Raw genomic sequence first — 72,089 nt, 5'->3', positions numbered from 1 at the left:
ATTTCCAACAGTTTGAAAGGTTACTTTAATTTTCGCTGTTAGTGGGACTCTCCAGACTAGCATCAATATAAACAAAGCCTTACACCTGGCTGCAAGTGAACCCAACTCTAAAAGGAAGTAAAACCGCGTTTCCACCACCTGAACTCCGGTTCAGTTCAGTACGGTTTGGCGTGGTTTGGTACAGTTAAGCCTGATCCCGTTTGCTTTTCCACGACAAAACTGTGCCCTCTCATGGTAGGCGGCGTTTAAGCCAGATGCAGAAAGCCGCAGCTGTTGAACAATAGTGTGACGCCGTAGCAGCCCGACACAGTTTACCCTGCAAATAAACCCAATGAAGAAGAAAAACGCAACACAGGAAAGAGCAAAGATGGGAGATATGCAGCATTTCGTCCTCTCTGTGATTGGCGTGTAGCTCCTTGATACAAAGTGCAATCAAAGTTTGTTCCAGAGAAGTCTGTGTGCCGCCAGGAGAAATGCAGCCGCTGTCGGGGTAACTGATGATTCTTTTGACCGATCAATGGTCTGCTGTGTTGTAGCTCCACCTCCTGAGAGCGGATTGGTTCAGTCTGGCACCCATATGAAAGGGTCCCAAAAAGTGGAACGGCTCATCTCGGTTATTTGGAGATTTGTCCCGGGATAAGTCAGTGGAAACGCCACAAAATGCACACCATGCTGAGACGAACCGAACCGGTCTGCTTGGTGGAAACGTGGCTTAAGAGGAGGCATGATTGGTTTGACTTCTGTTAACTTAACACATAAATATGTCCATGAACAACTGAAAGACCTGGTCCAACCTCTTGCCCCCTGAGAGGCAGCGCATCCAAATTCATTCTGTGCCATACCTCTAAGGGCCATGCATTTTGGAAGAGACAACCTGGTTAAGTATAAAACATTCAATTTCAGTTTAATACACTGGTAATTGTTTTACATCCACAGAACAACTTCCAAACATGTCGTATTCTGCCTTTTGCTCAGCAGCTTGCCAGCAGCCTGAGACAAGCAGCTCCAGACTGTCACAACCACTCAGCTCTCGTCTTTCAACCCGTCGTTCTCACCGTTTGTCCGTCTCACTCGCTGTTTTTTCTCCGGCTCACACTCACCCTTGCGCGGCGGTTACTGGATACTGTGTCAAAGTCTCTAAACTCCACCTGACAGGGTGTCGCTCTGAGCAACACGGCTAACGTTACAGCACCACTAAGGAGCCAGACAAGAAGAGGAGGAGAGGGGAAGAAGAGGGAAATAATGAAAGATCACATTCTGTCTTTGACATTTAAGATGACATCTTACTTATTTCCCTTCTCCTTTCATCAGTCCTCACATCTCCTGATATTAAAAGTCTGATGGTGTCTGATGCTGAGGCTGGTGTTGGTGCTCGGTCTGTAAGTGGGGATGGGAAAGATGGAAAGAGACAAGCGTGCAACGTCGTACAAGAAATCTGCTTCAACACCAGGTTTGGGTTCGTAGCTCAGAGCGAGAGTAGGACGCAGGCAGCAGAGTGTGCGTGTTTGACAAATCTTTAGAGAGTGACAGCCTGGGACGAGAAGCAAACAGAACAGGAGTGGAGAAGCCTTTTGTGCTTTGAAAGCTTCTTTCATCGCAATCCTCCCTCATCAAAGCTGCTCGAGTCTATTTCACCCTCCTCTCCTCTCTGATTCCTGTCTTGGAATTCGGGTTGATAACCTTTGAAGAGGAGCTTCGTGTGAGGACAACAAGGGAGGAACATCTCTGTCAGCACTGCCACGATGTGAAAGGCGTTAAGCTATCTGGCGTTCATAGAGATCCTCGCAGCGTAATTAATTCAGAGTCTTCTTATCTGCGTGAATATAAAGTCGGATAAAGCAGGCGAGGGCGAACCCTTGATGGCATTGTCAGCGTCTCTCTGTGGCAAGTCTGGGCCGACTTGTCTGCCTGTCAGTCTGTGGGAGCTGAACCGTGACAGTTTGGCTGATTTGAGCCAGATGATCCTCATTGTCACACCCTGAACTGAATCCTCACACGAACATGCCCCCAGGGTGGGGACTGCGACCTGTCTCTCAACCCGGGATGAATGGAGGCCTCTCTCACACCTTGAAGAAGTGGAGGATGATGGGAAAAAAGGAAAATGTCAAAGAGGAAGTAGTTGACAGAAGCATACTCTCTGTGAACTGTGGATTGAAGATATCCTACTGTAACTCAACTGTGTTTGCTCTTTAAGGTCTGTCTTTAACGTCTGGGTCTGGGATCAGATTCAACCAGGACAGACTTTGAAACAGGCTCAAACATCACACAAATATCAACATTGAAGTTAGATGTTCTACTGATAAAAGGTCGTATTCACACCACAGCTGTTTATTTCACTTAGAAGAACCTTGATCTGTTTCCTCATATCGTACAGTTTGTTTGGAGGGGTATGAAAGCTCGTACTAACTCAAGAAGACACAACAATCGAGAATGATTTGAGGAAGAAAACAGGCAGACTTACACTCCAAAAACAGGAAGCAGTGTGAAGCACAAAAAGCCTGTTAGTCAGAAAATAAGTTTGGATTTAAAAATATTAACTAAATCCAAACTAATTTTCTGACTAACAATCCTTCAGATTTTCTAACGAACAGGTCTTCTGACAAATAGACCTCCAGACTTTTTGGTTGTCTCACTAATGGGCCTTCAAGTTTTCTCTTTAACAAGCCTTCTGATTTTCTGACAAACATGTCTCCTGACTAATGGGTCTTTTGGCTAACGGGTCTTCTGATTTTGTGACTAACAGGTCTTCTGAGTAATGGCTTGTCTGACCAACAGGCCTTGTAACTAATAGGCCTTCTGATTTTCTGACTAACATACCTTCTGACTAGATCTTCTGACTAACAAGCATTCTGATTTTTTGTATGACCTTGTCTCAGCCTAGCATTAATTGGATACCTTCATCCGTCTGTTTGCCCACCTGTGTCCTGAACCTTAGACTGATAAAGCTGTTTCTGCCACACTTTCAATTTGTGCAATTTGGGTCCATTTCCTGGTGCTTTACTACCCAAATACAATAAGAATAGTAAAGCAAATGCAGAAGCCACAGAACAGCATAAATTTAGTGTTGCACCAGTTCTTTGTGTGCTGAATATGTGGGGGAAAAGGGGGGAATTTCCATTTCTTGTTCTGCTCATGGACTCTATAAAACGTTGACATAGTTTTCTTGATGTCACACACTTTTTATTTATAACAGAGTTTTGGAGAAAATCATCGATGGAGGCCATAAGGGATTGCTGAACTCCAACCAACTTAGGTCAAGCTAGTGTTGGGTAAAGCGTTGGGCCAAGGGCCTCTTTGTTAACAGCTACAGGCAAGCAACCTGTCAGCCACAACAGCTCCACCTCTAGGTATAATCAAAAATCATAAAATCTTCCGAGTTAACAAGTTATTAAAACAAAAAGTTTACCCTCGTACAGTGTGAGCTGACAGAGAATATAACCATTTAGACTAGAAATATTTCTGGAGCCAGGCTTTAAACATGTTTATTTTGCTATTAAGAGTTCATTATTGAATGGCTGTGTATGTGGTTTCAATTACTTCCAGTCTGCCTCAAGTGGACACTTGAGGAACTGCAGTGTGACGCACATCTCTTCATTTAACAGTGCAAAGTTGGTGTCTGGTTCTGCACATTTAATGACGTTTCTTCATTCCTTTTTTTCTTCTGTATGATTTTTTTTTTGGACAACACCATCCCAAAGACTTTGGTTGTAGACCCTGATGAGACGACAGATTCATTGGACCAGGTACAGTAGGAAACTGGTGTGAAAATAACTTAAAGGGAGCAAGTACCAAGGCGCCTTCTGATGACTTCTCCTGGTTAATTCCTGATTCTTTGATTGAGTTCCTTTATGGCTGATTTTCCAACCACGAATTAGGTTAAACAAGGAGCATTTAACGAAAGGTGGCGCTATTGGGGGGGATAACTAACCAATATCCACACCAACATCTAATGTAACAGGAACATTTGTGTAAACTTGGCGTGCTCACTTGTAAAAATAGGCAAGGGATTACTCAAGTAATAACATAATAGATGATGAATCTGACCACATAACTCAATGATACTGATACAGTCATATCTGCACTCCTTCCTAAAGTCTGGTTAAACTGGAAGTACACAAACTAACATAGCCTTCTTTTGTCCTCTTCACCTCACGTCAACCCGTCTTTCTACCAGGTATTTTCATGGGTGGAAAATCAAAGCTTTACACCCTGACAGCAGCATGCGAGCACATGTTAAAGAAGCAGACACACTCCTATGATAAAACCCTCAACAATAAAATTTTCACATATCAGCTGGCCTTTTTATCAGGCGCTGCCTTGGCACCAAATTCAAACGAAGCATTGATCTATATCGAGCACCGAGGACATTGTGCTGCTCCGCTTTAATCAGTTTATGGTCTTCAAGCAGATCGCAATAAATTAGAGTTTATAAAAGCAGCGTGGTGGCTGTAAATCACTCATGAGGGAGCAGAGCGCTCTGACAAAAGGGCAGTTAACACAGTTTACTATGCTTCTTTGAGCTGGTCAAAGGTGGGACAGAATCCAGCAGACCTCACAGCCAGCCGGCAGGTGTTTCCTTTGTGCTCATGAAGCAGATGTAAGAGCTTTATCTCTAACCCTATTTGTGCCTTTGAATCTGCATCTGTAGGTCAGGCGAGCTTGTTTAAGTCTGTCAAACATATTACAGTAATGGTGACGGTAACCTTCAGAGGAGTTCAAATTGTGATGATGCTCGATTATCAAAACTCTGACGGATGATTGTCAGCTCGATAACTCTACACAAACACGGCCAAGTTCACACATAGTAAGCCAACTTTGTGTCAACGTAAACTAAATACGTGACTGGCACGACATACCAACACATGTTCCTGTCTGTCAGAAAACACAGGTGTTCTCTGGAACATCGTCTCTGTTTCATCTGCAGCCAAAGAATTAGCCTCAGTCATGATGAGCTGTTACAGGAATATAAATTAAACTGTTAAGAAACAAAAGACTGAGATGTTTCAGTGACAACACCTGAACCTCAGAACAAAGAACACAGGCTCATGTGCCACAGGTATGTTTTCATAATTATCTTGTGTTCTCTGGAAGTGTTTTTGTACCACGCCCAAGTAATTAAAAAGAAGGTTGTGGATGATGTTTGACAGATACATAAATACCATCATCATTGATATCTGTGTAACAATCTGGCACTGCCACACAATAAAAGCCCTGTTAAAGGCCGGCTTTCTTTCACATTAAACTGAGATTGCTCATGTAACACCTGTTACTTCCAGCCTCTTTAGGGCATTAGCTGTGAAGTTAAAACTGATACAGTATTTTGGCTGACACAGTAAACCTTGCCACAAAACTGCTTGGGTTCCCATCAAGAACACCTGTAGTAAAGGTACCGTTCTATATTCTGTGTTGGGGGCTGAGTACATCAGCTGGGCACAAACCAAAGCAATAGTATCATTCAAGGTCAGTTTTTTCTCTTCTAGATTTCCTGGATTAGAGTTACAGTTCCAGACTTAATCAAAGTCAGATTTCTAGAAATCTTAGATTTAAGGCAAAATTCTAGAATTCCCAAATCAGAATCAGAACACCAGGCTTCTAAGAGTCAAGTTAGAATTCCAAAATTTTGAGATCAAAGTCATAATTCAATGTTAGAATTCAAGAATTACTAGGTCAACACCAGAAACCTAGACTTCTATGAGATGACTCAGAATTTCAGGATTATTAGATCAAAGTCAGAATTTTTAGATCAAAGTATCTTAGAATTCTCAGCTCAAGGTCAGATTTAAAAAAAACCTTAGATTTAAGTCATAGTTCTAGAATTCTAAATTAGCTGTCAGAATTCTGGAATTTCAGATCAAAGTAGAATCTTAGAATTTTCAGATCAAAGTCAGATTTCTAGAAATCTTACATTTAAGTCATAGTTTTAGAATTCCTAAATCAAAGTTAGAATTTCAGAATTTTTAGATCAAAGTAGAATCTTAGAACTTGATCAAAGTCATAGTTCTAGAAATCTTACAATAAAGTCAGAATTCTAGAACTCTTAGAATAAAGTCATAGTTCTAGAATTCCTAAATCAAAGTCGGAATTCCAGAATTTTTAGATCAAAGTAGAATCTTAAAATTCTCGATTAAAGTCATAGTTCTAGAAATATTGGATTAAAGTCAGAATTCTAGAACTCTTAAATTAAAGTCATAGATCTTGAATTTTGAGAGTAAAACTCTACAATTTTCAGATCAAAGTCATATTACTAGAAATCGTAAATTAAAGTCATAGTTCTAGAATTCTTAAACCAGCTAGAATACTTGAATTTGTAGATTAAAGTCAGAAATCTGCAACTCTTAGATTCATCTCATTATTCTAGATTTCCTAGGTGAAAGTTAGAACTCTAAATTCTCTAGAATCTACTCCAGATTTAAATCAGGATTCTAGAATTTTAGGATTACAGTAAGAATTCTGGGATCCTGAAATAAAAGTCAGAGTTCTAGAATCCTTAGTCTGAAGTCTGAAGTCCAGAATTCTTTAGGCATTATCAGAATTCTAGAATTTCTGGTTCAAAGTGGAGAGATACTAAAACTCTTGGATTAAGCTGCTATAAGAACCAGAAACAGTGTAATGTTGGCCCTTGGGTGTGCTATCATATGGAACCAGCTGAATGATTCTTGAAGCTGCAGGGAGTTACACGTTTGGCCGAGGAGCTGACATCATGGGAAAAGACTGTAAGAGATCTAGAAAAAACAGTGTTACTGTTGATGATAAATCAGTTTCAAAATTACAGGTTTGTGTTTAGAGGTCTCCAGGCAGAACTCAACAACACCTCCTGTCTGATATTAATCATTTGTGTGTTTCTCTGTAAAAGAAACAGGAGGAAGGACTTTGAAGTTTTTGCTTTGTGCTGTTTTATTTTGACCAGCTGTAATCTAATTTCAAAGTGTGGAGGGAAAACTTTGATGACACAAACAGAGATAATCTCTCTGATCTCGCCGCCTGTCAGTCAATCTGAGAGAAAACAACACAGGTATAATTTAGCATGACAGCCTTCTGTCGGCAGCTGGGGTGAAGAGTTCATTCAGAGAAACGAACTCAGTGCGTGTGAAAGAGGCACAGGCAGGGACACATCCAGCAGTGGTTACGTCGACTATATATTGCCTGCATTTATGGATAATGGTACAAATCTTTACTACAGCAAAGGAAGCATCTGAGGGCTGCACAATTTGCAAAACACAGCGGCGATTGTTCTCAGACTTGGCCACAGAGAGGTCAAGTAACTGTAGCACAAGCACTTCTATTCAAAGCTTTTAAAAACCAAGTGTGGCTACACGACAAAACGCCTTTTCTTTGGGTCCCAGCCCGCTACATTGGACCTACTGTCTCTTATTCTGCGTACTGACACTTAGAGAATGTCTTTTGACAACGGTGAACAGAACTAAAGCGGAGGATGACCCCGGGTTGGAGCAGCACAGACGAGACAGGCTGCTGGGGGGCCCTGGAGGCATACGCTGTGGATCCATGACAGTCGATTGGGCCCAATGAAAGAACAGAGCGAAGCCGCAAAGAGAACGGGTGTGATAATGGATTCCCACATTAGGTCCTTTAAGGTTTGATGAGAAATCAGATATGGCAGCAGCTTGGCCTGGGAAGTAGAAAATCTGGTTTGAAGCGAGCCGGTGACTCTATGCTTGGTGGCAGGCGCTCAGGGCTTGTGTTGGGGATTTTTCAGACTTCCCCAGGTCACAGTTTGGAGTGGAAACACATGCTTCTAATATACGTCTCATGTCTTGGACTCAAGAGTGCGACCGTGTCCTTAATTCTGCTTGTGTCACTCTGGAATTACTTATGGTAAGTGAGGAAATGGAAACAAAATACCTCTGAAAGTTCAGCACAGAAATCCAAACATCTCTCCAGCTCAGTCTCTTTATGTGTGTCCGTTTAGGTCATGGGTAACCCTGCAGATCTGAAACCGTATATTGTCTGAGAGGGACGTGAGGACAGCAGCAACCACAGGAGCTTTACTGAGAGCTTCAAACCAGCAGGGAGCCTCTTTATGAAAGGGTCACAGTGCAGTCATTCAGGAACAAACACACTTTATATAGTCCAACCCCAATCCCAGAGGAGTCAGGATGCTGTTCAAAAGGGTCCTAAAAACAGAGTTTGATGGTTTTCAAAGAAGTTGCATCAGCTCTTCTTTGAACAACATTCTCTTAACAACTGGAAACAAGGGAAAGGAGACCGGTTTCTGGAGTTAGAATGAAATGTCTCATTCTTTCCTGGTACTGGATTTCAACTGCTAAACAATTCAAAATCCCATCTGTGACATCTGTTGTGTCAAGATGTACCAAACATTGCAGGTCATACAGTTTATCCACTGGACTCCTCTACTACAGAGCCATGCTGTTGTAATCAGTTTTCAAGTCATGCATGTGAGTGGAAGTAGCTGGAAGGGCTGCTTTTTCAGTTACTAGGGGGCACTATGGAGCACAAAAACACAGGATTCATACATTTTTCACTAAGACTGACTTAGGTGAAAAGTTTTGTGAGTTTTGGGACACAATGAAGGCATAAAGTTTGGGGGTTAAGTGGCGAGTAGAAATAAAAAAAAGAAGTAAAGGTTCCAAGAGGGTCTTTGCCAACCCTGCAGTTGGGTCAGAGACTAAATTATTCAACCGAAGCCAGATGTGGACATCATGTTTTATCAGAATTTACAGCTGGCTGTGTGTTGCCGACTGAGGTGCTACTACCTAAGTACAGTGAGTCTATGCAGCTTTTTTAATCAGAAACATCAGTAATTTCGTTACTTACTGGCTACACATATCCCATGCAAATACGCCAAACCAAAAATTGCCGTCAGGGCATAAATCTGAAATCATCCAAGGTCCATAATACCGTAAAAAAAAAAAAAAAAAAAAAAAAAAAAGGGGGGGGGGGTTAGGGTTAGGGTAAGGAATACTTATAGGTGTACCACAAGGTCCCCTCTTTGGTCCTCTTTTATTTCACTGCAAAAAAATGAAAACTTTTCAAGTGTTTATGTCTTATTTTCAGTAAAAATGTCTTTTCAGACTTAATATGAGCCACTTCACCTGACCAGTCCAGAGGAACGTCTTGTTTCAAATTATTTAAAGACAAAAATTAGGTATAAATTGCCTGTAACAAGGCTTGTATTAAGACATCTTTCTAATCTTGACAATTACATTTCTTTAACCCCCACTGGCAATAATTTTTTTTACTAAAAGCTAGAGAAAAACACTTGAGAAATTTTTTGTTTTTTGCTGTGTTGAATGTTAGCTGCTGCTTGTTCAGAACTCACAGTGCAACAAGTTTCATAGCAACACAGAAGACACACGGGTGTACCTCCCTTTAAGATCTAAGGACCCTCCAAGCCTAGTTTCTTCCAAAACCTTCTCAGTGACATCAACTGTCAGTTTGAATCATTTATTGCAATTTGCATTCAGCAATCTGAGAAGAGATGAGATAATATCTCCCCTTAAGGACACTGGAGGTGGGTGTTGGGCGGTGGAGCTGCAACTATTCATGCAGGGCAGCATGTGTCAGGTGTCTCATTAAAGTAGCTTACAATTGTTGTTCCATGCATTTCAGAATACAACCTATTTAGAACACTCAAATACTTCTCTTTTAACATCTTTGTTATATCACTGAAGTCCAGAGGACACATTTTTTTGTTTTGCAGCCACTTTTAAACTACAATATCCAGACATCATGCAAACACTCACATTCTTTGACTGGGCTGAGAAAGGTCACACACACACACACACACACACACACACACACACACACACACACACACACACACACACACACACACACACACACACACACACACACACACACAGATCCTCAAACGGCAGCAAAGAAAGGATGACCTTTGGCCGTTAGCCGTTGTTTGTTGGTCTAGACCCTGGCGTGACCCTCAAGCTGCTGGGAGTTTAACTAGAGGTCGGGTCACTGAGAAGGATAACAGAGGGGTCAAAGACGGGGTAACAGAGACGTTAAAGTCATTTCATATGATTATTTTCTTATTTTTAACAAGTTAAATGTTCTAAACGTAGCAAACCGACACTTTTATGATTTGTGTGACGTCGAGAGGAGTCAGGATGTTGTTGAAAGCTGTGTTTTAAGTTTGCTTGCAAAGTAAAACACTTTAAAATTTCTTCTTTTTACAGACAAGTTCAGAGACTGCTGCCGACTGATTTCAGAGAATGCAGTTATAAAACTTGTAAATTAAGACTAAGTCTTCCAAGATAGTTTGCTGTCTCATATTTAGGCCTACATGGTGACTAAGAGGATCTGTCAATTTGGCAATATGGCTATGTAAAAAGCTTATGGCAGGCAGAGCACATCTTCCATTCTCTAACTTGTGGATACCTGAAAATTTATGGCAGGGAGAGCAGCAGCAACAATGCAGTTTGAGATTGGTTTTATTGCTTGTCTGACCTAATTCTATACTTTGTTGAAAAGTTTAGGGAAGAAAAGGAGGAGACAGGTCAAACTTTGCAGATATTTGTCGGCACATTTTTCACCTTTCAGCAAAGACGTCACACGTCAGCATTACTAATCTCTGCTCCTGTTCCTTGCTCTCTGTTCTTTTTTCCTGTTTTGAATGGCTGAGTTTGAGCTGAGTAAGTCATGAGTGAGGAAAGGGGGGGTAGTTATGGGTAGAAGTCTTCCGGGCAGATCCACCTTTAAAGAGCCAGAAGGCCTCTCTGACGCCCTGACAGCTCTGCCATGAGTGACGTGTGATCTGTACAAATTTCAGGACTAATAAATCTACCTGTCAGAGGAAGGAGACTTGAAAGAGCCGCTGCCCCACGGCGCAGCTTAAATGCAACTGCTGTTGATGAAATTCTGTAGGCTGGAGAATTACAGCTGTCAGGGAAAAACGCCTACAACAGATCTGACGGCTCGCCTGGCTCCTTTCTAACCTGTTCTCCATCTCACACAGCCGCTCGCCTCCCCCCCCTTTGCGTTTACACGTTCGTCTTTTTCTCTCCTCTTTTATTTCCAATCTGAAATACACGACGTGAACCCTGAAAAAATAGGCGTGGGAAATATTATCTCTCCCCGACCTGCAGCAGGAAATACTCTTTAAATTTCTCTTGTTTGTTCTTTCTCACAACAAAACGCACTCTGGAGGGAACAAAGCTAAATCATGTCGCACACAGCTGTTTTGCTTTTCCATTACCGAGCGGCTCTACTTTCTTACCGCTTTGAAGTGGAGCTGGACGGCGGCCAGTAAGAGACATATTCACTGCTGGTCCGTGACAGCTATAAACATCAGCTCGCCCGTTCCATGGTCTGAAGAGAGAGGCATAAACCAGCCGAGCGTGTTGCTGTATTTATGGGTAAACGAGTGGAAAAGCCATTGCTCTTTCTAATCTGTCATAAAGGAGATTTATGGCTGTGTGATGTGAGGACCTTGTTGAAACTCCGTATTGACTCATCTCGTGCAGGCCCTCTCCAGAAAGCACGCAGCCAGTCTGAGCCCACATAGACGGGCTTTGTGTTAAATGAGCTCAGAGTGTAAACGCTTCAACCACCAACACTTGTTTTTATTTAGAGCAAATTAGTGCACAGCTATTCTGGCTTCATACTTTATCAAGTTAGGGCTGCACTGCACTGTAACAATGCTCATATTATACAGGTGAAATATTAATGTACTAACATTTACCACAAAGTTACAGACATGGCTAAATACATTTCTCAAGTTGGCTCTTCCCTTTTTGTTCCCCAAGGTTTAGATGACACACTTTGACTTTGAAAACTGTGTCAGATGATGTACTTTTTTCATTTCAGTTATAGTATATTTGTACTTTTAGGCCTATGTTTATCAAAACTGGACAGTAGTTGGTGTCAGGTGTTGGAGTGTTGACCTCTTGAGAACTAAAGCCTCTGTACATGGGGTTTAAAATTTAGGCCCTGTTTACACAGCAACGTTTCATCTGAAAATGCAATGAAAAAAAAGAAATCTTTTACACAGAAATGCTGAGGGACTGAAAACGCTGTAGTAAGCATGCCAGGCCTGTAGCTGGCGCTATAACTGCTTTGTTCTGAAGCCGCTTTTGATAAATCTCCACTGAACTACAGTTGGGCCGGTCATCTGGTGTAGTCCGTCCGTAGTCTGCAATGATTTTGACCATAACAACGGTACTGTTGTACGTGCTGGCGTGAAGCAGAGCATGACATCACCGTTTACACTGAAAATGCCGGCTTACTGTTTACTGGGGTGCTGGCAGGGTTTCAGAAAAATTCTACTCTAGAGGCAGTTTTTAGAAGTTTGTATTTTGGGTCAGCTAAAACGTCGTTCCTGTGTAAACGCATGGCCAAAATGCAACAATACTTTTGCGTTGAACCCTAAGACCATTGTCGTATAAACAGCCACTTAACCACAAAGCCAACCCAGCACCAAAGCGGTTTAAGTTTTACAGTCTATTCCAGGAGTTAGCATCCCAACATTTTGTAACATTAACTGAAAATTTTGGAAATTTTGGCACTTGAACAGTGAACTTAGAACACCAAACATAACACTCACTTGTGCAGCAGTGTGGACTCCTGCTGCTTCACAATGAGCAATGGTTGCTATCATGAGCCAATCCCCCCTTCCTGAAGCACTCATAGACAGCCCAGCCCCAGTGTTGACAACTTACCAACATTGTGGCTGTATACTTTTAGATCCCTCTTGTGACAATTCTAGTGACTTATTTGACGTAAAGCATGTATCAATCTCACTCTTCTCAATGGGCAGACTATTCCAAAACACTCACAGGTGGACGAGTTTTCCTCATTCCCCTGCAACAGTCCCTCCCAGCTGTAGCCAGAGCAAAAGACAGCATGCAAATGACTCTCACATAAAATGGCTAAAAATGCTCTAACGTGACTTGTTGAAATGTTCAAAACAAAACTAAATGTAAGGAAGAAAATTATAAAAAAAAACAAAAGATAAATAAAATTACTCTGACAGAGTGTCTTTTTAGGGTCAAAAAAAAAAAAAAAGGATGGGCAGAAAAAAGTTCACTAAACATATTTAGTGTGTGCTGCTGTGGGCCACTCCCCTGTTCAAAACCACTAAAGCAGAGTCACCCACCCAGTGGTCTCTCCCAGCTGCATTCAGAGCTGAACATGCTCCACCCTTCACATGGGTTAAAGGTTAGAAGTAAAAGAGTTAGCCATCTTCCGAAATTCTTAATATACTTAAGTTTTTTTTTTTTACTCACTTTTTGTCTCTTTAATGATGTTATCCCCTTCTCTTAAAGTGTCTCTTACCATTCCACACAGTGTGAATTGTGCAAATTATTTTAATTCAGTGACTTCTAGTGACTTTTAGCGCAGCCAATTGCTACTTCCCTTACTAAAGAGCTGGTAACACTGCCTGTAACCCTTTCTGTTTCTGACACAGGTTAAGAGGAAGGATTGGGGCCATTGAAAAAAAAATTGTCACCTCTATATATACATTATTATTACCAATTTCCAAATATTTCTCAGTTTCCAAGTCCAGGTTGTTCAGGACCTGACTGATTTGTGGCACATAAACAAAAAGTCCAAAAGAAAACTCTGACTTGAATCTCATTACTGTGAGCAGAAAATCTGAACTTGACTTTAATCTTAAAATTTTGACAGTAAACCAAGAGGTATTTTTGGGGGGGTATTTCAATTATGCATCCTTACAAAAAATAAAAATAAAAAACAAGTAGCTCTCATCTTATTCTGAAGTATCTTCCTTGAAGAGTCAGGACTAAGATGAACCCAACAGTGTCATGGAAGAAACATTCAATTGAAACAGAAACAGATTCCTGTTTGGGTTTGATTATGAATCTAATAATTCAAATTTTACCACAGTTATTAAAACTAGAGATGTTTGATATTCAGTGTCACTGCCTCATTTGTTTTACTGTAAAAGAACTTCAAGCTAAGTCTTAAACCCTAACACTGACTGAGATTTATCCTTAAGAGTAAAGATATTTGTTTAGCTACCAAATCATAACTGTCATTTCAGTCTGAACAACATTTACATTCACCTCAAACAGCCTGTCATATTTCCAGCAGGGTTACAGATGAATGTGAGACGGACAAAAGAAAAATCACAGGCAACAGTTCGAGAAATGAAGGGACAGGACGAAGAGGGGGAGAGAAAGCACTCTGGGGTCTGTCTTTCAGTTCCACATCTGGCCCTGATATTTCAGAGTTAATTAGTCATGCAGGGGTTGTGTGCAGATAAATCTATCATCCCGCAGCGCACAAACCATTTGAGAAATGAAAGGAAGTGAGGAGATATACACAGTCGAAGCTCCTCCATAAATCACCGGCCCAGATTAAAAACAGGCTCTGCTGTGATGAGTGGGAGGGATCGGGACCAGGCTGGTCCTGGACTTTCTCACACTAAAACACACTCAAATGCACACACAGACGAACAGGATACACTGTGGGGAAGATATACACTTTACTGCACTGACTCTCAACTGAGGGTACTGTTACAGGAGTACATCTGCTGCTCCGGAGAGGTGAAGTGAAACTAGAAACAACGTCCAGACTCTAAAAACATACACCCCTGTATTTTCACAACTACTCCTTATCTGTCATCTTTTGACATAGATCACTGAAAAAAGACGTTTACTAGCTTAACATGCTAAAAACAGCTCAAACAGTAATAAGGGATTAGGAACTCAAAACATTTGAAAGAGGTGGTGAAAATAGAGACACCAAGCAAAATAGTTACCAGCATGGTGTATAACTTATTTAGTTAGCTTCAACTCCATGTGACAACTTTAAAATGGTTTTACTCTTATTCATCCTGATCAGAGTTTTAAGACCAGTTGATTTTTTTTTTTTTTTTTTTTTTACATTTTTCACTGTTGGATCTTGATAAAGGTTCTAAGTAGAGTTTCAAAATGCAAAAAGAAGAAATGGGAGTTAGAGAAAAAATTAGAAAGCAGTTCATTACAAACAACAATTAAAGTGGAACAGTCTGTTTACCAGCTAATCAAAAATTTAAGACCATAGCTTTAAAAACCTTAAAACTCTCTAAAATAGAAATAAAAGTTTGAAAAAAGGACTCAGTTATAAGGAGCCTCACTGTTTTTGTTGATCACTTCAAACACTTGTTTCGATATGCTTGATGTTTGTGCTGCCAGGGGACTAGTGGGAACATTGCTCGAAGCAGTGAAGATGACTTCACGGGGGGCATCCACTGTCTGGAACTGATGTCCATTTTTGTAAGCTTCCCTTGTCATCCATCCCTCAATGTGATTTAGAGGGAAAGGCAGGATGGACCCAAAGACTGATTTTTTTTTTTTTTTTTTTTTTTTTAATCCTTTGTCAGGCAGAGGTTGTGAACTGCAGCATTGCCTTGTTAAAAAAAAACAGTCACTACCACACAGACCAGGGCCCTCAGTCATGAAGGAGGCCCCCTGCACAACAGGAAACTCCATTGTTCCATTATTTTATTGAAGAAAAAAGCCCCTCATCATGATGGCATCCCCTCCAGTGGGATCTTCATGTCATTCTAGTAATGTACGTAACAAGGTTCAATTTTTTTCTCCTCAGAGAATAAAACTTTCCTCCACCTCTCAATGTCTTATGTTTGGAGCTCTCTTGAAGTCCAAACAGGCGAGTTTATAGCATTGAAGGAGACAAAGCCTTTGAAGATGTATTTTGTTCTTAAAGCTCTTCTCTCTCAGACGTCGTCTGATGGTTATTGTGCTGTGGTCGACTCCAGTAACAGTGTTTATCTGGGTTGAGGATCATCCTTTCTCTTGGTAGACAGCCGATCACATCTTCCAGCTCAGCGCAGGTGAAATTTTTGAGTCTACCACTTGACTTTTCTGTTCCATGTCCCCCAGGATCTCTGAAAAAATTTGAAATGATTGTCTCACTGTGTCCAACCTCGGCAGCAATTGCGTTTTGTGAGAGGCCTTGCTTATGCAGCTCAACAATCTGACCACATTCAAAGACAGAAAGCTCTTTAGCCCTTTAGCCTGATTTTGTCCTTTAAAGGCTGTGGTATTAACTTTTGATCAGCCGATAAAGAAACTACTTTAATTCAATTATTTTATTATTATTTTTTTGTTTTTTACGCTTTCTTACGCTTTTTTTTGTCCAACTCCCATTTCTTTTCTTTTTTTTCTTTTTTTTTTAAAATTAATTAATTAATTAATTTATTTATTTATTTATTTATTTATTTATTTATTTATTTATTTATTTGGGGTGGGGGTGGGGGGGTCATTTTGCATATTGCATTTTGAAACTCAAACCATAACCTTCTCAAGACCAAACAGGGCATATTGTAAGTTCATGCAATTTTTCAACTCGTCTTAAAGTTTGGATTGGGTGTGTACCTTGTCACACTGCACCCTGTAAAAAGTTGTTTTAAACAAAAAAAAGTAGAGTTAAAAGGATCTGTCCTCCAAAACAAATGCATGACAAATCAAAGTAAAATAATGAAAAGAAAAAAAACAAAACAATCTGTTTAAATATGTTCAAATAAAGCACTTGGCTGAACAGGGTAAAATTTTGTGAACAACCTCAAATCTGCCATAACTTCTCATTCCTCATTTTCTCACAGAATTATGAAGTATTGAAACAGATTTCCCTCACAGCTTTTCTTTTCTGTTATTTCTCCTCCACTGACGCCGTCATCAGTTGGAGGATCTGTTGAATGTTTGCACAGTAAAACAAACTTACTCAGCAGCGAACGCCTCAAAAACGTACGGCAGCCCCGCCATCTGCTCCCTCTCCCTGTACGCTATCTCACTCAACGGAGGAAGGAGTGGGAGCAGAGGGGGAGGACAAGGAGCTGAGAGAATGACGACGTCGACATGTGCTCGGAGGAACGAGTGAAATACGAAGGGGAAAAAGTGAGGGTGAGGTCATGAGGAAGAGGAAGAGGGAGAAGAGAAGTGTTTCTGACAGAGTCTGAGGTAAACAGAAGCCTGAGGCCACACTTTGGTCTCCTTTGATTCTGACAGGGCTTCATTAAGAGCTGTCCACCCTCGCCTCAGTGCAGGGCGTGAGCACGTTTGAATCTCTGGGTATAAATACAGGGAAGAGCAAAACACCAGAGAAACCTGATCTCTTTAAAGCTTTTGGATCAACTAAATCAAAAAGGAACCAGGATTAATTTTAGTGTATTTGTCGGAGAGGAATAAGCAGTCAGTTTGAGTACAAACAGTGCAACAAATTCTACAAATTCCACCCATTCACATCTTAATTTACGTCTATCCGCTGTCAGAGATAACAAAAAGATAAAAACAAACCCAACAATGAGCTGTTTGTTTGGGATCAAGAGTAAACCTTATAAGGATCAGCCACTAATTCAAAAAAGATGAATGCTGACAGTTGAAAGGCTGAACTCTAAATCCCCTTAACCTTTAAATTAGAGTTAGAGCTTCTGAGAATTTACGATCAGGTCTGGGGTCTTAGAGGAAAGGTGAAGGATAGAAACAGGGCAGGGTCTAAGGTCAGGGCAGGGACTGTGGCGACTGTTGACAGGAACATGAGTGTGTGAAGGAAAATGTGTGACTGGTGACACATTGAGGTACCATTCCAACACAAGCGCTGCATTAAATCTTTTCCAGTGTAAAAAGTGAAATTTATGTCTCTCTGTACTCAAGTATTTGTGTTTTTCCTCCTATTCATAATTTATCATTCTGCCACTATCAACATAAAAAGGAAGAAGAAAAAAGACTGAATCTGTGTGATGCAGGACATCTTGAAAGAGTAAATAGGGATTATCTAGAAGGTTGGCAGATTTATTTTAAGATAAAGCAACATTTGATTACTCATGCCATGCCAAGGCTAACCAAGTTTATCATACAGTGTCAGCAATTAACCCAGAGCCTTTTTAATGGTAGCTAGCATAGTATTCCATATTCCAGAATTCTGGTAGCATTCCAGAATTTCTCCAGAAAACTGATGTAATTCAGGAATTCCAGTAATATTCCAGAATATTTAAACATTTCATGATTCTAATATGAAAGAATAAAAGAATTCTAGAATTCTTGTAACATTTCAGAATTCCAGAAACATTCTAAAATTATTGTGACTTCAAGAGTCCTTGTTAAATTCTAGAGTTCTAGAATCATTCTAGAATTCTGGTGGCATTCCAGAATTCAAGGGGACTAACAGAATACTGATGACATTCCAGAATTCTGGTAAAACTTTAGAATTCTGATACCATTCAAGAATTCCAATGATATTCCAGAATTATGGCAATATTCAAAATTCTAATAACCTCTAGATTTCTTGCACCCCTCTAGAAAACTGGTCACAGTTAAGAGTTCCAGAAACTTTCTCCATTTCTAGTAACCTTTCATAATGCTAGAAACATTCTAGAAATGTGATAACTTTAAAGGATTGTGGTAACATTCCAGAACGGTAATGTATCAGAAATTCTGGTTATATTCCAGAAGTTTGATGACTTTTTGGAATGCAGCTAAAATTGCAGAACTCTAGCAATGTTCTAGAATTCTGGTAACATAACAGAGTTTTGCTAACATTACAGACTTTTAGTAATACTCTAGAACACACTTGGACACAGCTGTGGGTTTTGTTTTAAAAATGTGGTGGCATTGACGGACCTCTGTGGTGTAAGCGAAAAGCCTCAGGCGCATCAGTTTTATCATGTTTTTCTAGAAAACAGGCACCACAAGCCCTATATACATATAGTTTACAGTAGTAGTTTTTGCTTGTAATTCAAACTGTGAGACAAAACGTATTTATTAACTACATAGTTAAGTTTTTAATGTTTGAAACCAGGTTAAAATTAAAACCATTAAAAGTAAAGTATTAAAGAGAGGACCCGGGTATGTATTCCTCTGATAATTACTTTTCATCACTTTGGGTTAAAATCTGTTCTGCAGAGTCATGACCATGCCCTTAAACTGTCCCGTCTCTCTCTTTTTCCAGTCTGGTCCTGCAGGAACAGAGTGGACATGTCAGGCAGCCGATAGCCATCTGACCGGGAAACACTAAATCACAGATGAAACAGCGAGGGGGAAGCTGTAAATCACACATTACAAAGAGCGTGGTGAAAGCACAGGAACATTGCTCTGCCATGACACCGTCCCTCACAGACCGCCTTCAAAGCCAGCTCAGGCAGGAAGCGGTCATTCCCATTTCCTGTCTGCCTCACCCAGGAGACGACGACACGACGGAGGTGTGAAGGAAAGTCACATGTTTTATTTCATGTTTGGATATTTTTCTCTCTCAAGGACGTGTGAACCCATTGTGGCTGTTTGTGCCAGCTGATGAAAAGAGATCACAATAGCACAGGAATCACATTTTTATGAAGGTGAACTCTGACCTTGATGAAGCTGCTGTCGTGGAAACCACTGATGATGGGTTTGTTGGTGTCAGGGTTGGTTTGGTTTTTAGTTCAACAAAGGAAGACAAAAGACTTTCCAGTCTATTAACATCCTCCTGACCACTGGGGATTTGACTTGTTTTGGTTTATGAAAACCTGGTATTAAGAGCAGTTATTCTCATAAGATCCAAAGTATTAATGTATAAATGATCGAGGGAATCTACAGAAAATTCTCCTGAAACCATAACAGCAGAATAAAATGTGTGTAGAGCTAGATGTGCAGAGATGAAGGAGCTGCTTATAGTCTCACCTGCTGTCTGTCACTCAGCAGTTGTGACGGTGAGTCGGCTGACACCTCCCGACAACAGTGATGTGACTCTGTCAACGCCATGCTACGGAGTTCACCTGTCGCCCCAATGGCCCCGCCAGCGATTTGTCCCGTCAATCAATCACTTCCTCTTCTCCCTCAGGAGGTCAGAGGAAGGTAAGAGGGACTGTGGAACAAAATCAAAAACAGAGAAGGTGTTAATTTGGCTCACGTAGTGTAAATTATCCTATAACAGTCAGGATATCTGTACGTTTTTGGACTGTGGTGATGATGCCGCTCATTTGGGCGCATTTGATTCGTCACATTCCAGGGATGCAGTTAGTGAATGTGAACCCCATTAGCCCCAGATCACCAGACTTGTTAGCAGCAGCACCTCTTGCAATAATTTACAGCCCTTTCATCTCAACAGAATGTGTTTCTTGTAGAGCGTAATGGAAGTAATCCATTCTGCCTGTCAGGGCGAGGAAACACTTTGTTTTCTGAACAAATTGTGTTTGGGTGGAAAATACCGGTCGGGTTAGAGAGGAGGGAGATTTTGTGGTGGATATATGCAGGTTTCAAGGACAGAGGTGTTTCTATTTTTGTAAACACAGGATGTGGATTCAGAAACAGTAAACCTGCTCTATACTGTGAACATTGTTTATAGGAACATACATCTTACAGAGTGACTCTTCTGGAGTAAACAGAGACCCTTACCCCACAAACTGTGTGCATGATTTATTTAGAAATATTCAGTGACTTTGTTGAATTAACACTTTGGAAGGACATGGGATTACTTTAGTGTTTTGAGTATTTCAAGAGAGGTCATAACAAATACTGGAGGGGGAACTGTATTCACCTATCACAAAGAGCAGATTATGCCCAGGGATAAAAGTTTACTCTGCTCAGCAAGTGTGAAGGACCTCAAGTTAGGGCCAACTGGGCATAGAGTTCATCATTTTTCCAGAGGATTGCTCTTAATGATGGGAATTAGGCTGTAGTTTAATGTCTGCCTCACTGAAGATGACAAGAGATGTCATTTGTTTATAGATGCATTGTAAGGATGTATAATTAACAACCCAGGGAGCCAAAATTTGTGACCAAGATTTTAGAGCCTGTGACCACGAGCAGCACGCCGTCATGGTAACTAACTCTAGTCAACTAAAATCTCCCAAAATGATGTAAAAACTTCTCAAGATCTTGCAAAGTTTAAATCTTTAGAAAGATTCTCAGGGTTTCGCAAACTTTCTGAGAATCATGAAAAGAGTGTCTTGAATTCTTCCAAAAGGTTTTTAGTGTCTCCAAAAATATATCAGGATCTTAAAAGAGTTTCTTAAATGTGTACAATTCTTATGATTTTGTAAAAAAATTCTCTGGATCTCGCAGAAATGTATAGAAAAAAGTTGCTTAAGTTCTTGGAAGAGTACTTTGTAGGCTTGGGAAAGAATCTCAAGGTTTGCAAAAAGTTTCTCAAGATTTTGCGAAGATTTTTGGGGTCTGAAAAACTTGCTCAGGATCTTAAAAGAGTATCTTATATAATGTTCTGAATGCTTCTCATGGTTTTGTAAAACGTTCTCCAGATCATGCAAAACTTGCTCAGATTCTCGGAAGAGCAACTTATAATCCTGCAATAGATCTTTAGGGTTTTCAAAAGTGTCTCAGGATCTTCAATAGGGATGGGTACCGAATTAGGTACTTTTATAGGTACCGACTGAATTCTGTCAAAAGTACCAGGTACCGGTTTCCGTAAAGTCAAAAGGTACCATCTTTAGGTACCTAAATGCATCCTGGTGACTGAGGGAGTGGAAGGGTAGGCAATTTTCCATGATGGACATTAACACAGCATTGCAAGGATCCATATATTGAAGAATAAATATGTTTAATTAAAAAAAAAGTTATTATTAAACAAATTGACATTTTTTACCACATAAACACAAAAAAGTACCAAAAATTGGTACCGTTGAGTACCGATACTGGTTGCCAGGTACCAGGTACCAGGTATCGGTACCCATCCCTAATCTTGAAATAGTATTATGTAATCTTGGGAAAAACTCTCAGGTTTTGTAAAAGTTTCTTGGGACCTTGCAAGAGCATCTTTGAGTCTTGCAAAGGATTCTCAAGGTTTGCAAAAGTTCTCAGGATCTCGCAGAAATTCACTAGGATCTCGAAAAACTTGCTTAGGATCTTGAAAGAGCTGCTATTGGTTTTGCAAAAGATTGTAAGCGTTTTGTTAAAAAGTGTCAAGTTCTTGCTGAAATTAATAGGAATTTTGCAAAAGTTTTTCAGGATCCTGTAAGAGTATTTTGAACTCTCTGAAAATTCTCAGTGTTTGCAAAACTTGATCAGGATCTTGCAAGTGTATTTTGTAATCTTGCAGCAATATTTAAGGTTTGCAAAAGTTGCATAGGCCTTCAGAATGTTTTGGGTTTTTTTTTTTTTAGATTTTCTCTTTTTTTATAGTGACCTTACAAAATGCTTACTCAACCAGTTTGTCAGGATTGGACAAAAGCTCCCCCAAATCTTACAGAAGTATCTTCAAGAGTTTGTGGAAACTTGTATAATTTTTTTTCTTAAAGTTTATTGGAAAATTACAAACAGTCTTAAGAAAATGCTTTAAAAAAAAAAAAAAGAAAAAAAAAAACCTTACCACATTTTTTAGTGAACGAAGTTGATCAGTTTTTTCCCAATAATATTGTCATATTTTACACAATATAACAAGAGCTCATCTCTTCTTTTTCAGTGAACTGTGAGATAGCCAGAGAAAGTGACTTAGCTGTGAGGGATGTGTGGATCTTGAGCTCAAGCATTTACAGGAAATATGTGAACACTTACAGTGCATACACATCACGCTAGTCAGATTTTATTTGAAAATACTGGGTCAGAGAGCAAAGTGACTTCTGAAGCAGAAAGAAAACTATGCATCTCTTCTTTGAATTAGCAGTTTGCAGAGGTTGTATTCAAGCTTGGACAGTGATGAATAATCTTACCATTAAAGTCTATTTTTTTACAAGGACAGCTAGGTTTGATTTGCAGACTCTGCGTCTTTTATTTAAAGCTTTTCCAGCACACTATATTTTTAACTTTCAAAACGAGGCGCACCCCCCCCAAAAAACAATCATCCATCTCTCATCCCCTCTCATTTATCTGCTCACCCTCCTCTTCCTCACCCTCTCCCTCCACACTCCCCACAGTCCCCTCCATAAATCCTGGGACAGCAGCGCTTTAATGGATAATTAATTGATGCCGCTGCAGCTCTGTAATAAGACAATAAATTACGACGCAGGCCGGTGTGCTGTGTCAGTGTGTGTTGCTAATGGCCCTTCAGGGCAGGGGCAGGAGGCTAATAAATTAGACAGGTATTAACTGTTGTGTGCTAAGTAGCCCTCCACTGCTGACTGCCACGAAGAGGAGAGGAGAAAAACAGTGCAGAGAGAATGAGGAGAGGTTAGTTCTTCACCTCCAAACTCAAGCTAGAAACATGTTTTACAATAAATCTGACTTTGGATAAATATCCTTGATCTTGTGAAGAATCTAAAATGTGTGTTCTTTAGCTAAATATTAGTCCATTAAAACATAAACTCAGACTTGATATTCCTAAATATCATTTGGGATAGGCAAAAAAGTATATATCCTTATTTGTATAAATTTTGGCCTCTGGTAAAAGCCACATGGGACTTAAACAAGAGCAATGCACTATCAGCTCAATTTGTGACATCACCAATTGGTAAATCTTCCCATGAGAGCTTAATAAACTTCAAACTGATCAACAAGATTATACAGACTCCAGTTAAGCTTCAACAAACTAACAATAGAGACAGTATACATATGGCCCACTTTCCACTTTATTGCTGATAATAGTCCTAATGAAGACCAGAGATTGGGGTTTCCAAACCTTTTAGCCTCCCATGGCCAAAAAGTAGAGCAGGAGAACTACAACCCCTTGCTGTGGGAAAACAGAAACATGCCAACCCAAAAACAGACTCAAAAAGATATCATACGAATAACCCTTGATAATTAGACGTCCAATGATTATGGTCATGGTTTGACTTCCAGCTAAAGCCATGTGAGATTTTAACACAAGTCACACAAGATTCAATCATTTTGTGACATCACTGATTGGTGAATAGACACACGGTTTCATTTTCCAAACTTTAATAAGGAATTGATTTTACACAGAAATCTGATTTTTAATCAATATACTTTGTCTTATAAAAAATTTGAAAACTATACTCTGCAACCAAATAGTCATCTACTCTGGTGTCCATCAAACATAGTTTCAGACCTGTAATCTGTAAATATCTTTTTTGTACAGCGTAAAAAAAAATTATACTTTTTTTATGAGTATAAGTTTTGACCTCTGGGCAAAAAGCTACATGAGACTTCAATGAGAGCCAATCAACATCTGCTCAATTTGTGACATCACACGTGGGTGGATAGACATACTTAGCTGTTTGCATGGTATCTGTTTTTCGTTTAAAATAATAGGTTGTTTTTTGTTTTTTGTTTTTTACTTTGGAAGGCCCTTTATTACCCTTTTATTGATGTTTTGCAACACCCTAGGGGGGCTCAGGCCATTTCCACACGTAGCTGGGTATTTGGGAAACCGCATTTTTATACCTTTACATCTGTTGTTCACACAAAACCGCAGCTTTACATCACTAAAAACAATGTTTTTTAAAAACCCTGGCCCAAGTGAAGATTTTGGATAACTCTGGTTTCATGGTTTCGTATGGACACCGGTAAACAGAGTTTTCTGTTCTAGAACATCACCGCTGAACGACGGGGGCTGACACAGGTTTTGCGTCTGGAAAACACTGCCCATTGTGGGTTTGTCATGCCTCGAGCTGCACTTACTGGTAAACGTACCCACAGCATGTGGACGGAAGTTGTTTAAAAACAATTGAGGGGGGATACTCATTTTTGAAAATTCCCGTCTACGTGTTGATATGTTTCAGTCTCCACTTTGGGAACCGTGCTTTGTGGGAAATGATATGTTGGCTGTTTGTTCCTATGTTTGTTTTTGTTGTTGTTGTTGATGTGTTTTGTTTAATTGTTGTTTTTGAATCCAGAGCTTAGTTCTTTACTTCCAAACTTAAACCAAAATCTGATTTTGCAAAGGAATCTTGTTATGTTTGAAGAATTTCAAATCTATATTTTATCTCCATATGGTCATCTGCTTTGGTATTCATTAAAAGTGAGAAGTCAAACACTTCATTTGTACATATCTTTTTGGATAAGCAGTTAAAATAATCCTGTTTTATTCAGTATAAATCTCAAACTCCATGAGACTTTAGCAAGAGCCACATGAGACTCCTCATTTTGTGACATCACTAATTGGTGAAAAGACAAACTTAGCTGTTTGCATTGTTTATGTAAGATATAACCTCTATTTCTGTTTGTATTTTCATTATAATAGTATAAAACAGGTAATAGTATATAACAGGTAAAATCTGTTATTTTATATTTATGTATAGTGTTTCGCAACCCAAACCCCACTTTGGGAACCAGGTCTCTGAGGGACATCATGGGTGGGCAGTTTTTTAAAACACTCTGTGCAATGTGAAATAAATTTATTCTGCTGAACACAAATGGTGTGCTTTGGATTTGCTTTGGTGGAGAATCCATTTCTTAGCATGCAGTTTCCCTTTTCAAAAAATCCAGCACAGAGCACCGACATGTAGTCTATAAAGATCCCACTGCCCTCCTACTCCTTAAAGCTTTGGGAAATATTAAATTAATGTCTCAACAACACAAAGCTTTTGTTTCGGACATTAAAAAGCTGTGACAGTGGGTGCCCACGGTCTCCAGATTTAGTCACAGTCCAGCAGTAAAACACAGCTCTCCTACATGTGGTCTCAGCGGTCTGCAGCTCTCATCATGTCGAGTGTGTGAGAGACTGTGTCGCTTTCCAAAGAGGAAAATCACGGCTTAGTAAACAAGGACAACATCTCCCGCTTGGAAATGTGGAATTTCAGCAGATTGTCTCTAATCCTATTTTAATGGTTGTCTGATTAGGAGGTGAGGAGGATTAGGGTCTGAGTGTTCATGTGTGCATGTTCAGATGTCCTGGTAAAATGTACAACATGAATCTGGAAAGGAAAAAGAAGATATGCGCAGGAGAAACAAAGACAAATTGCACGGATTAGACGAGAGCAGCAGAAGAAGAGAAATGTCTGCTCGGTGATGTCGTTTCAATTAAAAGCAGCTGAAAGTCTCATCTGCTAATGTTAGCGCTAACGAGCGGGGCTTAGTGGCAGTTATGTAGATAAAAACTCTTCCTGATTGATTCAAACAGCCCATTGAAATTTGTTTCACTCCACCTTATCGATCACAGCACGCTCGTTGAAAACTGCTAATTAATAATGATAATAAAAGTGCCACGCTTCATTAAAATCAACCACACCAGGCTGAACTGCCATCCTTCTTCTGCTGCTCTCTCTATCTGCACATTACTCCTCTGTGATAAAACATCTCTTCGACATTTTTTAAAATCATCTATTTAATTTCACCAGCATCAAACTTGATAAATATTAATATCGCTCTCGCTGTTGTACTTGTCTTTTTTAATTCACTCTGATTCAGGCAGATAAGTGTCCTCCCACACACAGCTCCATCCAAAATAATAACGTGTTTGCTATTTTCTGCCCACAATCGTCCCTCTGATTGGCACATTCATCCTTTTATCTCATTACACGTCTGGCTTGTTTCACTGATTGACATTTACAGCTCTCTTTTTCCGGTTGATTCCTAAGGATTATTTTCTTTAAGGCCTGTTGTATCATCATAAAAAAGCAGATGTTGGTTTTATTTTCCGGATTGGAAAAAGGATTTTGTTTGCCAAGATCTCTTGACTAGTTGTGAAAGTTTTTTAAGATCGCATAAAACTGTCTTAGGGCATTGGATCTTGTATGTTTCATGGTTACATGTGGAAACATCTTAACCTCTAGCAGAAATTTCTCAGAGGCATCTTCAAAACATTTCTCAGAATCATGCCATTTTTTCCCAAGGCCTCACAAAAGTGTGCTAGGATCTTGCAAAAATTTCTAGATTGCTTGCGAAAGTTTCTCATTATCATTGCAGAATTTGCTAGAAATCTTGCTAGAGTTTCATGGTTTCTTGTGAATACTTCCCAAAATCTGACAAAAATTTCTTGGGGGCATCTCCAAAAAGTTACTCCACATGTTGCCAAATTTTCCAAAGACTTCTCAAGAGCATCTCCATAACCGCTTGGGCTGCAGCTCTGGTTAAAGCTGTCTACCATTCAGCTACAAAGCTGTACTACCAGAATGTAAACAAGTACAGGTGTCAGATATAGGGCGTTCCACTCACCCAGAGACACAAGGAACCAGCACAGATATGTGGATGTCAAACTGCAAGAAGAATTAAAGAATACAGGCGCAAACTCTACTAGTGGTAGCCACATTGGCTAACTAATCTCATACTGTTTCCCTGCTTGTTTTGCTTTGTAAAAGTAATGTTGCCATGTTTGTGAAAGTAAGTAAGGTTTTCTGAACCATTCGTGGTCACTCAAATAATTTGCTCAACTTGCTCCAATTTCTTGTCACATCACGTGTTTTTGGATGCCCAAAGAAAAGGCCACCTGGACTATCCTTTTTTGGGGGGGATTGGAAGATTGTTGCACATGGACTCCTATGCAGCATTGAAACACCCTGGATTTTATCATTAGATTTGTCTTTTCCTCTTGGAGAGGTGGTTTGGATTTTGTTACTGGAAATTTTTAAGAATAGGAAACGAAAGCAAAATTGGCCTTGGTGGGAATAGTTGTTGTGTGGGAATCACAAGATTTGGCATCCCATTCCTCCCTTGTTTGGGCTGCCCACTTTTCTTTTCAACATATTATTAATTATTTTACAAGCAGACATGCTTCTACACAGATCCATCAATCAAGATAAACATTTGTAACTAACTTTGAACTGTTTTAGAAAAACACATCCAGTCTTTTTTAATATAAGATATCTTCATGATAGTCCATTCCAGGCTTTACAGGAAACAGTTCACAGCTTGGTCAGGACTGGAGAAACTTTGGCACAAAGTCCTGACACCTGGCTTGAAGTATGTGCTGCAGAATTTTGCAGTAAGGAGATAAATCCTGGGGATATAGTGTTGTTTTACCTGCCGTATCTCTGTGTTCAAAGGAATCTTGTTGAGCTGAGGATGGGTGTAGATGTCTGCAGTGATGTAGAGTCAGAGCAGCAGTGGAAACAGTGAGTGTGGATGATGATAAAGCTGTCTGACTCAGTCAAAGGCAGCCCTGCTACCACCTCGCTCTGCAGAGAAGTGGAGCGCTTAATATATTATCAGTAGACACGAGTGACACATCCAAAGACAGAGTGCCCGGTGCTGAGCTCTCGCAGCCTGGGACCTGAAACATTCCTCCATATTTCCCGCCGGCTGTCAGGTCGTCTAATAAAGCGGGGCAGAATGGAGGGACGGTACAGGAGCTGAGGGTGGATGAAGTATCTCGCACTGATGTAATACGGCTTATAAATCTAATTTAATTACCCGGTGTGGGGACAGGCTGTAGAAGCCATGACTGGATTTATTGTGTCTTAACTTGGCATCTTAACGACTTTGTGCTTTTAATATCATTACCCTGTAATTTATTCTTCTCCATGCACGCACACTCACACTGTATCAGCACAGTAGCTCAGCCTCCATGAAGCAGTCATAATCTTTTTAAGCAGGCGGATTTACAGATCTCAGGACTCCTGAGCTGTGACAGCTATTGATCCATAAACTCTGGCTTTGACTCGTCCCCTGACGTCCATACTGCATGTCATCAAGGTGATATCACTGATACAAGCTTCATTTACAGCATCGTGTCAGCGTTTATGGGTTCTACAAGCTTCAACGGAGGGGAAGGTGAAATGCCTGCTGGTTCTACCTCTCTGCTACCAAACTGTTAGACATCTGCTTCATCGGTAGCCAGCTTCACCTATCTGTAAACGTCAAATGAGTGATTCCTCTTGTAAAAAGTAGCATGAAAATACAGAAAAGCAGCACAGTTGATGTATTTCACTTAACAGCCAAGATGTCCACTAATGGTGACGATTTCTGGGTCTCCATTTGGTAAATTTAAGCTTAGTATCATAGTTATTTTAGCCCTGGTTTTGGTCTCCACCAACTCCTGTGGGAAATATCCACCTCTTCAGTGATTTTTTTGTTCAACTCGTCCCCACCTTTTGGTGCTGATGAGTTTTAGGGGCTTACATTTTGGAGCTGGACATTTCTTATTCAGTGTTTTGTCAGAGTTTGAAGAACCAGGTCATGTTTGTCAAATGGTATGTGTTGGTTACTAAATGTCACAGCAAACTCTGGTGCATTACAATGACTGAAAGGGACTATCATTATGGTTTTGGGGAAACTTTGGCCTCCTCTTGTAAGGTCACTTTGACTCTCAGTTTCAGCCCAGCAGCGGTTTGTCTGGTCACCCTCTTCTTTCAGCAAACATGAAATGGTAGAACAGTTAGTTTCCATCATGCTAACTTGAGTGAAGCTAGCTTTTAACTGTGGTTAGCGGTGCCGAACTTCCTCCAGTTAGTTCCATAACTTGACCCACATGTCAGTCCTGGTTGACCCCCCTGCTGTCTGGTCTTTGTTACCTTTCAAGGCACTTAGACGTCCCTCTCATTAGTTAACAAGTGGATAGAGACTGGAGAAGTCTTTTTTGTTTCAAAACTGTCCGTATTTTGCATAGTTGTATTTAATTTTACTTTCACTTTAGCCCTGCGATTGACTGGCGACCAGTCCAGGGTGTACCCCGCCGCTCGCCCATTGACAGCTGGGATAGGCTCCAGCCACCCACGGCCCTGAACAGGATAAGTGGTTAAGAAAATGGATGGATGGATGGATGGATGGATGGATGGATGGATCTGCCTCACTTTTATTTTTTGGAGTCCTGCATTAGTGGAAATCAAGACTTTTGTTTATGAGAGCTGAGGGCTATTTTAAAAAAGTTAGTGTTTTTCAAGGATTAGGACTCAGTTTCCCATGAGCACCATCACCCTCTGTCATAAAGATGTGACTCTTGCCAAGATGTACATTTGATTGTTTTTTAACTGTGCTTTTCTTAGTTGAAGGACATTTATCCAATGATGCAAAGCAATGAAGTAATGTATCTATTTGTAGTTTTAAAGGTGACAAACTTTGAAAACTCAGTTTGCAGTTCAGAGTCCAGAAGGTGAGCAGACTATCTGCTTCTCACAGCCCAATGCTCTGAGACACGTAAGTGTATCCTAATTATGTCTCATTAGTGCTCATCTACCAACTCCGACCTCACCAAGCAGAGCTAATGTAACCTCACTTTTCATTTTATTAATAAATTGCGGATTATGATTAGATAGACAAATAGAAGCAAGAGTTTTCTAAGATCGCCTGGAAAGTCCTTAGAAAGTCTTTATAATGATCTCATATTCCTTCACTTTTGCTGCTGGCTGGGTAATATCAGCAAACAAAAAATCCTTTAATCAGGACCTTTTGGATGCACTCGGAACACTCTCTGCTCTTTGATCGTGAAATTTTTAGATTTCATGCTTCAGAGTCTGTTCAAAGGTCAGTGGTGGGAGCACCTCTGTGTATTCATAGCAGAAGGATCTGGATTGAAGTTTGACTAACTGACAGAAGTAACTGAGTTTTAAAAGAAAACTTTGGACTTAAAAAAATTTAAAAAGTGAGCACCAGATGTGTGCGTCCTGATCAACTGTCAACTGTTTGCATATGCTTTGGGAGAAGTCTTTTTGGGTCATTCAGGATGGTGATCAGTCATTTCACCTCTAAAGCAAAAAAAAAAAAAAAAAAAAAACTATGGGAGGGGACAGGGGACAAACATTGTCAATGTAAGGCAAACTCAGCCATACCCAGACTTTTTCCCACTAAAAACTGTCATCTTTGCCATTAATCTCTATTTCTATCACGTCTATCTTAGTGAATGTGATGAAACAGGCAGTCTTCAGAAACACAGACACTGATATACTTCAGGGGACTCCATTCCTTTGTTTTCCTCTCAGCTCTGTATCTCTCTTTGTTTCCTTTCCTCCTCCAACCTTTCCTCATTCTGGTGTCTTTCATTTCAGCTCGCCCTGCTGCTGCTGCTCGTCTTTATCTCATTTCATCTGTCTCCTCCTGTCTTACACTGCTCTCTCATCCTTATTCCCCCACCGGCCATCCCACGCCCTCCAGTTCAGCCTGTCGGCTTAAATAAAACAGACAAAAGGTGGAAAAATAGACAGAGAGAATTAAGAAGAGATAGAAAATGAGGGATGGGAGAATGAAGGTAGCTTCACTCCTCACCGCCTCTTTCTCTTCACCTCCCACCACGGCTGATAGTTCCCAGAGGCCCCTGTTCCACATTAGCTTAGCTTGCAGCCGAGCCATCGACTTAATGCAATCCCCTAAATGCCTGGTGCACGGCCTCCCTGACAGTGACATATTTGTTTTGCAGGCCTGTGCGATCTGATGTCTGCCACGGAGCTAAAGATTTGATTAATGCTTCTGCCTTTGGAGTTCTGTAATTGGCTGCAAACAATCACAAAGACTTCGCCGGCTTACGCTGGATGACAAGGTGTTAGAGGACTAACGAAGCAAAAGTTTGAGTCCACAAAAGGTGACATACGATGACAAACAACAAATCAGCCTGAGAGCATTTGGTGCACGGTTAATTGACCGTTAGCTGAGATATTCTCATCCCTGTTTAACACCTGTGACCAGATCTGACAGGTGAGGCTCTGGATTTATGAATGTGGCTGCGCTTTAGAGCGTGGACAGTGGTGTCAGTTTATTAATGTCACAGAAGGATGAGGACAGATTTTGTTTTCTTGTGGTCACTTAAGACCAATCTTAAGGGATGGCAAGGGATCCCAGAAAACGGGCGGGGTTATTAGAGATCTTGATGAAAGGTGGGGCAAAAAGGATCAATTGATTCAGATGGTGCTGGACAGGAAGTCGTGCATTGAAACCCCCTAAAAAAAGCCTGTCGACTTTCAAAATTAAAAAGAAAAAGAAAGTCAACACCAGATCATATTGAACTTAAGAATAAGCCAGACCAGTAATCCACAGGTTTGAGGTTTTACAGTCCAACATGAAGAGGGAGAGGATCATCATTGAGGTGGGATCCTCTCTTCCTTCATGTTGGGCTGTAAAACCTCAAACCTGTTGACACCTGCTAAGGGTCCACTCTAATATCCATTTGTTGCTGTAGTCAAGAAAAATACAATCTGGTTTGGCAATACTTTGTTTTGATTTGTAAGTTAATTTGTCTTTTTAGGTGTTTTTTGTGCACATCTTCCTGTCCCCCTGGATCTGCTTTGTGCAAACTGATGTGTCATCCAGCAAAAACAACAGACTTGCAGATCAGATCTGGAGGGCTCTGATTTGCCTGATCCAGTCTGAGATGACACGTTTAATTGAAACCATCAGATCTGGTGGCATGATGGAGTAGAGATGTATCTGGTGTATTTCGGCCATGATGGGATTTCATTGATGTTTTTGGTTGGCCTCTGGTGGATGCTAGCAGAACTGCAACATTTGACACTTTTGCAATGACTTAATTTTTTAACACTGGAGGTTTCTCATTGCTAGGCACCACTCTGTTATGGCAGCTCTCTCTCTTTCTTGTCTGTTTCTTGTAATTTTTTCATCTCTCTTTCATCATGTTGGAGTTTGGAGTGGGTCATTACTTTGTATGGCTCATTTGTTGGTCATAGACACCAAACCGGTTACATCTTCAGTGATATTTTTACTGTTTTTTCTCCTGTGTTTGTCTGGAGATCCTACATGTAACCATGGTTGCATTGTTCACATGTGAAATCAGCTGTTAGCAGCATGTAGCATGTCAGTGCTAACTGGTGCAAGGCCTGATGTTTCCCCACAAGGTGAGGAGAAGGAGGTGAGGACGACGTGCTGGTTCTCAGGTGTGAGCTCAGAAGTGACGACATCGACCTGTCCTTCCATTCATCCTTATTGGGAACATAAGATCTATCTCCAATAAGATGGACGAGCTAGCTGTGCTAACCCAGCAACAGAGAGAATACCAGAAGGCAGTGTAGCATCATGTTTATCACAGATATTGCTAAAAGAGCTAACGCTAGACACCAACGCCACACACTGGACCCTGTGGAGGTGGAGGCTGGCTGACTGGAGAATGATGGACAAGCTGTCATCATCTATCTTGTTATGCACCTTTTAGCACTTTCTATACACTTTCTTACTTTTTTTTTTTTCTTAATTGCTGCTGTGACTCCTGAATTTCCCCCTGGGGATAAATAAAGTATTTTCTATTTTATTGTATTCGACTTTGGATGGGCACAAAGCATCTTGTTTTTTCCACATCTTATTAATATAACCACCAAACAATCAAGATTTTGGTGACTGAATTTGAAACTCAAGATCCAAAAGTGTGACAATAAGAAAACTTGACCAAAACAAGTCGTTGGTGAGTAGCAAAAAAAAAAATTGGCTTGCAAAAGTTTTTTTGTGTCATTTTTATTAAGAGTTCCTTTCTCATTATAAATGTCAGCAGGAAAAGGTGCTGGAGCACATAACGTTACATCCATTCAAGCCTCTGGGAAATAAATCAGGATTAAATTTCACTTTGTGTCCTCCCTCAGCCATCTCTTCTCTCTCTTTGTGTCCTCTCCATGTGTCCAAACCCCGAGGAGAAGACGGATGGCGGGGACAAGAGATCACAGCATCTGTCTTTACAGCTAAGGGGGAAGAAGTGGAGGAAGACAGCAGAGGTGAAGGTGGAAACTCATCTGAAGGGATTCAACCTCATTGCCCCTGACCTGACCTCAGAGGTTCACATCTGGTTGGAGAAGTCAAGGAAGGACTCAGTGACCCGACACAGAAAGGAGGAGAAGAAGCTGTTTCTGCTTGAGTTTGTCCTGGTTTAAAAACATTTACATGCTATTTTGTCTGCTTGTAACTACTCTTATTCACACACAAGAACCAAAAAGAAGTGATGGATCACATGCAGCTGGATTTACGAGGCTCTATCTTAAGCCCGGAGGATGTGATGGGATTTATTGTTTTTCTACAATTAACTTATTTGTTTTGAGTCCCTGGAGATGCTGTTTCCTTTTAATGAGGGCTGAATATTTCTCTTTTCCTGCAACTTTTATGTCCTGGACCCTTTCTTTTGGGCCTTTATTGCCTCCATGCATCTGCAGCACATGTGACAGACAAACAGCACAATGCCCTCTACTGTTTGCATTAATGTGAGTCACACTCTCCCTCTGTTCTGCCTGCAGAGTTCAGCGGTTGTGTGGAGGTCACACATGACCCAGGTCACGGTAATAGTGATTTATCTGCTGTGTTTGCTGTTTACACACAGAGTGACAGCCAGCATACTGCTCACATACAGGCTCTGTCTCTTTTATTTACATCATTAGAGTCGCAGCTGTTGCAGCTCTGTTTATCACACTAACAGGAATATGACGTTAGAGGGTGCAGAGAGGACTCTGAACACTCTCTGGGTTTGACTACTGATTCAAAGCACTTCAGCTTTACTTTAGTATGAGTATTTAGTGAAACTTTATACTTCCTGAGCTTGTTTTTAACAAGAAAAAAACTGTTTTTATCCCCTGAAGTTCAGCTTTGGATTGAGATTTATCACAAGTACAAACAAGCCAAAGAAAATAATCACAATAGTGTCTAGACTAGTCAAAGTGCAGCTTGCAGGTTGCAGTAGCTTCTGGAGTCTTTTTCTTGCATATTTGTCAAAAACCAATCAACTCGATGTGAAGTACACTCAGGAGTCCTGCTGGTTTAGCCGTTCAACAATAATTATGGCCCCAAATGTCAGTTTTGTCAATATAAAATGTTTGATTATTGCGTTTTCAACTTTGAATGTGTAAGAGTCAAAGAAGGAAGGGGCAGGACAAGAGTGGACATCTTAAAGGTAAACAAAACATTAGAGCAAGCAATCACCGCACAATGTTTTTTATGTAGCTAACATGTTGCTCTGCATTTGCCAACGTTAGCAGTAAAATCTTTAAAACACAACCTGTGGCTCCTGTTTTGACATCTTTGCACACACTGCTACTAATAACAAAACTGTTACAGCTAAAATACACTGGATGTGTCTGCGTTCTGTTGTGGCAAACGGTTTGAAAAGGTTTCATTCAAGTCAGTGTGCCAACTTAAACTAGATCTGTTATGTTTGATGGACGTGGAGCTGTGATGCACAAATTCAGCGTAGGAGAGATTGAGCAGAACAGGAAGTCGTGACCACAAACTACCTAAAAACACCCAGTGGTTTTCAAAATAAGACAAACTGTGACAATATCAGGGCTTATTTAGCTTGATTATGATGATAAATGGACATAATGAGTGGAGCCAGACCAGGAGTCGACAGGTTTGAGGTTTTATAGCCCAACATGAATGAAGAGAGACTTATCGGTGGAGTGGGAAGCGCAGGAACTCATGAGTCTGTAACTCCAGCTGTTTGTCAGTCATGCAGCTTATGGGGCTGAACAAGCAGCCAGTCTAAGTTAACAAACCAGTCAAGACCATCGACTGTAAAAAAAAATTGGAAGTCCGCTTGCTTGGCTCATGAGGTCTCCACAAAAACTGCTTCCCCTGGCGGCTGGCTGCAGTATAGGTTAAAAAATCCAGCTTTCCAGCCATTCCAGATGGGCTGTGGTCAAACTTAAAAAAATGAATACTCCTCGTAGAAATGTTTCTCATGTCCGATTGTTGTGGTGATTTGAAGATATTATTTGGCTGTCTTGTATTGAAGTCCTCTTTTTTCTGAAAAGTTTCGATTTCATTAGTTATAAGAGGTGAAAAATGAGGCTTTAAGTAATATTTAACAATGTTTGACAGCTGCCATTCTCGTGTTTATTTTTTCGGGGATTGTGATATATGTCAGGAGGTAGAGTCAAGAAGTGATTAGACTCTCGAAAGAAAAAAATAATATATATTTTTTTGTCACCCAGCGCCGCTCAGATCCCCCCAGAATCCCTCATCGTCTTGACTGCACAGACTCTGGCTGCACAACTGCTACAATGGCTGAGCCTGTGACGGGGGTATTTTGGCTTCAAAACCATATAATGATAAATGGCGGAGCCACACTGTCCACTCTATATACAGTCTATGGTCAAGACGCAGCACAACAAAGTCACACTGCAGACGTTTTTTTGTGTATTTCAGGCATTATAAGGAGCTTCTACTCGGAAAAAAGAGACACTGATATTAAAAATCAAATATAAATTATTTATCAACAAGTCTTTGTCATATCCACAAAAATGCATCTTCCCCTAAATCACAGAGTCCCCAACAACACAGTGCATGTTGAGCAGACTTCTATAAATACTCTCCGGGGACATTTTGTCACAGAGTTAGCCTCAAGCTACTGGATTTGGATTTAGCTCAATAAGAGAGGGTGATTAAAGAGAGCATGTCTAGTTTTCTGCCGACTCGTTCCTATCAAGAGAAACAAGTATGTCCGTGTAGTGAGGTGACAGTGGGAGACGAGGCAGCAGAAAACACACTCAGATGCCTGTGATGTTGCTGGTTTGCAGATTAGAAAATCAAAAACAAAAGGGATTTCACAAGTTTTTTAACAGGTTGATTGAATATTGACATATCCTAATTTTGACCAGTCAGAGTGACACTCATACCAATCTCTCATTTGTTTTTGCTTTTAGGTAATAGCAGGTAACTTAAGGTGAAAGAAAAATCTTTTTTCTGATGAATGATTTACATTTTTCACAGTCTATTATTTGGACTTTGTTGCACACTTGTTCTTTGATTATAAAGGCTGAAACAGAAAAAAAAGTAGAAAAGATCAAAAGTTATCTTCAATTTAGTGTGAAGACACTTTAAGGCTTTCAAATGTGTTTCAAATATACTGGCTTTTTAAGATTTTATATGAGCAGGTTCAGTTGTTGTAGGTGTTAATGCATTAATTAAGCTGATATTACAGATTTAAAATTATTTAAATCTTTTCTACAGGGGTTAAAAATCTGTTTAAACCCATTTCAAACTGTATCTTTCTCCTCTCATGGCTCTTGGAGAATATTCAGCTCTATAAGTAAACAGAAACAGCACTCTCAGTATTTTGCACCCGTTTTGCATCACAGGATTCAGTTTTTCTCCAGCGATTAAATTCTTGGCAGGGTTGAAAAGCCTGAACCAGCACTAAACGTCCCTATTAATATCCATGACTCTGAATTAATTTAAGGTGGATTAGCAGCTCCTTAAGGCGGGATAGGGCAGGTAAGAAGGAGCTGATGAGTGAATCATATCCTCACACAGTTTAATTAATTCCTACAGAAAGCTCTGACCTCAATAATCCCTAAAAAAAAAACATTTTTTTTTTTTAAAAAGAGAAACCTCCAGAGAAAACATGACGGCCGCCACTCCCCGACCTGCCTGCCAGCCGCGGTCAGCATGCAGCCTGTTGTCAAAACACGCCGTGCATGTCAGCGGGGAGGTCAGGGCTGGGCGAAGAGGAACTGGCAATCCTCACCCTCTGTGGGTGGGGGAGGAAAGTGGGAGGTTTGTGACGGACTGAGCCCAGAGAGAGCAAGAGTGATGATCAGTCAAAGCAGCCGGCCTTGGCCACAGAGAGGAGGAATGACCCGGCTGCTAAGTATAACTGGAGTATGAGCGGAAAATCCAAAGTTTACTGGAAGATATCTTCCAGGAATAGAGACCGAGGCAGAGGGGAAGGAAGTCCTGAGGTCATCTCATTACGTACTAATAAAACATTTAACATGTTAGCTTCTATAAAGATTCAGCTTTAATATGAGTTTAGAAATATCATCAGAGAGATTTAACTTAATTTATAATCCTATCATCTCAGTGTTGGTGAATTTGGTGCCCCCTCTGGACATTTGTGGTAATTTAAAGTACGGCAGACAATTACATGTCCAACAAGTTTGTTTGAGCGCAGTTCCCTTCTCTGCTTTGGCATGCTTCAGAGCAGTGTACTTAAGCGCAGTTCACGTCATGCACGAGCACAAGCAAGCTGACATGACGTATGATCGCTGCAACCACTGTTCTTGACAATCATTCTAAACAACAGCAGGGTGTTAGACGGCTGTGTGGGACAAAAACGACTAAAAATAAGCCAAAAAGTTGCCAAAGTCATAGCAGTGTGCTCTGTGTCTCACTATGCTGACTCTAACAAGATTGTGTTTCGTGTTAATAGATGCTTCAACTTAACCGGCAGGCCATGCATGCAACTTAAAGGCCTATTTATTCTCCCTTTACGTATGAAAACGTATCCGTCTGTTTCAAAAAATATTACGGTCACTTCTCACATACTTCCATACCTCTTTTACATTGGCATTGCAGTCAACTAATACATCCACCAGGGGGACAACGAAACTCAAAAACAAGCATGGCGACCATGGAATAGGTATTAATAATGTTTCTCTTACACTAAAGACAAAAACGGAGGCAGCGTTGTAGGAGGCTGGGGTTTCTTCTTCATGTCTAACCAAAGCTGCGTATTGGGTGGTAACAGCAACACTGCCCCCACGGTTTCCATTGGTACTGCTCTGTTTGGTCCGTATCCGTACGCGTACACGTTGAGCGTAAATGGGCCTTTAGTCTGGTTCATGTGGAGTAGTGTGACCGCTGGCTGTACTCTCATCTGGGGGAATAGCACCGCCAGGGGGCAGTCGTGCTTGAGTAAAGCACGGTTGGAATTGCCAGTGTGAGCGCGCCCTCAAAAATGTGCTACTTTCTTATCATATTGACATATTTTTGCTACTTATTTTCTCTTTTGAGTCACAAATCTGTGACTCATTTTTTTCTTACAAACTTGAATCACTTTTCCACACAGATTTAAGATTTTTTTCTCATAAGTTTGCATCTTCTTTATCCGACAAATTTACTTCTTTGTTCTTCTTCTAAAAAAAAAAGAAAAAAAGAAAAAGAAAAAGAAAAAAAACAATCATAGAAAATTATCCTCAACCCAGCTCTGTATTTGTTCCCTTTTAGTAGCTAATATGAATTAGACTCTAAATAAATGAATAAATAGATAAATAAATAAATAATCATGATAATAATAAAAAGAAGTAGAATAAATAAATAAATAATCATGATAATTATAATAATAATAATAAGAAGAAATAAATAAATAAATAAAATTATTGTTGGTTTAAGACATCCAGCCAGCTTCTTTTGCTAAAAGTAGGTGCTTTTTGAAGCACTGGTATTTATTTTGCTGTCAGGGCTGATATTTTGTATATGAAGAAACACATTAACGTTCAACTTCTGCACTGGTCAGTATTTGTGCAAATTAAGCCTCCACTCTCTTTTACTCCACGTTTACAGATTCCTAATGGATAAAATAAAACGCAAAAGCAGAGAAATTTAACATGAAAATCGACCCTAGCCCCTGATATACAGTACATATGGGTGTAAAGCTTCAGGTTATAGAAATACTCTAGTATCTCAGAGTTGTTGGTATTATTCTGGAATAAATGGTCTCTGCGAGTTTCACCCACTGGACCAAATAACACAGACAGACCTCAGGATGTCTCTGATAAAAAACAGAGATGATCTTTTTTTTAAACAAGCCCTGGGAGATGTGTGTTCTTTCCTCACATGTGGATTTCTGTGCGTGTGTGTGGCCATGGATGTCTTTTATTGTGTGACTGCATTCACGTTCGTGTGTGTGTGTGTGTCGGTGTGCTGCCAAGTGATTTATGGGCCCTGTCTGCCTCTGCCAGCAGTTTGTCTCTTGTAGCATGGAGGATGAATGGCCCACTGTCAGCCCGGCCTCCACCTCTCCTCCCGCTCCCTCTTTCTCAAATTACCTTTCTTCTTCTTCCTCCTCTCTCTCACTATCTTATCTCCACACACGCTCTTCCTCTGCATGCACCTTGTCATCCTCACTTCCTATCGCCTGGCCCATCCTCTCCTCCGCTCACTTAGTTGATTTGATCCTTATTTCCTTCTTTTTCCTCCTGCACTCCTCCCTCTTCATCTGTCAGAGTGAAGACTGATCTCCTACATGTTTGGACTAAATCCTGACCTCTTATCTGATCTCTGATTTCAGGAACACTTCATCCCAGTGTGCTGCATCAATTTCAGGGAGTCTGTGTCCGTATCCTCTGCTTGTATCACGTCTGATGTTTCAGCAGCTGGATGTTGAGTTTGCTCTAAGCTGACAGAGCTGAGAGCAAAGTAACACCGGATTCACCTGGAGGAGGATTCCTCTAAAGTTCACTCAAAGTATTAGTTTCTTGTTTTTAAAACACTCCATCACAAGTGTCATGAATTTTAGTTTGGTAAAAATGTGTTTGCAAAAACAAGAAATAAAAGAAACTGTCTTAAAAGTACATTTATTTGAGCCAATTTGACATTCACTGTATATTTAAATTATTCGTCAATTCTTAGTTAGCACAACTTTTATGCTAGACTTCCACCAAGTCTGTCTGGAGTCCATCTCTGCTCTGTTGTGGTTTGGTTCTGTGATCTTTCGTTCTTCACCAGCTGCATTTTTGGAATCCCGCACAGCTGAACAACTGGAGTAGGACGTCATGGATTTTATGCAGTATGTACTGAGTGAGTGTCTTACTATCAGCTGTCACTTCTAGCTTTGCTTTGCTCATTATGATGGTTTTACATTTGTGGCTAAGTGAGTTATGATCTGGCATCAACAATAAGCATTTTATTTGCATGATTAATGACATTTTGCTGACTTCCTGTTTCGCTTGATCAGTAAGAAGTCTTGCGTATCTGCTGAGGGAGACTCCGGAGTACAAGAGGTGGAACAGAGCTGGAATGACCCAAGGAGATGCACGTTCTGAGCCCAACTTGTGTCAAAGGATTCATTAGTCAAAACATTTGAAGGTCCATTAGTCAAAAGGCCCATTAGTCAGAAGGCCCAATAGTCAAAGGGCCCTTCAGTCTAAGAACCAGAAGGCCAATCAGTCAGAAGCTCCTTTGTCAGAAAATCAGAAGGCCCTTTAGTCAGAGGGTCCTATCGTCCAGAAATCAGAATGCCCGTTAGTCAGTAGACCTGTTAATCAGAAGGCTGGTAAGTCTGGAGGCCCATTAGTCAGAAGGCCCATTAGTCAGAAGGCCCATTAGTCAGAAGGTCCATTAGTCAGAAGGCCCATTAGTCAGAAGGTCCATCAGTCTAAGGTCCAAAAAAGCCAATCAGTCAGAGGCTCCTTAGTCAGAAAATCAGAAGGCCTGTTAGTCAGAAAATCAGAAGGCCTGTTAGTCAGAGAGTCCTTTCATCCAGAAATCAGAATGTCCGTTAGTCAGTAGACCTGTTAATCAGAAGGCTGGTTAGTCTGAAGGCCCATCAGTCGGAAGGCCCATCAGTCGGAAGGCCCAATAGTCAGAAGGCCCTTCAGTCTAAGAACCAGAAGGCCAATTAGTCAGAGGCTCCTTTGTCAGAAAATCAGAAGGCCTGTTAGTCAGAGGGCCCTTTTGTCCAGAAATCAATGCCCGTTTATTAGTAGACCTGTTAATCAGAAGGCTGGTAAGTCCGAAGGCTCATTAGTCAGAAGGCCTTTCAGTCTAAGAACCAGAAGGCCAATCATTCAGAGGCTCCTTAGTCAGAATATCAGAAGGACTGTTAGTCAGAAAACCAGAAGGCCTTTAGTCAGAGGGCCCTTTTGTCCAGAAATCAGAATGCCAGTTAGTCAGTAGACCTGTTTATCATAAGGCTGGTAAGTCTGAAGGCTCAATAGTCAGAAGGCCCATTAGTTATAAGGCTCCTCAGCAGGAAATTCAGAAGGCCTGTTATTCAGGAAGCACATTAGTTATAAAATCTGTCAGTCACAAGGCCCATAAGTCTGAAAATCAGAAGTTCAGTTAGTTTGAGGGCCTGTTAGTTTGGATGGCCTTTAAGTCCAAAAATCCAAAGGCCAATCAGTCAGAGGCCCCTTGGTTTGAAAACCAGAAGGCCTGTTAGTCAGAAAATCAGAGGGAATATCAACTTTGTCCAAGCTAGTTTTCTGACTAACGACCTTCTGAGGAAATGATGAATCCAGCAGTACTTTCCTAGTGGTGCAAAGTACACAAGAATATTTAACAATCAAACAAAAAAACATTCACACGTTTGTGTCTTTTTTTGTCAGTCACTCATTGTAAGTAATTGTCATTATGAGTCTAACATCTTTGTAACTTTAGATTGTTATAAGTTAGATTATTAGTCATCTGTCATAACACAAATTAAAAACTACCAAATAGAAATTTCCAGTTTTCATTTTAACACTCCAAATGCTCCAGTCTTTTTGATGACCTGTACTCCTCGCAGGAGCTCTAATGTTTGACATGACTCATTTCCTTTCATTTTTACTACAGCCTCAAGAGAAAAATATTGTATCGTATGATTTCTAGGAGTCCTCACTGCTCTTCAAGACCAAAAGACCTCTGTCTGTATTTCTAATTCCTGTTTGGTATGAAGAGTGCCCTTTCATCAGCCTCAGCACACTGTACATCTTCCAGCAGCTGTGCTCTGCCAGGCGCCTGAAGAGTAATGTCTCCCAGTGTCATTAATTGTGCTGTCATTATCATAATTTAACATCCTGCTCACCCCTCTCCATCTTTATCACTGCCTCTGCTGTTCGATCATTAATCAGACCCCAAGAAGAAGAAGAAGAAGCAAAGAAGAAGAAAAGGGAGGGCAGACCAATGAAATAAAAAAACACACCTCTCTATCAATCCTATTTCCAACACATTAGAAAGGAAGCACTTTTTCTTCCACTCCTCTGCCTCCCTTTAGCGCTCAGCCTTCCTGTGCTAATGGTAGATATACTGTGACACCGTAATGATCTGGCCACGGCTGCAGAGCACAGCCCGTATCGATCAGCGGCTGATTTATTGCAGGTTACGGCTGATTATTGGGCCATTAATCAGTCTGGGATTACCCTATCAATAAAACTGCTTACGTTTGTTTGTAAAGTGCTTGCCCGGGCGCAGTGCATGTCCGAGTCTCAGTGACACATGGCTACTACTATTTCAGCTCAAAGATTAGCTATTTAAAGAGAGATATCACTCAGGACTTCCTCTGAATGATCACAGTGCTCAGAGAAGCTCTGGTTAGCAGTGAGGTGAATCCCTCAGATGATGGATAACATTTATAAACATAGAAAAGATCATCGATTTCTTTTCAAGCTGGGGCGTCATGGTAACCAGCATCTTTAGGATGTATATCTAACTGGCTGCGTCTAATAATCCAAACTTTATGGTCAGAAAGGTCAACCTGCTGAGCCTGATATCTCAAATTCACCATGTGAATAAACCTGAAATCTTTTTGTTCATTTTTAACTCTAAGTACGATAGCCAGTCATACACATTTAGCTGCAAGTTGCAAGTGTTACATGGTTAGCGTAGTTTCCAGGATCAAAGTTAGTTTTTATCATAGTGAGGTTAGACTGTGTGATCTTTTGGGCCTATTTACACAACAACATTTCATCAGAAACTACCAAAATGCAGTGAAAAAAATCTGCGTTTACATGGAAACACAAAGGGACTGAAAACGCTGTAGTAAGCATGCCAGGCCTGCAGGTGGTGCTATAACCGTCTTGTCCAGAAGCAGCTTTTGGGAGATCCCCACCAAAGTAGAGTTGAGTGTATTGGGGAATACTAAGCAGTGTTGCCAACTTAGCAACTTTGTAGCCATTTTTAGCGACTTGCTGGACCCCCCAGCGACAAAATTAGAGAAAAGCGACTAGCCACAAATCTAGAGACTTGGTGGAGGCTCCAAGATCACGGTAGAAAAGTTTTTAAAAAGAAGCACAGTTTTCTCCGTTCATGCACGGCCAGTTGTACACTACGGGCACTTGGACAGCTCAATTGACAAGTAGGCAGCCCCCCCCCCCCCCCCCCCCCCCCCCCCCGCTGCACAGTGTAGGGACATACCAGCACATTTTGTATGAAGACAGTCAGCAGATACAGCAGATTGAGCAGCACAAGCACAGCATGGTAGTTCACAACAATAGTAACAGCGGCAAGCTGAGTGTGACATCAGCATTTCCACTGAAAATGCCGGCTTACTGTTTACATAGCAACGCTGCTGGCAGCGTTTCAGAAAATCCAACACTCTGGAGGCAGTTTTCAAAAGTTTGCGTAATGTGGTTGGCTGAAACACCATTTCCGTGTAAACACAAGGCTGAAACACAACAAAACTTTTGCGTTTCACCCCGAAACCATTGTCGTGTAAATGCCTTTAGTCTGTTTCTATCATCACTGCATCAAATTGCAACGATCACAGAGCTAAATATATTAGCTCATTCTTTTCTATCAGGCCTCGTCCTTACAGATATGTATATTGATGAAAACATGGTTGTTTGTTTTTGCCTATCATCAACCCATAAACAGAGTTACAGGTCAGTGTAAAGCCAGGATTTGTAAAGCTTCATTTCGTTGTTTCCTTTGGACTACAGAAGTTCATGAAGAGCCACTCTTGTCCAAAATAATTTGCATGATATTGGTTAAACTTGGAAAAAGGACCTTGTTCTTGGCACTCCCTGCTGTAAAAGTGGGCAGAAAAGTAGCCTAAGAAAGGTGTCTCTGAGACCCATCAAGATTGTTTCCATCAGACTAAATTGAGTGTAAGAGTCCAGGGGATGCTGATAATTTTGCTGTGAAAACTCAAATGTTTGAGGGTTTTTTTATGAAAGAAAATGATGAAAAAAAAAGAAAGAAAAAAAATGCAGGAAATATTGTGAATCAAGTCTAACGTATAAACAAAAAAAGATCCGTCTCAGTCTGGAACAGCCTCATTTTAAGACTTTATTCCAAGTAACAAGTTAAATTTGGCGGTACACCTCTGTTGTGGGAGCTCCATGCACTTCCACGTGCCTACATGGAATGCCAAAGCCTGAGGCAGGCAGAACACACCTCTCCTCCCACAATGTGTTTGTATATAAAAGCAAGGTTAAGGAAGAACACACTACCCCTTCCCTTTCATATGTATGCAATAAGAGTCGAGGCAGGGAGAGCAACAGCAAAGATCTCCAGAGGTACAGAACAGTGCGCGCATCAGTGAGATTACATATCAGATTATCATATCTGTTGATCATTTCTTTCCACTTGTTTTTTTTTTTTTTTTTTTTTTTGTGATTCAAATAAATGCTTGGTCTTTGCAGTGGGCATCGGTGCACCCCAATTAAATCTGGGTAACGTCAGAGAGTAGGTTTCTGTATGGCTTTTGCCAGAAGCAATCAACTCTGTCAGCGGTGGGAACAAAAAACAAACAGACCCAGACAGTAAAAAGTTTGGGATGATAGCAAACTCATCCATTTCTTACCTACGTGGCTATATTGGTCTGTCCTAACCCTGTGCATTTAATATGGTACACAGCTTATTGATGATTGTTTGCATACTGTTGAATAGAGCTGTGACTGACATAAAAGATACATTTAAAAAAACTGTAAAGTCCCGAGAGGAGATGAAATTTTTTGAGTTATTAATGTAGTTATAAGTATTAATGTTTCATTACTATTACTCACCCATGAGAGCTACAGTTATAGAAAATATGTCTGATTGAGGTCAGTCAGCCTCAGAGAAAGTGATATTTGAAAGCGTGTACAAAAAGGGCATTGAAAACAAAACACAGCATCTATACAAGCTTCACACGCCTCTAACCAAACCTAATGTCACCATCAACACGTCAGAAAAACCAGCCCCATGAAGGAAATTCACAGCCGTAATCTTCTTCCTTAAATTAGCACTCAGATAAAAAGATACCGCTGCTGTCAGCCTGCCAACAGCTTTACGGCATGCCATAAAGCAGAATAGTGTTGGGGAAATGGTGTGGGGTTTTTCTGTGGTGTTTAGCCCCCCACCAGAACCCACAACCGCTACCTGGAACACAAGTTTTACAACCAGGAGCAAATTGAGAGTAGTGATTTTCCTATAAAGCCTGAAGAACAGGGAGCCGGGGCGCAGGGGGTTTAATGAGAAGGTTTGATGACTGCCCCCGTCAAACTGAGCGACGTCCTCGCCAAACGCCGTTCTCTCTCTTTATGTGCAAGGCTGTTGGAGTTTCTGATTAAACATCCCAGAACCCCCTCAGAAGCGCTGCCAGCGGTCTCCTCTCGTGTGCCGCGCTCATAAAAAGCTGACTTGACAGTGGTCTCGTAAAGCAGACATAATGCTGCCGTAAACATGTCACGACACCTGCTGTAAACATTAATGACTGTTTATGAATGGGGATGATGAATCGCAGCGCGCCCGCTTTTCTGGAGGCCGTTCAGCAGGTTGCGGCTGCAGAGACACAAAGCCGTGTGTTGATCTGAAGTTTGGCAGGAGACAGGGAACAGCTCCGAGCTCAGCAGGATGAAGTCCAGCAGAAAGTCAAAGCAAAGTCATCGAGTTGAGCACAAATTTATGTCTTCAATCTGTGATTAATAAAAATAAAGATCAGTCTCACTATCCTCACTATATCTCCTCTCACTAAATATTGAAAAACACTGAAGCGAACACTCCAAACATTTCATCATCCTCATTGTCTTTACGCTGACACTAACCAGATGTTTTCTGCTTCATCAAACATGAGCGCTGCAGAAAATAATCAGATCTTTGACCCAGTTTTCAGCCACAGGATCAGTGCAGATGCATGGAGGGTAGACAGAGTGGTCAGTAAATGACGTCCTCCATCAGACGCTCAATGAAGCTGCAGCAGACTTCTTAAATGTCCATTTCTGCAGGATGTTGCATGCGTATATCACCTGACAACCACCAAGAAAATGAAAGCATGATGGGAAACTTAAAGCTGTAAGCACTAGTGGCCCTTTAGCAGCATCCCCGACACTATTCCAGTCTCTCAAGGCAGCTAAGTCCTTGCCTGAACTTCACATAGTTAATGTTTACATGCATTTAAAGAAGAGTCCCTCTTTACAAAGTCTATAATAGTAAAATCAACTTTATGTAGGTTTGGTCCAGCGAGGTCAATGATGTTACAGTTTGAGAGGCTGGGAGAAGAGAAAGTCTTCACTAAGAGAGCTGAGGTGGTGATATCATTCATAATTTTTCACTGTCAAGTCTTGACCCTAAATCTCAACCTCCTTCTTAACTTTTTGAAGACCTTTTTTTTTAGCAGACTGCCAGGATAAAGGTGTCCTGTTGGGAAAAGAGTTGCATAGCTGCTAAGCTATCATAAGGTGGTTTGCTAGACTATGTTGACTAATCATACATTCATTGTGCTCAGTGTTCACTTCAATTTGCTGGAACTGGAGTGTTCACTTAAAATTTGGGATGTCCCAATCTGATACACTGATTAGTATTGGTGCCCGATATGGCTATTTTTGGTGGATCGGATTTCTTTACATGATAGGGACTGATCCAGTTTTCATGTTTTTCAGCACTGTCATGCTTTGCGGATGCTGTAGATTAAACCACATTGCAAACTTGATCGCTGTGTGCGACTACTTCTCTGTGGAAAGCAATGATAGTAAAACAGCGTCTTGCAACATTAGTAAAGTGAGTGTTTCTCAACCAACAAAGCTCACTGAAATACAACAAATATGATTCATCATTCACGACGAAATCTCAAATCAAGTATGGAATTTATCAGAGAAAGGTATCAGATCCATATCGGCAAAACATAGCATGGAAAAATCGGATCGGAAGTCAAAAAATCTGTATTGGGACACTCTTACATAAAAGACTTTTAAACTTTGATTATCATTGTTTTGTTCCTCACCAGAGATGGTGGAGCACCCACGAGCATAAACCCACATCTTTGGTCAACCCCAGCAGAACCAAAACTCTCTCATCCTCATTCAGTGATTTACTTGCAGCTTCAGAAATGGGACTATGACCCTAGTCAGCCTGAGATTGGACTTCTGGAACGTGTATGACCAGCTCAGTCAGACCAAAATCAGGCTAAGCATAGCCCTATTCTCACACCAAAATAATATGATTGCTTTTGAGCCGCGTTTCCACCAAGCAGACCAGTTCGGTTCGTCTCTGTACGGCACACATTTTGTGGCGTTTCCACTGACTTATCCCGGGACAGATCCCTAAAAACCAAGACGAGCCATCCCACTTTTTTGGGACCCTTATGTATGGGTGCCAGACTGAACTGATCCACTCTCAGAAGGTGGAGCAACACACTGCAGACCGTTGATTGGTCAAAAGAATCACCACTTACCCCGACAGCAGCTGCATTTCTCCTGACAGCACACAGTCTTCTCTGAAACAAAGCTTGATTGCACTTTGTAACAGAGAGCTACATGCCAATCACAGAGAGGACGAAATGCTGCATGTCTTCCATCTGTGCTCTTTGTTTACTGTGTCGTGTTTTTCTTCTTTTTTGGATTTAATAGCGGGGTAAGCTGCTACGGCGTCACGCTATTGTTTAACAGCTGCAGCTTTCAGCATCCGGCTTACACGCCACTGCGAGAGGGCACAGTTTGCTGTAGAAACGCAAACGGGATCAGGCTTAACTGTACCAAACCGTACTGAACCGTACTGAACTGACCCAAACTGCTTAGTAGAAATGCGGCTTTGGACAACGGTTAGATTCATCGGGACTTGGAGGAAGTAGATGACTATGATAGACAGGATCGCTACGCTCATAAAGTCTATAGCCTCAATTCCACCAAGCAGTTAATTTCAGTTCCTTTCAGTACAGCGCACATTTTATGGCGTTTTCACCAACTAATCCCAGGACAAGCCCCCAAATAACCAAACCACATGGTCTCACTTTTTTGGTACCCTTTTTTTGGGGTGCCAGACATACCGATCAGACCCCAATAGGTGGAGCTAGAAACACAGCAATTCTTTGATTGGTTGAAAGAATCATCACTTCCCATGCAGAAGTGACAGCCGTATTTCTCTTCACAGCCTTCTTTGAAAAACAGCTTTTCTTTATTACCAAGAGCCACATGCCAATCACAAAGAAGACGAATTGCTGTTACTGTTGCTGCTGATGTTTCCAATCATTGCTCTTTGTTTGTGGCGCATTTGTCTTCTGGATTTATTAGCGAGATACACAGTGTCCTGCCAGCTATGTAGCATGACGCAGCTATCAGCATCGCAAACAGGATTAGGCTCTACTGATCCAACCCAAACCAAACTGTAATGATCCAAACTGGACCGTTTGGTGGAAACAGGGCTTTATTTGCTCTCTTATTCTCTCTCATTCTCATACTCGTTCCAAATCTCATTCTTGTTCTCATTCCCTCTTTTATTCCCTCTCTCCTCAGAGAGAATCCCTGACACGCAGGGGGGACAGCGGTCAAACCCTACACCAAGGAACCTTCTTGACTCAGTTCTTTCACTTATTTCACCGAGTTAAACACAAAAATGAGAAGTTAGAAAAAGAAGATCACAGAGTAAAGCCTTTTTTTAATACCAAGAGGTGTGGCCAAGACTAAAAGTTCACAAATTGGATTGAGTCAGCTGATAGCTGTAATTAATTTTAAAAAAGTCTGGTTTACTCTATTCTTTAAACTAATGATTTAAACTTTTATGTAACAAATAAAGTACATAAAGGTGTTGAATACGTTGTTTCAGGATGTCTAGTGTTTCCCTCTGAGAGGAAGTAGAAGTTTCAGGCAGCAACAAGTGAAGCACTCAGGTGAAGAAGCTCAGAGGTATATTTAGAGAAGTATGTGAGTGAGGTATGAAGAAACAATCGACTCCTGCATCACGAAGCTGCAAACAGCAGGAGAGCAGCTGATGGAAACATGTTACAGTAAAATCACAGGCTTGGCTCTCAGCGGGCCGCAGAGGAACAGATAGCTGTAATCCCACTTTCCCACCAGGCGGTCCAGCATGCCTGTCTGCGGTACTTAGAGATAAACATCAGCGTGCACTCTGCATGACCCGGCACACACCTGCTGAGACAGGCTCCATGATATACACACACTCACACACATAAATGCAGGTGCACAGACAGCTTTATGTGCTTTGTCAAAGTATGAATTATGGCACATGGCGTGACAGTTTGTATTTAAGTGATGTCAGCAGATCCAATAAGGCGATGTGGAACAGATGTATGTGAGCTTTATATACTTTGTGTGCTGTGCTGTCAGACATCCCTGAGGGGACAGTCCAAGACAAATGTGTTGGTAATTTACAAGTGTGCTTAAATACCCATTATTCTTTCCTCTGCGAGCTCTCTCAGGATCCGCTGTGCTCATTTATCATCGGCTGCACAGAGGCATAACACAGAGAGATAAATGAGCAGCAGTGCCAGAGCTGTTGCTGTGAAGATTGCGTCAGCACAGAAGCTTTAAAGGGTAATTTCGATTTATGGTGACAGGCCCGGTCCTTTGAGCTATCATAGCAATTGGTAACGATAACACAAACATGGCAGTCGTGCAGCAGCAAAGTTTGACAGTGCAGGAGATGAATTAAAACCAAAGCCGTAGTCAGGTTACCTAAATATATCTGTGTGCAGAGCAATCTTAACACAAGATACTTAAAGTATCTTCTTACTGTGCTGGAAAGTTTAGCATGTAACATCATAATGTCCACGAAGTCCCAAAGAGCTTAGATTAATGAAAAATGGCTGAGGGTAGGGACAAAACACGGGTTATGTTTAATTATAGGTACACCAACTCTAAATAATGTCCATTGACTTAATTTTTGTTTAATAACTTCAACAACAATCATTCTATTTGCATATTACATGATTTTCAGTATCCCGACGATGCAAAACACTTACAAAAAACATGTAACTTCCCTTTAATTTACTTTCAGACTATTTCATGGTATATTTACACTTTTTTTAAACACTATGATGCTTTATGTAAAAAGAGACTTGCTTTATTCATAGTCCAAGTTTTATGTTAACAGTTTTTTGCAGTTGCACAAAAGTGCCACAGGGGGGTGACTCAATAAATGTCAGTAACATTGTGTTGTTCCATGTGTGCCAAAATAAAGCCATGTTTGAATATAGAGGAAGTCAGCCAATGCATTTGTTACAGTGCAACTCCATTTGGTCACTGCATTGGATCGATAATCGATCGATGTCAACTCACACCGACGCCGCTCTGTTGCATGGGGGCCCTACACATCAGATACACAAGGCTCCTTTGCCCAGTGACTTTCAAAATAAAACAAGGCATGTCCAAACCACTACGCATTTATCTTGACTACAACAACAAACCTACACGAGGAGTGGGGCCAGACCAGGAGTCAACAAGTTTGAGGTTTCACAGTCCAACGTGAACCAGGAGAGGATCATAACTGGAGCGGGAATCCAGGAAACTCCTGTGTCATGCTCAACTGAACATGCAGCTGGTTGAGTTGATGAATAAGAGAGCACGCAGTCAGCATGCAGCTGTGTGGAATCAGACTGAAGATGCATCTGTAAGGCTGCAAATTTAAGGCTGGTTATACCTCTGTGTCGAAAAAATGGTGCACCATATGTTGCAAGTCTACTGAGCCCTTTCTTGTTGCAGAAGCTTACGTCTCCTATTCTAACTATTCTAGTAGTTGCTGTACAATACACAGCTACATGTATCAGCTTCAACATACCATAAACACTCAAACTCCAAGCGGCAACCTGGGTTCTAAGAATATGAGACAACGCGGAAGTGCTAAAATCTGCTGTTTCTCAAGTGTTTGCTTGAGGCTGGCTACGGAAGTACCAGAAGTCACATAAACACCAAGAAAAAAAAGCAAAGCAGAAATTAACCTTTTTACAGTCTGGTTCAAAAAACGTTCTGAGTCACTAATTTTACTATCCGCACCCACTGTAGGGGGGGGGGGGGGGGGGGGGGGGGGGGTGAATCTTTTTCTAACTGGGCAGTGTAGAGGATATTAAGGTCGCAAGCTCGCCCAATCAGAGGCACAGCTCAGGGTCATGTGACTGACAGGTGCCCTATAGCTGTACTCGAAGCCCTTGCCACTACCAATATGGCTGTGAAAGCTGATGTGCTTCATTTTCCATTTCCCACAGACGGGTGATGTCAGGGAGACTACGTTCATGTTTTGTACAGTGTATGACAAACTCACTGTGAAAAAGCAGAAATCAGAACAGATGACCTGACACATCGATGCCAAAGTATGTAGCAACTGCACCAGTAACTACAGCAAAGAGTGAACACAGGAATATATGATGGGCTAAATGCAGCAACTTTAACAAGACTGATGTGAGCTGATCAGAACAAGGGGATGAAACAAAGTTAAGTGTTCCAAATACAAGCCTGACTCAAATAAAGGCCTGGGCAAAAACTAACTTTTAGACCAACACAAATTAGCAGAATGATGTGTCTACAGCCTGAAGGACAAAAAAACAAAGGAAAGAAAATCATATTTAGGCAAGTAGGTTGAAATTATGCATGCTGTTTTTTTCAGGAACCCTGGAAAGAGTCTTGTGTAAGACTAAGTAGCATATTGTAATTGAAACTTTACTTTTTAAAAGGGCAAAACGTATTAAATATTTGCTTATTGTAGCTGCTTATATTAGCCAAACATTAATAACATCTGTCATGTGGTTTCTCTCATGAAGGAGTGTCTTTCTGAACGGAAAAGGTGAGAGGCTAGTTAGCTAATCCTCCTGGCTTGGTGGACCTGCAGATTTAGAGTTGCAAAAGTTATGGAGGGAAAATATATGTTTTTGCAAACTGAGAGCATGTGGCTTCAGTTTATCGTCGTTTCTCACCTCACTTAAACCCTGAAAAGTCCTGTGCATTCATCCTGCGTTGTACTCAGCACCGTTGTCATTGTGGGGTGAGCAAATTGAAATGTATGATGCCGTGACAATGTGGCAACAAAACACTCGCTGCGCACATCAATCAGCGCTGCATACAGGGATCCCGTTGTTTATTGCAAGGTTACAGTAAATCACACAGCGACGGTTTAATCCTTGGAAGAGTTTTACAGGAAGAGGGGGGAATTCAATTTCCAAGCATGCCTGTGCAAAGGTATGCTAATACAACACAGGCGAGGAAACACTGAGAGCCGCAGCAGGCAGACGTGGGCTGGGAGAAGGGGAGGGTTGTTGTTTTCTCTGGGGTCTCACACCTTTCATGCTGTTCACTGAGATTACATTTCAAAAATGCCACAGACAAGACGGACAGGATAATCAATCACGTGAGCGCCAAACACACACAAACACACGCACAAGCTCACTCTGTGCAGTGATGTCTGCTGCTGGCTGTGTCTGCTTGCAGGACTCATAAATCAATGCTCTGCTGTCAGGGGGTCTAACATGAGCTGGGGTACAGTCTAATCCACGCTCTGCTACACTCCTCTTTGGCTCGGGCGAGCTGACAGAGGACAGATAATGCCGGGTGATCTAGTGTGTGTGTCCTTGTAGCTGGCCACAGTTGCAGACAGAAACCTCATTAATGTAACACAGTGGAGTTGGCTCATCGCTGACCTCATTATTCTCCTCCCCAATCTCTCTGATAACAAAGTGTTGCCTGCATTTGCCCTCTATTGAATACTGCGTATCTGTGTGTGTGTGTTTCTAGTGTTTTCACAGCCATGAATCAGCGCTACTATCCAACGCCACCGCACTGTTTTGATAGCAGCTCTCCTGTTAAGTAATTATAGCGCTCGGGCTCATATTGCTCCGGTAAATCTCTCATAAAAATTCCAGAGAATGAGCATCATAGCTGCAGGAAAACACAGGTAAACAAAGGAGCACAGGGAAGATGCTGGGAGATAATTACATTCACTTTCTCATTACTTGTTTCTGCCAGAAAAGCAAAATGCGTCCTCTTCGTACTTTATGCCAGGGACCACTGGCGGGAAAATGCCTCCTTAGATGTCCCTGGGCCTACACGATTAAGTGCTCTCTAGGGGGCCCTTCCAGTGGCGAAAATGTGATGTAGTGCCCTATAGTGAGCTTTCTCATTAGAGAAACTCAGTTCGACCAAGGACTCCCAGCCGACACTTCTCTTTCTGTGCTCTACCATCGTTTATGACCCAACTGGCAACTTTAGAGGCAAGAATAGGTTTGATGCTGAGATAGGGTATGCACTTCTCTGTCTATAGACACAACTTTTTGCTAGTTTGAGAACTAGCAATTAGAACTGTTTTCTCCAATACAGCCAAACCCTTCTAAATTGCATGTGGATGACCAGATTCTGATGATTAATTGAAGATAGAAAACTTTTTTTCTACAAAAATACATTGTTTTGATGCAGAGTCCTGTGCAAAAAATAGATAAAACATACATAGTGCACTATTAAACCCCGTCGAAGTGGAGAAAACTAGGTTTGGAAAGTGTTTTTATTCCCCCAAAAAATTGTTATATTCAATGATGTTTTTCCATGGGCTATCTTTCCCTTGAGAAAAAGTGGTAAAATGTCCTTTAGGGTGCCAATATAATGGAGTTACCATGACACCATGGGAGACATGTGATAAGGATCTCTTCTAGTTGAAAAAAAACACGATTCAGATATCTTGGGTGTGCACATTTAGTGGGCTTGTGTGCTCTTGCAATAAAAGGAATATCAAGTAATGCATGAATAAATGCCCATTTAGGAAAAAACAGTGCCCTCTAGATGCATGTCTGGTAGAGAAAACCTGATGAGGTGTACTTATTACCCTTCAGGATGCTCATGTTATGATGTGGTGCAGTGACAGGTGTCTTTTTAGTGGAGAAAATTAAATGTAGAGCCCAACGTGCATGTGACCATCGGAGAAAACACCATAAATAAAGTCCCTTTTTCATGGTGTTCCAATGGAAAAAACATGGGGCGTGTACTTCTCATAGAAAAACGGTGTGGAAAATCCAGTGGAGAGTTATTCACTGGGGGAAATAAAAGTAGTTCACCAATGACATCCAAACCAGTGGAGAAAATGAGTCAAAGTATGCTTCAGAGTGCTTTCTTTAATTAAAAAAAGTATACATTTGTCCTGTTTATGGAGTTAACAGTTGTGTTTGTTCTAGTGGAGAAAACATGAGTAGGCACCATTACGTATGATTTTTAAGTGGAGAAAATGGGATACAGTAAGAATAGTTCACAGGCTAAATAAGTGTACTTTCAGTTGAGAAAATGAAGCTAAATGCCATTTAGGATTCTCTTGCAATAGAAAAAATGCACTGTTTAATATCCATCAGAGAAAATGTGATTTTCGCCAATAGGACCTTGCTTAGCAGAAAATGTACTGCAGTGCACTAATGAGTTTCCTGTCAAAGAAAAACACACTTAACGCTCTTTTAGAATGCTATTTGATCAGAGACGATACAACACAGCAAAGCAACTGTGGCAATTGTATCGGAGAAAACAATGAATTGCCATCTATGACACCTTCCTGGAGAAAACATAATGCACGATTGTTTTCAAGACATTGATATTTATAATAGAAAAGGGGGATATCGTACACTGAGGTTCCTCTTTAATGGAGAAAATGAAACCCTTTTTTCCTTTATTGGAGAAAACACCATGTTTTTGCCATTTTATCAGGAAAAATATGATACAATAAACTCAAGGGAAGCCTAAAGTGCCTTCTGAGGATGTTTTTGTCAGTTTGGTGCTCTGGCCCTTTCGGAATATACAGAGAAAACAGCCACATGTTTTTTATAGGAGACATTGAAGTGCCGAGCACTCTGGGTAAGTACACGTTTGGGCTGTCAGGGCTGTAATGTGGACAGCTGAGAGCTGTTGTAAGGGGATCTGCTGTTGATGACGGTGATGATAGCGCGGCTTATTGGCCTGTAACTCTGCTGTCTGCTGTAATAGCAGCGCTGACAGATACAGACCACCCACTTTCCTCTGGCCAGAACACATTCATCATACTCTTAACTTCTTTTTCCTTCCACCACAACATCTCAGCCCAAGGCTAGAAAAACATATATTCAAAACAGGGAATCCACACGTTCCACTTTTGAACAGAGGGGATGTTATAGATTTACAGGATGGCCAAAATAATAAAGCATCGTGATTTTCAGGGTCTGGTTTATATTGAGGAGCTGACCGCAGCGCAGCGAGCCAGAGCTGTGGTATGAAATGTGGGCAGAAACAGAAAGAAGTTACCATCTCACTCATTCCTCTGCCCTCCATTTCATCTCTTTTTCTGGACAAATGAAATTAAACTGCCTTTTTCTTGGTAGGAAATAGATATCAGCCTTAAAAATCCCTCGTCAAATACTTTCCCTGTGCTTGACGTTAACTTTTCCTTCATTTTTGCATTTGATTATGTGAATATGACTCCTCTGTAGCTAGCTATCCGAGCTTTGGAGAACATTTATGCACAGATAATGAAATCATTTGACTGCAGTAGTTTGCCCCAAGCAGACACATCAGAATATTACACAATTTCTTTCTATGTTAAGTGATATCTTGAGGGTCAGACGACTCACAAAGAGCTACTAGAGCTTCTGGAAAAGAGCTAGAAACAAACTGAGTATGGCAACTGTTTAGTCAACAAGTTTGCGACTGTTCAGAGGCCTCAAGTTTGACATTTTAGCTCAATGTGTTTGGACTACACAGTGAGTCCTTATTGGAAAGGAGACAAATCACCAATCTCTGCTCAAATACAAACCTAGCTCTATCTTAAATTCTACTCTAAATGGGCAATAGTTTACTAAGTCAACATTCAAGAAATGTTTCTCAAAGCAAGCAAAAAGTAAGCCTGATTTTCCAATCTGCTAACATTCTCTCAGGGAGGATTGCAGCCACTGATAGCACCAAGGATTGTGTGTCTTTCATCTGCTATCTGCTCCATCTCAAAGCCTGACTCACAAAACAAACTGCTCAGACGATATTCAAGAGAACACGCTCACAACGTTCTGCAGCCCGCCTTTTGCAGCTTCTGATCGTGACTGAAATGAGCTGTTAGCATCCTCACTCAGAGCTCATTGCACAGAGCTGAGCTGTGCACTCTCCTCCTGATGGGGCTAAAAGTCCGTCCACATACAAGACAGGATGGCTACTTACTCCTCACTGATTTAACTCCTGATTATCAGAATAACAGTTTCAGAGTGATATTTACAGACTTTGTGAGCAGATATGTTCTTTTGAGCTCATCCAGAGGTGGTCTTATTGTGTCAGTCTCTGAGCAAAACAACACTTTTAACCTAACCTTGCAGAGCAGATGGACCTGCCTGATTCAGTTTCTGAAATCCTGCAGATCCATCTTGCCAGGCTCCATTGTCCAACAAATTCACTTAGCTAAATTCTAACCATCCCAATCAGGGAAGAGCTGTGGAGCAGCGGGAGCTGCGGGAGTGACAAGCAGACGTGACGTTAGCGGACGTTAGTACTTGTCAGCGTTCCTTTGATTCTTAAGTTAACTTTACAAAAACAGCAGCAGCAGCACACATAAGCTATGTCATACTGTGGCTTGATGTGGATTGGTCTGTGGTGAGTGTGTCAATCAAAACGGTCGTCCAATCACCAGCTGCTGATTTTTTTGAAGGTCCCGCCTCTGAAAACAAATCCGAAGAGCTTCTACCGAGATGGAACCGTAAAATATATCCGTGGTGGATGTTGCATTACCCTCTGATGCATTAAAATTAAAAGCCTGTATCAAGAATAAGATCATTCCTTCTTTATTTTTGTTTGTTTGTTTTGTTTTGTTTGTGATTTTAAGAAGTTATTTTGACTTTACTCAGAGAGAATGAAACAGGGCAAGAGTAGGGAATCAGGCCACAGGCTGGATTCGAATACAGGCAACCCGCTTGAGGGCAAACCTCATGGGGCACAACCTTGACCGCTAAACCATCTGCGCCCCATAAATTTCCTTGCACGCTCTCCAATACAATTTCACATATTTTCAATATTTTCACATACTTTAACCTTCTATATTTTACAGTTAATACGCTTTTAAACCTCTTGATGCATGTCTGTAACTTTATGAAAAAATCAAATTTCAAAAAATTGTGTTTAGAAGAATAAAAACACTTCAAGAAAATATCTGAAAACCAATTTATTGAGAGAAAATTATTTAAATATGTACATTTCATAATATCATTTTGACTCATTTGCACATGTTATGTGGGCACAAAAGAGATGCAAATCTAGTCTGAATAAGGCCCCATGACTTTTTTTTCTCAACCATTAGAGATGGCCATTCCAAAGTATGCAGGTTTGGGGCTCTTTTTCATTGTTTCACTAATAAAACTACAAAGCTATGATGATTTGTAGACAGTTTATGATGCATTTATAGTTTTTTGAAATCTAGCTCTTTATGAGATGTGTACTTTGGCATGGAAACATGAGTTTAAGAGAGCAACATTACATGAATAAATGAGCAAAGACCTGCTCCAGTGGGAAAAAAAAAAACATGTCATGCTTTCCTTAAACTTTTCTGATAGGTCATTTATTTCTCTGTGTCTGCTCATGTCATTGCTGGATTTGCTGAGCTCACTCTCTCTCTGAAGTCTGCGCATTTTTTCCCATGATCCATAACTCAGTTGTCTTCATGAGATATTCGGGCCTCTGGGAGCTGCTTGCCCGGCAGTAATTCAATGCACAACCCATATGTGTGTGTCGGTCGCTGTCTATCCTCTTCAACCTGGATGCCCCTGCTGCACAAACTCAGAGCCCTTCAGCTGGTAGGAGGATGTGATGTCACAGCCTCGTCCTGACAACAAAGCGAAGGCTGCTGAATACGTTGATTCATCTCATCTCAGGAGAGAGATTCCTGCCATGTCTGCGGCCGCTCCATCTCTCGTGTCTTTCATCCCGCGGCCCTGACAGTGATTAATGACCCTCAGCTGCTGTGTGCTTCCTCGCTGACACTCCCATCTTTCTTTTCCTCCTGTTTGCGCTCTGTCTCTCAAGAAGAAGGATTAAAGTGGATGTTGCCAGAGAGAAGCGATTGATGCCACGTGTCTTTAGAGGTCCAAAAGAAGGTGGAAAACTCTGATATTAGTAAACACGCAGAAGAAGAAGGATATGAGCTATTCTCACAGACATATATAAGTTTTTATATCTTAGCTTTGACTTTGGGGTGATAAACAGCACTCCATCACACACATAGATTGTATAATTAATGGACGTAGTCTCCCTGACGTCACCCATCAGTTTCTGAAAAAGATTTAGAAGAATATTGGCTACCACGGCCACATTGGAAGGAGAAATGGCTTCAAGTACAGCTATAGCTGCCCGTAAGTCACATGACCTGAGCTGTGCCTCTGATTGGGTGAACTCGCAATCTTAATATCCTCAAATGCTGAGTTTGTAAAATAATCCCCCCCCTACAGTGGGTGCTGATAGAGAAATTTGCGATTCTGACAAGAGACGTTTTTTGAACCAGGCTGTAAATAGGTTAACTTTTGCTGTGAAAACAGCTTTTTTTGGCTTGGTGTGTATGTGACTTCTGGTACTTCCAGATCCAGCCTCAAGTGGACACTCTAGAAACAGCAGGCTTTAGCACTTCTGCATTGTCTCATATTGTTAGACCAGAGGTTATGCTTGATCACACCTGATACGGTATGTCACAGAGTACCAGGGGTCAGAGGTCAATCACTCAAGCAGCAAACTATTAAACACTTTGAGCCCAAATTTCTCTGTTGACCAATCATTGGATAAGCTTATAAAGTAATACCGTTAACAGTTTACAGTTTAATTTAGCAGACACTTTTGTCCAAAGCGACGAACAACACAAGCAAGAATTTAGACAGAAGGGAAACCTAGTTAGTGCGACAACAGTGCTGCAAGTTATTCAGCAAGTTATTAAGTGCAAGTTTTCTTTTTTTTGTTAGTTTGTTTGTTTGTTTGTTTGTTTGTTTGTTTGTTTGTTTGTTTGGGGGAGGGGTACAATAATCAACAAGACAACTGCATGCAATGCTGCAACAGTATACCTCAATCTTCAACAAAATTCAGTAATAGTGCTAAAAAATCATAAGAGCTGAGTCTTAGACCTACTGACTCATTCTACCCGCCTGCTAGGTCAGCTTAAGTGCACAAGTGTTTCCTGAACAGATAAGTTTTCAGACATCTCTTAAAAGTAGAAAGGGACTCCGTGGATTGTATAGAGTTAGGTAATTCATTCCACCATTTGGGCACAACAGAGGAGAAAGGTCTGGCTAGTGATTTGGAGCCGCGCTGAGCTGGGAGCACCAGACGTCTTTCACAAGCAGAGCGTAGTGGGTGAGAGGGAGTGTATGCCTGAATGAGGGACGCCAGGTAGGCAGGAGCTGTTCTTGTTAATGTTTTGTAAGCCCGAGCCAATAAGTGAGCTTATTGGCTCTTGACATCATTAATATTTTTACCTTTAGTGTATAAGATGCTCAGCATAGAGGAAAGGTTTGCCAAGAGTTGCATTACATAAGAGTAAAAGTTACATAGGATGTTAGATGACATTTATTTTAGTAGCAATGAGTCTGTATACTTTACAATTCTAAAATTTCATTCTTTTGTCCAAAGCAACGCACAACACATGTTCTTGCAGTAGAAGAAGAATACACCGCTTGTTGTTGTTGTTGTTGAAGAGGAAGAAGAAGAAGAAGAAGAAGAAGAAGAAGAAGAAGAAGAAGAAGAAGAAGAAGAAGAAGAAAGTATGATTTTGATGGAACTCGTGAAATAAATTGAAATAGGATTTTATGATGGAGAAACATAAACATTCATCACATGAGTGTGAATTCATCACATTTTGGTCAGAAAAGATTAGGAAAAAACAAAGGGACAGACAACAAATTAAAAGAGAGTAAACATTGGTGTAGAGTTTCCAAGCTGGGGGTCATCAATGAAAAAGTTCAGTCTGAAGGACGACGCTGAAGTTGGCTGTTTCCTGCTCCACAGATAGAGGTGCAACATTCATAGTTTAAAAAACATGAGTGTTTCTATTTTTGAGACTTTTCTTTTCATATTTGACCATCAGAGGTGTGTCATTGCTGAAGGCTAGCACAGAACATGAGCTATCAGAGGGCTATAAGACTATCATGGACACCTTAGTGACATTAACAACACCTGCTTCATTAAAAGATCGCAAAATGTGACTTGATCAATGGATGATCTCTAACTATTGAGTCGATTCGTTTTACCTTAATCCAAAGATTCAGAGCTAGCAGTCAGTAGCAGCCTGATGCTAACAGAAGCCTCACCTCCTCTCAGACCGACAGTCTTCATTTGGATCGTTCCCGCCCTCCCTGTCTGACCTCATATCTCTCAGAATAAAACGTTTCTCACAGATGTGCAGGTAAAACCTCCTCACCTCGCTGTCACCTCATCTCTCTGTCACTCCATTCCTTTATTTCCCCTGATGTCTTCTCCTCCACCTGATCCCCGTGTGTCAGACCGAGGAGTCCTCGTCTCACTCAGCGTCCTGACAGGTGACAGACAGCAGCTGAGACGACACTGACACACAGTGAAACAGCTCTGTTTATCCGCCTCTAACCGGGACGTCTTTTCTTTCTTTAAAACACAGAGAACAACCTCCAAACCTGCAGGGATCCTTCTTTTAAACTACTTTTAAACACACAAATGATGACTTTGAGGTCAAATTATGTGTGTGAATTGGAATGAATGAAGCTGTGATTTCTTTAAATGATTTTAAATGAAATGGTGTGGGAAATTAGTGGAAGTGTTTTATGGGCAGTGGGTTGTCAGCATCGTGTGATAGACAGCAGAGGAAAAGGGGGTTAACACCGGGTGCTAATGTCAGCACCTGCTTGTTGTGGAATAAACACAGAGCCGCTCATGAATAAATCATGGAGGGGAACTGGAGAGATAAAACGGCTGAAGCAGGCTGTGACCTCGGCATTATTTCAGTTTAAAAGCCTCCAATCAGAGTGAACAAGCAGTTTTAGGAGGAAGGGTTCAAAGGAGATTAACCTGCGCTCACCCTGATGTGTCACCTCAGATAATATCATCTGATCACACGTTGCTTTTTAAACACTGAGATAGACTCATTATTGCATCATTTCCTGACTTATTTCCAACCTAATGGTTTATTCCTGTCTTCCGCCTACTCCTGCCGGTCCTTCACTCCCTCTCAGCTGTTCAAACACAGCCTTTCTATTTATATGCATTAGCCTGAGAACATATTTACTCAGGTCCAATGAAGCAGTCCAGTATGAAGAGCAGCAGTTTAGCTTGTCAAATTAGCCCTGCGCCTGTGCCGCGCTGCCTGCTAATGACAGATAATTGAGCTGCTGGCAGGTTCATCTGCATGGTTTTCAGTCGAGATCTAAGTCCCCTATCTCAGTGCTGTAGCTCAGGGGGTCGCATCAGTCCTGCAGAAACACTGAATCTGTATCAGTCAGCTGTCGATGGATCATAAGGACACAAGGCTAATGCTGGGAGGCACAAGACTTTCAACACTAGTCTCAGGAAAAAGTGATCATTTTGAGTCAAGCTATGCAATTCATACAAACAAAATAGGCAGAAATGTCCAGAGGATTCACCCACATACAGGAAATGAAGAGGGTACAGCTTCAATAAAATGAATTAAAAAAATCTTTATCCTTGTGTTTTGTAACTTAAAGCAGATAACAGAGACTGATACCTTACATTTGGATCAATGCTACACAATTTCAGCATGAGTGGCAAGAAAATGACTATTGTAGCACAGTGTGCACCAGCTCTTCCAGGTGCCTTTCTGAAATGCTAAAGCCTGAGGCAGGGAGAGCACACCTCCACTCTCTTACATTTGCATTTGTAAAAAGCTAAAAAAGGAAGAACACAATCCACTGCCATTTATTTGAATGAATTAAAGGCCAAAGCAGGTAGAACACACCTCTCAAATCTTATATTTGCATATATGAAATGCCAAGGGAGGGAGAGCACACCTCCACACTTTTACATTTGAATATAAGTAAAGCTGAGGCAGGGAGAGAACACCTCACCTGTCTTACATTTGCGCTCCTGAAAAGCCAAAGAAAGGAAAACACATCTTCTTTGCCTTTTATTTGCATTTGTGTAAAGCTAAGGAAGAAAGATTATACGTATATCTTGTATTAGCATTCATGACAAGCTAAGGCAGGTAAAGCACACCTCCCTTGTCTATTATGTGCATTTCTGAAAGGCCGAAGAAGCGAGAACACATCCCTCTGTCTCTTAATTGCATAAATAAATGGCCAAGGCAGAGAGAGTGTACCTTTCCTCTCTTGTAATTGTATATATGAAATGCAAAGGAAGGCAGAGCACATTTCTCATCTTTCATTTTAATACTTGTAAAGGCAATGCAAGGGATAGCAGCAGTAACAATCTTCTGGTATTGAACACAGTGAGCATTGGAGAGGATATATATGACACTGCTAGATGGAGGTAGGCTGATAGGGGTGGCTGTATTAAGGGGAGCTGATGCCCTGCCAGCCTTCTACAGGTCAACTTCTTGTTTATGGAACAACATGATGATGTTGCACTGGGACACGTTAACAATTATTAAGAAAACAAGATGGTAATCATTAAAATTTGGGAAGTTATAAAGATGTTAAAGACCTATAGTGTAATTTTCTCTCAAGTTATAAAACACATTTAAGAGATGAGCAGCGATAGAGGGTAATTTCAGTGATCAAACATTAAACTCACAGGCAGTAGGCTGCTTTAATCATGCAGTAGTCTGTGTCAGTAGCTCTGGGATCCCTTGTACCATTTCCTGTGCACCTGCAGCTCACTGCAGCCAGTTATCCAGAGTATTCTCAGCTCCCCACCTGCAACAGGCCAACGAGGGCCAATTTACGGTTAGTTTGCTCAATACATCCTGTGTAATTTAATTCATCGCCAGGAACCTGTGAAAAGTCTAATGGTGGTATGGAAGGAGAAGAATTAGCGAAACCAAAGGAGATTAGAAAGGCATTAGGATCTGGGCGGCTGTTTAACGACTCCTCTGTCCTGAACAAATCAGTTTTACAAAGCAAAGCTGCTCTCAGCAGAATTACAGCCACTGTTTGCCACTCTTATTGCTGCCCCCATTAACTGGGTCCCACCTGAAGAGGGATCGCTGGAATAACACCATCAATTCAGGCCACAACTTAGTCCAGGGGAAAAAAATAAAAAAGTTCTTCTGCAGTAAAAATGGCTCCTCTGGCTGCAGGTTTTGGCTCATTTCTGGAGAGAGGTGACTTAGCAGCATCCAGGCCAACACTTTTGGATCACCATCAAACTTTTACAGACATTCATGATCTTTGTAAGGTAGACTAATGAGCTCCCTGAAGATTTCACTCTGTTTACTGAAGAGATGAATACAGACGTGTGACCCTGCACAAAGGCACCAAAATCTGCTTCCCCTTTTATATTGGGTTTCCTAAAGACAAAAGAGGAGTTCCAAACAAGCAGGATGAAAAAAAACTGTAGTTCCCTAAGTGTCCACTAGAGGCTGGCTGCAGAAGCCACATACAGATCCATTCAAGACAATCTTTACCGCAGAGATGTACATGTTTATAGCCTGGTTCAAGAAACTATTTTAAAACTAACAGATAATTTTGGTTATTTTCAAAGATATTAAACTTGCAAGTTTTCTCCATCTAAGGGCATGGCTGATTTGACTGACAGATGGGCATCCTATAGTTGGCTGTGGCGAGGCCAAAGACCTGTATCTTTAACTTATCGTAACCAGAACAAAGCTTGAATTAGACACCATTTCCAATACCAGACTCCAGACAATGATTGGCTTCAAACTCTGCTTCAGAAACAAATATGTAACTCCACAGAGATGACATCTATGTTTCATAGAGTATGAAAGCAAAACAAGGTGTGTTTATGTGCACCATGAGAAATCTAAATCTTTGCAAGCCTGAAATTTAAAACAAAAACACTTTAATTTCAGGTTTTTTTGCATCAAGAATGTAGGACACTGCAAAAACAACAGATGATTCTGGTTCTGCCTGAGTGTTCTGCTTGTTAAAAGGGAGTTTTTCCCCTCCTGTCCTAATGTTGGGTCTCTGTTTGGAAAACAAAATCGAACAACAGTAGGACCAGTCATTAGACATGAAAGCAGACTGTTTGTAGTCATGGTGGTGATAAAAAAAAAAATGGAATAGTGGTATGCATGAGTCCGGTTAATGCGCCAACAGAGCATTCAATTTAATGGAGGTAGACCCTACCATTACAGACACTAACAGCAGGATTACCACACCTCTTCGGCTGTTTGCAGAGATGGCCGACATCGTACACGTGTCACCATTTAAGTCGAAATGTGCATAAAGAAAGGATACTTCAGTATCCAATGAACCTCCTGGATAAGAATGCTGTGAAAGCAAATTTACATCAAGGAGACACAGAGTTTGAATTTGTTGGATGGGGGTTTTCCAGGAAGTTCCTGAACAAATGATGTTCTGCATCTGCTTCACTTTCATGGTGCAATTACTTAACTGGACAATTTTTGGAAGTCCTGTATTTGCACGCTTCAGCCAAATGGGCCGTTCCATTTGGAACGGCCCATTTGTCTTCTCACTGCTCACTCCTCTATCCATGCTGTTCTTTTAAGAACAGCATGGATAGAGGAAAGGGTGCAAGCAAGAACAAAAATTGGTGGGATGAAGAATAATGTTGTTCAAAAACATGTTATCTTCTAATTTTATTGAAATGTTTATGGTCACCATCAGGATCAGTGAATTAACTGTAATGGACTTCATGAGTTGTGTTTCTGAATAACTGTTAAGGTTTTTGGAAAGCATCGTGGCATAATGTTTGTTGTGATTTGGAGCTGCATAAATTAAGATTGACTGAAGAAAAATTAATAGTAAAAACAACAGTGTTACTAAGCACAGTTTGGCCTAAAATCTCTCAACTAACAAAATACGTTGTTGATCTGTTTTTGGTAGGTCTCAGTTTCTCTGCAATTTATAAGTCACACAGAGGCATCACTCTGACTTTATTCAGAATACTGAAAAAAAATGTTGATTTATTTGAAATCTATGGATCTAATCTTGCAGAAAAAAAATGAGAGTTTTTATTGTTGAATAGGAGTCAGATCAATAACTTTTGATGCATTACAGGAAGCTTAGGAATCTAAACCTTGCTTGTCTTCCCTGATACAGAACAGAAACCTAAATTTGTCAAGCATATATCTTGTAAATAGAGATAAAAATATCACCATTACAACATGCCACCAGTAGGAGCCAGACTGTTGCGCTGCCTGCTTTTGCTCTCCATACACTGTTCTTCCTGCAGACAGCAAAGTTTACTGATACCACACAGACTACAGGCATTTTAGAGATAGAAAACCAACATTTTGAGGTTGAATCTGGAAATAGAGGCTGTCTAACATCTACCTGCTTTATCTATGTCCTCCTGAAAGATCTCTGAAGCACCTAAAAGGGGATTTTTATCCCCGCATTTCCATCGTTCTTCTTTAATTTACACATCCATGTGAGGGAATAAAATCTATCCCTATCGACGGACCACTCTACTCTTGTTTCACATTACAGGTGCAGCTGTGCAGACTTAAAGAGCTGACAGGCTCGGTTTTTCTCATGAACCTGCAGAGAGCCAGACTTGGAAGAAATACAGCGTCAAAGAAGAGGAGGAGGAGGAGGAGGAGAGTAGGGGGTGTGGAGAGGGGATGGAGCAGCGGGGGAAGGCTCGTATTGATCATCCGCCAGGTGTGATGGATAGCGCAATAAGTGGCAGCGGCCAGCGGAGGAGAGGAGAGAGTGATTTCTGCTTTTCAAAGTCCTGATGAATGAGAGCGTCTGAGGGAGGCCGGTGTCCAGAGCTCGGCACATGATGGACCGATGTGTCAGACGGAGAGAAATTGAAGGAGAAAAGAGAGGCACCAAGGGTGGACTGGAGTTTTTTTTCAACAGAGTCTAGACTGAAGGAAGAGAGGGGGAGATAAAGGACGTCCAGGTACATGTGAGGAGGAAGAGGGTGAGATTTTAAGGAAGGAGGTCAATAAAGTGCAAAAAGGAAAGGAGCGGCAGAGGGAGAGAGATGAGGGCAGGAGGCGACAGCAGAGTGAGTTCATCTTTATTAATGGCCAAAGAGCAGAGAGGGAGTTATTAAAACGGAGGAAGATGAATGAAAGAATGAGTGAGGATGAAGGCAGAGCGGGTGATGAAGGGAGATGTGATATATGCCCCCTCCCGGCTTTCTGAAATCCAATAATAACACTGAGGAATGGGCCAGCTGCTGGACTGAGAGGTGGAGGAGGAGGGGGAGGGGGTGAAGGAGCGTTTGGAGACCAGGCCGGGGCAGCAGTGAGAAGAAAGAAGCTGCAAGTAAACCCGATAATGATTCAGAAAGAGCCAAACAATAACCACCAAAGAGCAGCGATGAGGCACTGAAACGGATCTGCTACTCCAGAAAATAACACAGCTCTGCCTTGAAGTGAAGCAGACCAACACTTCCTGTTCACTGTTACATGTGCATTAAACTTTGTTCTATGATTAAAAAGTTTTTCTTCTATTGAATGACAAACACTTACCGTATTGATGTCCTACTGTGACAGAGGCAGATACATATGGACACAGTGCAACACAACCATCTGACTAAACTTTCCCTCATTCATCTCCCTCTTCTTCTTGGAAGCTTTTGGCCTTATGGCAAATCAGCTGAAAGTTGCAACAGCACCACCTACTGTGCTGGTGTGTGCTTGTGGATCAAGCAGTTGGTCCTAAATTAGAAGTGTTCAGTTAGGAAAATTGAGTATCTGTTTATATGTTTTTAGCAGTTTTTCCCAAGGCATGCATTTTATTCTAAAGCCTTCCTTTAGTGGACTTTGTGCAGAAGTATGACAAAGTAGGCACACTGTGCCTAACAAATATTAAAGCAAGTTTTTATATCGTGCATTTTCAGCACATTAAAGCAAAAATAAATAAATAAATTAAATTAAATTAAAAACTAAAAGCAATAAACATTGGTCCAAACTCTGACAGCATCCATGGCAATGTGTAGATTATTATTTCCATGTAAGCAAAAAGAAAATGTTAGTCCCTTCTTTAGTTTCTAAAGCCACATGTGAGGCTTATTACACTTTAAATGTCTGGAATTTCCCATCTAGTTTTGATTAGCATTCCCAGGCTGTCATTGTCACGTAAACAGGCACTTTACATAGGCTAAATGTGCAAATTAGGGGCCTAAAAGTAAAATATCAGTGAAGAGGATCCTTTTGTCAGCACAGTTACTCATCATTCTCAGATCAACCAAAAAAACAACTAAACAACAACCAACCCAATGTTGTGTGAAGGTAGGACTGCACCCACAGGAGAACATTTCGGCCGGTTGGTTCCCTCAACGTTTAGGAAAGGTGTAACCAAGGGGGGAACGTTCTCTAAAAGTTAGATCTTGGTTTGGTTTGACTAACTTTTTGACAACCAAAGGCTAACATTCTCTTTACGGTCTGACGTTTGAACCCCAGTTTTACTCACATTGATGTAAGTCATCATCACCAGTTTCATAAGTGTCTAAATTCAGTTGTGCCAACAGTCGCTCATGGTGGGAACTTTTTGTTCCAAGGCCATGAAAAAAATAAATGTGTGTATCAAATCTGCATTAAGACTTACCGAAGGCGTCATCTGTGTTTATGGAGCATGAAGCTCACACAGATGATTTAGAGATAAATTTGACAACGTCCATCTCCACATGTTTACTTCTGCTGACTCAGTTTAAGATGCAGCAGTCTGGAGTCGTCAACAGCAGATTCGTAAGAGGTCAATTTTGCTGGATTCCAGCCATAGACTGTATATAGAGTGGACAGCATGGCTCCGCCATTTACCATTGTGCAGTTTTAAAGCCAAAATTCCCCCGTCACAGGCGTCGCCATTAGCCGCCATTGTGCAGCCAGAGTCTGCGCACTAGAGACTGTGAGGGATTCTGGGAGACTCTGAGTGGAGCCAGATGACAAAAATATAAATATTTTTTTCTTTCACAAGTCTTATCACTTCTTGACTCTGCCTCCCGTCATATTTTACAATCCCTGAAAAAAAAATCACAAGAACGGCAGCTATCATTCGTCGACGTAAAACCCTGTTTTTAACCTCTTATAACTAATGAAAACTAAACTTTTCAGAAAAAAAGAGGACTTGAACACAAGACAGCCAAATTATATCTTCAAATTACCTTAACAATCAGACGTGAGAAACATTTCTACAAGGCATATTAGTTTTTTAAAGTCTGACCACAGCCCATCTGGAATGACTGGGGAGCTGGATTTTTTTTAACCTATACTGCAACCAGCCACCAGGGGGAGCAGTTTTTGTGGCGACCTCACTTCAGGCAGAGCAAGATGACGTCCACTTTTTTTACAGTCTCTGATGCCAGCACATGGAGCAAGACAGGAAGACTGGTGGATTTTCAAAATAAAACACAACACTAGACTGTTTTTGCCTTGACTACAACATTAAAACATCATAATGAGCAATACCAGGGGACAATAAAGACGTTATTGATGAGGGAAAAAAGTCCTTCATTCACCTCATGGTCATGTTTAGCATTATCCACAGATGAGGGAGCAGAGAGCCAAATCACAGAAGAGATAGATATGGAGGTGGACCAGACATGGATCTAGAGGAAGTCTGGCATCTGGCTACATTACAATAATAATCCACTGGGTCTGAAGTGAGTGGAATTAAACAGAGCCTGTGGGTTTTAAGCCAAGAAAATCACTTCATCCACTGACAACATGGGTAAAATTGACCTTTTATTGCAGAGTTTCTGGAGCAGAACTACTTCTTAACCAAGAACTATGGCAGATCCCCAAGCTTTCCTAAACCAGCGACAGCAAGAAATTTAGAGTTGTTATTCCTAATAAATTAATAAGTCTTTATAAAACTACATTTTGTGCCTGCAAGTGAAAATTAATTTCAGAAAACTTTCAAAACTGACTAAAAAGTGAAAGTTTTATCCAATTTTACAAGTTACAGTAAAGTTTGGGTTGTGTAAGATGATCTGAGAGAGGATACTTGGATAGTTTATGGGATGAGTGAGAGCATCCTGAGAGGTATTTGTAAGGAAAAAGAACAAGGGGAAAAAAGAAAAGAGGGGGTTAAGATCAAAATGCTTATGAAAATATTAGATGATATATTAACCTTAGTGTAACTGTACTTTTGAGCTTATTTTAGGAATCCTTCGCTGAGTTATTGAGCTGAAAAACGTTGGCGCCCGACTTGGCGACTTCCAGCTGTTTGCACTTCATTTCACTTTAACAACAATGACTCGTACCATTAAGAAGACGTGTACCCAGCTCTGTTTGAGCCTGGCAGGATAGATCACAAGTATTTAAATTTGATGCTGAAAGCTGAGGACGAAGTCACATTGGCGCCGTCAGGAGAGGAACGCTGCCTCCAATGATGAAGTCCAGAAACTGAAGTGAAATCAAGCAATCAGTGACCGAAACTTACAAGATCATCAAATGCAGCATTACAGCCGGATTCCTTCATGGAGCTGCAAAAAAACCCTCCTTGCTCATATAGAAGGAACAGAGAGAGATGACAGCTTGTCCTCACGTTGCCAAGTACTGACAGACAGCCCTGAATCACCTCCAATGAGACGTGACCCAAACTGGCAACACGAGAGTGCTGTGTTTGGCAAAAGGAAGGTTTGACTGGAGATTTCATTAAAGGAGGGAGATGGATGGAGCGGTACATCATGAAGAGATGGCTTTGAGTTCAGGAGGAGATGACGAGCGCTCAGATTCAGGGAACAACGTGAGCATAAACAAACTTATCTGAACAGCTGGACTCAGCTTTGTTCCTGCTGGGTCTCAGTTTCACTGTAAATATAAAGTCACACCCTTGACTATCAGCAGAGAAATCACGCCTGTAATCTCTCGATCCCTGTGAAACAGCTCACAGATAAAGCCCTCACTCTGTTCTCCAAGAAACTGACATCGCTTCATGATGGTGGTTTCTGGAAAATGTTTTCAAGCTGTGTTCTGAATATCTCAACGAGAATCACTTTAACAAAGATAAAAATCAAACTGGCTCCTGGCAGAGGCAGTTATATCAGCAGTGGATGTTTTTTAAGGAGCGTTTAAAGGCTGTTCTGGGATAAATGTCTCCCTCAAGCCTCCCTCCTCTGCAGCACAGAATTTGGCATCCAGCTCGGCGGGTCTTTATGCATCCATATCCACAGGACATCATCCATTTTCACTCTGATTTCCAGCCTTTGATTTGCTCATAAATCATAGTTTGGAGCTCATTTTTGGGCTGGAGCGACGCCAAAGTATAGATATAACAAGCTGCGTATCAGTAACACCAAGTTAAACGCAGCTAATACAGAGCAACACTCAGTTTACTGACCCGGGCACAGGACAAAGAATCAACTTTTAAGAGATGCAAATCCTGCAGCAGGAAACAGAAGCTCAGAGTTGCCTTTAAGTCAACACTTTTTGAGACAAAATGTAAACAGAATTTGCAGCTAAGAACAGGATAATCAAAGTTTATGTGGCAATAATGGATCAAATGATTGAGATACTAATGAGAAGGACATAGTAGATCTGCAGCTCTGGGACCAAAAAAACAGAGTTTCACAATCTTTTGGTGTTTTTTTTCTCGTAAATTTCAATGAGAAGTGTTTTGAAAAATATCATAAAGGATTTTTTTACATTAAACACAAAGTAAATAATGCAAAAAAAAAAAAACATTTGCATATTGATTATAATCTGGTGGACACTTAAGATACTCCTCTTGGGTCCTCCTACTAAACAAAAAGGGATACCCATGTGACCAAATTAAGATTTGTTGAGCAGAAGGTCAGAAAAAAAACCCCAAAAACTTGACCAAAAAGAAAGAATCATATTGCATTTTTTGAGACCAAAACAGAGCTTAAAATAGACAGAATTTGAAGAGCTAGCATGTTTTTAGTTTGATAAACAAATGAAAGAGGAGGACTCGTGTGAAGAAGGAAAGATTTATCAAACAAAAGAAGAAATTAAACCAAAAGATTAAACAAAATTTACAAAAAAAAAGTCTTTTAATGGAAGGTCCTTTAAAGGAGCAGAAAAAAACTTTTTGGATTCTACCCCTTCCCCAATTTAATGAATGAAAAAAAATCCAATCAGCTAACACCTCAAATATTAAGACGCTTCGTACCTTTTAGCGACATTACCAATTGCTGTAACATCCAGTGAACTATAACAAAAATCATTTTTACCTCACAAAATCTCTAAGAGATCTTCACAAGATCTTAATGAGATTTGCTAAAGTGATGATAACACCACATAAGGGTCTCCTGACTGCTTCATGACACTTTTGAGGGGCGGGGCCTCAAACCCAGATAATTGCCCATAGCTCCGCCCCAAAATAAGCCTCAAAAGGACTGGCCAATCAGAGAGAAGGGGGTTGATATTAGGGTTCTCTGAAACAGCAGAGAGAGAAACATGGGGATGGTTTTAAGCTGTAAATTATGTAAAGATACTACTGGGGCACCAGAGACACACTAAAAATGCACAAAACCCCTTTAACCCAGGGCAGAATATGTGGTTTTACTCCATGGAGTGGCACCAATGCCTCAGCCTGCAGTGGTGAACACTTTTTTCTCTTCTGTCTAATTTCTAAATTTTGCAAATTTATCTTTGAAAACAAGTGAAACAGGAGACTGTGGTTTCAGAAGGTCTGAAATGCATGACCGTGGGCACTGTGTCTGTTTCAAACAGAGAAGAAGTCTTTGAAATGGCTGACAGTAGCAGAAGCAGGAAGAAAAAGTGTTGTGAGTGGAGTCAAAAGATGAAAACAGTCGGCCGAATGAGGGATGATGAGAGGAGGTGAAGGAAGAAGGAGGAGGAGCTGAAGCC

General features: G+C 40.9%; 1 long non-coding RNA gene across 1 annotated transcript; it reads right to left on the bottom strand.

The window, feature by feature from the left end:
* Window positions 1-19,719: 19,719 nt before the first annotated feature.
* LOC141805758 (uncharacterized) lies at window positions 19,720-66,870 on the bottom strand. The gene is made up of 3 exons (XR_012599731.1): window positions 66,783-66,870; window positions 62,945-63,066; window positions 19,720-19,797 (listed from the first exon to the last, which is right to left on the bottom strand). It is a non-coding gene; the product is annotated as an uncharacterized LOC141805758 (long non-coding RNA).
* Between the last annotated feature and the right edge of the window lie 5,219 nt (window positions 66,871-72,089).

This window comes from Halichoeres trimaculatus, unplaced genomic scaffold, assembly GCF_033239565.1.
Source record: "Halichoeres trimaculatus isolate MK-OKI-2021-1 unplaced genomic scaffold, fHalTri1.1 fHalTri1_scaffold_16, whole genome shotgun sequence".
In the NCBI taxonomy this organism is placed as follows: domain Eukaryota; kingdom Metazoa; phylum Chordata; class Actinopteri; order Labriformes; family Labridae; genus Halichoeres; species Halichoeres trimaculatus.
This window is presented reverse-complemented; position numbering and strand designations above follow the sequence as displayed.